At 35.4% G+C, this 72077-nt stretch overlaps 4 protein-coding genes across 5 annotated transcripts in view; 3 read left to right on the plus strand and 1 right to left on the minus strand.

The window, feature by feature from the left end:
• Window positions 1-320, minus strand: part of LOC106869187 (mitochondrial carnitine/acylcarnitine carrier protein) — a 12172-nt gene extending 11852 nt beyond the window's left edge. Inside the window, exon 1 of the mRNA XM_014914818.3 lies at window positions 1-320. This exon is cut by the window's left edge and continues 251 nt beyond it. The gene's annotated coding sequence lies outside the window, so the exon portion shown is untranslated.
• Window positions 321-4984: 4664 nt separating this feature from the next.
• Window positions 4985-42379, plus strand: LOC106869189 (ubiquitin carboxyl-terminal hydrolase 15). 2 transcript variants are annotated; one of them, XM_014914820.3, is made up of 23 exons: window positions 4985-5087; window positions 15743-15870; window positions 18880-18989; window positions 25700-25844; window positions 26348-26493; window positions 27407-27462; window positions 28633-28692; window positions 28778-28925; window positions 29775-29948; window positions 31083-31241; window positions 31464-31688; window positions 31857-31940; window positions 32919-33013; window positions 34229-34291; window positions 35579-35707; window positions 36517-36659; window positions 37107-37478; window positions 37826-37896; window positions 38189-38307; window positions 39095-39244; window positions 39645-39748; window positions 40749-40837; window positions 41779-42379. In XM_014914820.3, the coding sequence occupies exons 1-23, from the start codon at window positions 4999-5001 to the stop codon at window positions 42058-42060; spliced, it is 3141 nt and encodes a 1046-aa protein (XP_014770306.1). In that variant the 5' UTR covers window positions 4985-4998; the 3' UTR covers window positions 42061-42379. The 2 variants fall into 2 exon arrangements, with proteins under 2 accessions (XP_014770306.1, XP_052830903.1); XM_052974943.2 differs by lacking the exon at window positions 15743-15870.
• Window positions 42380-51084: 8705 nt separating this feature from the next.
• LOC106869217 (protein meiotic P26) lies at window positions 51085-59608 on the plus strand. The gene is made up of 4 exons (XM_014914863.3): window positions 51085-51325; window positions 53729-54651; window positions 55783-56479; window positions 57514-59608. The coding sequence occupies exons 2-4, from the start codon at window positions 53929-53931 to the stop codon at window positions 57516-57518; spliced, it is 1425 nt and encodes a 474-aa protein (XP_014770349.1). The 5' UTR covers window positions 51085-51325; window positions 53729-53928; the 3' UTR covers window positions 57519-59608.
• An 8873-nt stretch (window positions 59609-68481) lies between these two features.
• Window positions 68482-72077, plus strand: part of LOC106869214 (trypsin) — a 19602-nt gene continuing 16006 nt past the window's right edge. The window contains exon 1 of the mRNA XM_014914861.3: window positions 68482-68763. The gene's annotated coding sequence lies outside the window, so the exon portion shown is untranslated. The remainder of the gene's footprint in view (window positions 68764-72077) is intronic.

Consider the following 72077-nt stretch of genomic DNA (forward strand, 5'->3'; position numbering starts at 1 on the left):
AACACGTGTTATATGACATAGAAAATATTTAGGTCGCCTCAGTCTAAAGTCCTGACAGGACAGAGTCAGAGGAGTGTGAATGCCCTTTATCGTGGGTGACGTTATCAGTCAAATCATTAATCGACGATTATTAATTATATTCAGAACAACGACGGTGTTCCGCGATTATTTATAATATTGAGATCAGAGTTGGGGTTTATTCAACGATATTTAATTATTCAGAGAACAACACGGCGATGTCAGTTCAAAGATATTTACTTATAACTGAGAACAGATGATGTTTAAAAAAAGATGATCGCGGAATAACAGAGGAGCAACGCATAGTTTTTAACGGTGTTAATGTAAAAAGGTAAACTTGTCAAAAAAATAATCAGCTATGACACCTACACGCACACTAATCTACAATTATATAACTTTGGTGATGCATATAAGGAAAATAGAACTCGAGTATACGAATAATATTTTATTAAATATTTAATCCGCAGAAGTTACAAAGTTACTTCAGAGCCCGGGAGTTTCGTTTATTGACACTTATCAAATTATATATAAGTTAATTGCCACATCAAAGTGGCTGTTCCATGTTACTACTAATTTAGCCCCAGGCAGTTTAACACGGAACAGCCACTTTGATGAGGCGATTAGCTTTACTTGTTCTCTTCTTGAGATTTTACAACAAACTATATATGTGTGTGTGTGTGTATACAAACACACACACAGCTATTTTCGTAGACGATTGCAACATTCTGTTCTTATGAAGACATTGCACACTAGAAACAAGATAAAATTCAAATGTTATTTTATAAGATAAATACATTTGGATTCTATGCTTTAAGTGTTATAGTCGCCCTGCTGTTCGTTTTACGGACACATGACTGTCTCCTTAGTCAAAATAATTAACTTTTGAAAGTCCCAGAGCCACCGAGTTATAAATAGGTACCACGCTTCTCTCCACCATTTCCCCCCTCTTTCTTTCTATTTCTTTCAATAACTTATAAAGGGCAATTGAAAATGCGGTATTTATGACCTTTGCGGGCCTGCATAGTTTAGGTCGGTAAAAACATTGCAGAGGTTTATCTTTATTGAGACGAAGAAGTGTGTAATGTATTTAGGATGAAGTCGGGAAGGTGAGATAAAAAGTGCTGGGACGGGGTTGCGGGGTAAGATTTTAGGAAAGAAAATACCATCATTGCCGCAGGGAGGGAGAGAGAGAGAAAAGAAGCACTGGATTGGTTAACTAGCGATTGTTGCAGTCAAGTGTTCTTCTCTTAAGGAACGTTGTCTTGGATAGTAATTTTAAATCTTCAAATATCAACACCTCCCCCGCCAAATATGCTTAGGAAATTGTTATCACTACTCCCTATCATCTTCATTAACCTTTTAACTGTGTAATTGAATTTCATGGTCATTCCTGTAATGACGCCATTTATCTGCTTCGGCAATTTATTTCCAGCCCACCCACCCCTGTCGGTGTGGATTTCATATTCACCACTAAAAGTATTTGATACTCTTGTAGTGTACACTCGAGTGAAATTCCTCTCCCCTTTATTATGTATACGTGCATTCAAACGTAGCAGGTAACAGCTAGCTTTGGCCACTATTTGGACCCCGTTGTGTCCACTATTCTGATTGGTTGGTATTGGTGCAATTTGTCTCATACTCTGTTGCGCCAATTTGCAGTGTATAACCAGTCACAGCCTCTAAATAAAATCACGTGAGACAGCCTGTTCCTAACCCAGTTTTGAACCTACAACTCCTTATAAAAACCTAGCTTCTCCTTGCCTCAAGGTCTTTGGTTTCAGACCTTTTAAGGTCTAGCCACTGACCACACGAGACAGCCAATTCCAGCGACAACACCACAGCAGTCATGTTGAGACTTACTAACTTCGTCCAACAGCATTACAGCAACCTCCGTCTTTGTCGCCACCATCATCTTCTCAACATCGTCGACATCATCTCTACGTACACAACCCAAGAGAAATAACCCATAGCATCTGCACAATATTTTTTTAAACACTCAAGGGAAAAAACCCATTTCATTGTTTATGTTCAATTACTTTGAATATTGATTTTTTGTGTGTTCAATTTCTAATTTTTGCAGACAATATCACTTTGACACGTGAGTAGAACTCCTGTCTGGAAACCTCGTGACATACTTATATTGTTGATAAAAATCGATAATAGGGTCCCTCCAATGGATCCTTCTATCTACTACATATTACTAATATTTTATTTAAACAACCCAAGGGAAATAACCCATACCACCTGCAGTTTTTAACGAAGCGATCAATATTTGATTCTCATGATCAACAGACCTAATTCTGCATTTTGCTACTCAGAGTTTTGAACTGCTAAACATTATTATTGCACTTTCTTCAAACATTTCATTCATATATTTATATAACCTCTCTCACAAACCTCCAACAATCTTTCTTGCCAACCTCTCTCTCCAACCTCCAACAATCTCTTCCTCCTCCAACTGACAGTTTTTTGTACTTTTTCGTGATAAATTAAATACCAGTGAAACACTGGGGGCAATGTAATCAACTAGCTTCCTCCTCCCAAATTTCAGGCCTTGTGCCTTTAGTAGAAAGGATTATCATTATCATATCATCATCATTTAATGTCCACTGTTTCCATGCTTTCAAGAGTCAAACAGAATTTGTTGGGGCAGATTTTCTACGGCAGGATACTCCTCCTGTTGCCAAGCTTCACCTGTTTCCAAGCAAGATGTAAATTTCATAGTATCATCCAGTGTTGAAAGGTTATGACATCAGGGTTTGTTTCGGTGCATTAGATGTTAGCAGCCACCAAATACATCACAGGAGATTGAGCAGACAGTTCAAAAACACGAGAGGTTGGTCAAATAAAGTAACAACTCCAGAAAGTTCTACTAAGGCCATGTGATTAACAATAAAAAATTAGACTTCACTGAAATATTTAAACAGTGCTTACTGTTTGTTCAATGTCAGTTGTTTTATTTAGCAGTTACTGTTTGCATAACTCTGTTTATTCAATGCATACTATTTGTTCACTGTTACTGTTGGTCTAGTCAAAGCATACTATTTGTTCAGTGTTTACTGCTTATTTAATGTTTGTTCAATGTTTACTATTTGGTGGTTACAGTTTGTTCAATGTTTACCTTTCATTTAATATTTGCTGTTTGTTCAATGTTTACCATCTGTTTAATATTTGCCAGTTTAATTGTTGTTTATACAATGTTTATTGCAGTTCAATGTTTATTGTTGTTCAATGCTCAGTATTCATTCATTTTTTACTGTTTGTTCAGGGTTTACTATCTAATCAATGTTTATAGTTTGTTCTATGTCCAGTGTTTAATAAATGTCTTATGATTGTTCAATATCTATTGATCTTAAATATTTACTGTCTCCAGTGTTGATTGCTGTTCAATGTTTATTATTATTTGATGTTTTTTGTTCATTCAATGTTTACTATTTGTTTGTTAAGCACTTACTGTTTGTCAATGTTTACTCTTTGATGTTCGCCATTACTCAGTGTTTGCTATTTCTTCATTGTTCACTGTCCATTCAAATATTTACTCGTTAACATTTATTCTGTGTTTTCCTGTTTGGGCAGGAACTACCCACCCAACCACGCATCTGAATTACTTTTAACAAGCTGTTATCTCCCTTTAAATTTTGAATTCAAAGGGAAACCAGCCAGTCACCAGATCACAACCCACTGGTCATCGTCATTTAATGTCTGTTTTCCATGTTAGCATGAGTTGGCTGGTTTAACTGGATCCAGAGGGCTGCAGGGCTGCATCAAGCTCCAATGTTGAACTCCAACGTCAGCTTTAGCATTGTTCCTGTAGCTAGATAACCTCCCAAAAACCAATGTAAACTACTTGCCTTTCGTTTAGACCAGTGGTTCTTAATTGGGATCCATATAAGATTTGGTGGTGGGGGGTACGCAACAAAGTAGTAAATTGGGGATCCAAAATGGTATTTTAAGGGACCCAGAAAATATTTTGCTTCAGATGTATGCATTGCAAGAAACAGCTGCTTTCTTTCTCTAACATTTTACATAGTTCAAACTACACAAGTGAATGTGCGAGAAACAAAATAGGAATTTCGAAAGAACTTTTTATAAAGCTAGTATATAAATATCGAATGGCTATGGGGGTCCACCAGAATAAAATAGTAATCAAAGGGGTCCATAGGTAAAAAGAAAAAAAAATAGTTGAAAATTCTTGATCTAGACAATGGGGTCGCTAAAGTAAAATATTACCCCAGTGCTGCCCAATTTGCCTCTTTTTTTCTTTTTTACTCACTTTCCGGTGCCCATCCCATCGGTAGGATATAACTAAAGCTATTCCACCCCGTTAGAAATAGTTATACGTTGTTATTTCCCTCTGGGTCATCCCTGATTGAGCTATAAAGGTATTCCTGTCATGACCGTTCACTTAATTCCCCCGCACCGAAGGCTGCAACTGCATTGCCCATTGTCCTTGCTTTTAAAAGATGATCGGGTGTGAAATGAAGGGATGTCTTGCTGCTATTTCTAACATGTCGATCGACCATACAGATTCGACAGTGTAGAGGCTGGATCATAGGGTCGTAATTCTGTATACGGAGTCGTTTCTAGCCACAATGTGAAGCTTTGGTCCTATGGCTAGCATTTAGGATCGAACCGTCTACTTTCACAATGCAGAATTCCAACACAGAGACAGAGAAGAAGAGGTAAAGAGAGAGGAAGCGGGGTAGAAGAAAGTGTGATAATAGTTTGTCTTCTGTGTTTGATCGACCTTTCACAAACGTGCTCACACACAACTACATAGAACAGATAGCAGGGCTGCTCTTTAATGTTTGATCGGCCTATACACACACATATATATATGTACTTACATAAGTACATATAGTTGTATAAACACACACACACATGTAGGCGAGTCCAACTCATCAGCAGCAGCAGCGGCAGTAGCACAGCCTCTTTCTGAGATATCGGCCGAGCCTCTTTTTCACATGAGACAGGAGGAAAATGGCGGAAGGTGGTCCTCCTGACTGTGCAAATCAAAAGAAAGAGATCGATAACTTACTGAAAACTGTACTAAAGAAGGGTGATACCTGGTAAGTAATCTAGCTTCAACTGTCGTCCAGCGATTTAGATTGTTTAATGTAGCTTTTTTCCAGTTTTAAATGCTATATATTTCTGCTGTTGTGTCGTCTCCCCTCTCCTTCCTCACAGCTTCAATGAATGTAGTTGAGGTTATATCATACATACTGTACATACTATATTGTACGTGTGCGCGCGTATATATCACATATATATATCATTTATATAAATATATATAACGCATGCATATGTATTATATATATATAACATTCACGTATATATATATAGCTAGCTCATACATACACAAATTGTTGGAAGAACACATTTTCATGTGAATACGGCGTATCTATTATATATGTATATGACATGAATAGAAATGTGTATAAGAGTCTCAAAAAGGAAAAAATAAAAAGACAGCTCTATCTTATTGCTAAACATTTGATATTTCTGTTTTTTTTTTTAAGTATCAGGCGAAATGAAAGATATCACCCAAAACAACAACGAAAAAGACAAAAAAAAAGCGTTTAAATTAAATTAACACCCCATCCGTTAGACATACATAAAAAAAGTATTGAAACTAATAATTAAAAAAAAAAGTGAGTAATTATTGTTATCGATTACCTGTTATTTATTTCTAGAAAGATTCTGTGAATTGTTTTTTTATTTTGATAAAAATTCCGAAGTTTCGGCGTTTCTTGCGAGCAAGGATAAATACTAGTGTAGTTTATATTTCACTTCTCTTTCTCTCTCTCACTCCCTCATAACCACTCGTTATATCATTACTATCATCATCATCCCTCCACCACCATCCCTACCACCACCACCATCATCATCATCACTGTTATTACCGATGCTATCACCACCGCTACTTCCCCCACTACCATCGCCATCAATGCCACTACACACCACCGCCATTACCACCAACACCATTATCACCACCGTCACTGTCACGACGACGACGACCACCATCAATATGATAACCATCCCCATCAGCGCTCCCACCAGCATCATCACCACTATAGTCTTTACCACGTCCGAGGAAATAACGTCATCGAATTGTTTCACTGGTTGTGATGTTTCTCCCTCCACTCCCTCCTCGCGGGGTGTTCTTTTATTCCATTTTTATTGAATACTCATCGAAAGGATAATCGATTAATTTATTATTTATTTTTAATGCTATTTTTCATTTAAAAATTTTGCTTTTCAATTTCATGCATGGAAATCTAAGATGTATCATCGCACACGCACACACACACACTTTGGTAACCAACTGGATATACATAACGCAGGGTATTTTCATGAAAGTGCTTGTCTAATGTATGTGTGCATGCTTTTAAGTATACAAAGATTGACCGATTGAATAAATTGATTCAATACGTGTATAATAAGTCTATTATAATTTCTTGACTGTGACTTCGAAGCCTTGTCGGTTGCAGGCAATGCGAATTTTATATACACATACATATAGTATAATGTATTGTGTGTGTGTGTGTGATGTGTTGATTTTTTTTTTTTTTTTTTTTTTTTTTTTGCCTCATATTGTAGTGGACACAGGAATGTGTGTGTACTGTTTTATTTTCGGTTAAATCCCATCAGGAATATGGCTGCCAGAGCCGTCATCCTCGTGCCAAGTGTAAAATTAATTGCCTGGTCTACACTGTCTTCTGAAATGTCACATTATATCGATAGCTATATATATGTGTATATATACACACACATATATATATATATATATATATATATATATAGTGTGTGTGAAAGAGAGAGAGAGGAATAGCTAGGCGGAATGTTATTCTTATTCTGAACTCGGTGCTTGATCATTTAGTAGAAATAGTTGTGTGTGTCTTTTCTTTTCACTTATAAATCTATCTAGATAGACATTCCGGACTAACAGGTTTTCATTTTATTTGTCTTCGAGGTTTCTTCTAGAAGAATTCCTCTTTGCTGAATCTCTTTCGCTCTCTCGCTCTCCCTTAGAAATGATTCGAGTCTTCTGATCGATCTCCATCGATATCAATAATGTCTAGCCTTGGTGCTTCGTTTCACGTGAATATACTTCATATTTGTGGGTACTCGTAGTATAGAGTGGTAAGTGTTCTTGCCCGTGACGCAGGACACTGGTTCGATTCCCTGCCGGGGAGGCAGTTTTTTAGGAGCAGGCGTGGCTGTATGGTAAGAAGCTTACCTCTGAACCTCTTGGTCCCAGGTTCAGTCACACTGCATGACACCATGGGTAAGCGTTTGCTATTGTATCCCTGGGTCGACCAAAACTTCGAGTGGATTTGGTTGACAGAAACTGAAAGAAGACCGTCGTATCTGTCCCCCATCACCGCTTGTTAACCGGTGTTGATATGTTTACGTCCTCGTAACTTAGCGGATTGGCAAAGAGATTGATAGAAGTATGCTTAAAAAATACTGGAGTCGATTCGTTCGACTAAACCCTTCAAGGCGGTGCACCAGCATGACCGCAGTCTAACGACTGAAAGACATCAGAACAGCCTAAAGATATATAGATTATATATACATATATATATAGAGAGAGATAGATAGATAATGTGTGTGTGTTATAGTGGTTTGTCTGCTTGTTTGTTTTTGTTTTTTTTATTCACTGATGGCACGAAACCAATTTCTATAGCTTTTTCTCGATTACATAAAAAGTATAAAAGATTGAGATGATTGGAAATGCAATCACATTCGCTCAGTGTCCAAATCATGTGATGAATGCCGGTGAAACTGAGTTTTGACGCTAACCTTTTAAATTATAAATGTAAAGTCTCTTTCCCTCTCTCCCTCTCTCTCTCGTGGTCACATGCTTTTAGATATTTGGAAATTGTCTTTCGGATTGTGCAGATGGTGTCTGCAAAATTCAAAATTTCCAATGCGGCGTCTGCTAGGTCAGACTGCTGGCGATTTCACAGATAACCGCGTGTGTATTGTATGTACGTGTGTGTGTGTGTGTGTGTGTATTTATGCATATATGCTGTGTGTGTGTGTATTTATGCATATATGCTGTATGCGTGTATAACATGAATATGCTTTTATGTATATGGTTGTGTGTGTGTTTATATATGTGTATGTGCATATACATATGGATATGTGGATGTGTGTGTGTGTATATATATATCTATGTGGATGTGTGTGTGTGTGTGTATATATATATATATGTGGATGTGTATATAGATGTGGACGTGGACGTGGACGTGTATATGTGGATGTGTGTGTAAATATATATATGGATGCGCATGTATGTGGATGTGTGTGTATATATGTAGTGTGTGTGTGTATAGATGTGGATGTGTGTGTGTATATATGTGTGTGGATGTATGTGGGTGGGTGTATATGTGGATGTGTGTGTGTATGAATGTTTGTGTGTGGTTATATTTATCGATATGTTTGCGCATGTGTATATATATATCTATATGAATGTTTGCACGTGTGTGTGTGTATATATATATATATATATATGGATATGTTTGTGTATGTATGGATATATTTGTGTGCGTTTATGTGTCGATATACATGTATGTGAACATGCTTGTGTGTATGCACATATATATTCCGCGGTACACGTGTTTCAAGCTTTATACACAAACAGTCGTTGCATCATTATATGAGTATATAATTGATAGAAAGGATGGTTTAAAGCTATCTTCAGCCGCAAACATGTTTAAACATGTATAAAGCTTGAAACACGTGTACCGCGGAATCCTTTTGTGTTCTGTTTTCATTTTATGTTATAATGTATTCTTTCACCTCGGCCACTATCTGGCATATACAGGTGCTTACACTTATCAAATATATATATATATATATATACATATATATATATATATATATATATATATATATATATATATATATGTTAATTTAGAGAGAAACCACCAAAATGCAATTCAAACAATGAAGGAGATCGTACACTATCAAGAAAAATGTACTCTATAAAACACTAATCAATTTTTTTGTCTAGTATTTTATAGATTTTTATGGATTATAAACTTTTCTTTCAGATTTTTTAGATTTTCAAATTAGTGTTTTATAGGGTACATTTTTCTTTATGGTATATGATCTTCTTCATTGTTTGAATTGCAATTTGGAGGTTCTCATACATACATATATATATGTATATATATATCCATATTTATGTGTGTATATATTAATATATTTTTTTATTATAAAATTCAATTTGGTATTACTAAATTGAATATCCTTGTAAGTTTGGATTTTGACATTCCCTAATATTATAATATTTATATATATATATATATACATAATGTATATATATGGATCTATATGTGTGTATATATATATATATATATATAGAGAGAGAGAGAGAGAGAGAGAGAGAGAGAGATATGGATTTATACTTATATATATATATATATATATATATATATATATATATATATGGATGTGTGTATACACATGGATTTATGTTGTGTGGGTGTTTATGGCTATATATTGTATGTGTATGTCCAAATGTATAAACACACACATGTTCACACATACCATTTACACTCCTAATTTAGTTTTAATTCTTGTCATTTGTCCTTAGCTTCTCCCAAACCGGTTTTTAGTCAGTTGTCGAGCATTTGACACTTTTTAGTATTCTTTTTGTCATTTCTTGTTCCTTAACATACAAAACCTACTTTTTAGAGCTTTTTTTTTTTTGTTACTATCACACTTGCCTCCTTCAGTTAATTTTAGTATTGGCCTTTAATATCGACAAGCTTGTTTCACTTACTGCATTTTAAACATGCCTTTTTATAGCTAACCAAGCGTGTGTGTGTGTGGTCTTTTACCTATTTCAGTCATTGCAGTGCAGCCATGCTGGGGCACCGCCTTCAAAGTTTTTTGTCAAGCAATTCGACAGCCATTCTGACATTTTCTTAAGCCTGGTATTCGTGCTATCGATTTCATTTTGCCGAACAGTTTTAAGCTTTTTGGGGACATAAATAAACCGACACCAGTTTTCAATCGGTGGTGTATGCAAATGTAAATGATAGCTGGAGGGAATTTGAAAATATTTGAATATTTTTGTTCTGTCATTCTGTTTAAGTGCTGTTTAGTCTCAGTTCAACCCTGAGCAGACAGACATGTGATCAAAGGCATTCCAGTCACGACTATCCTTCCTCCCTGTTTTTTTTTTTCTACTTGGAGGGAATCTGGAAACACATTATCCAACCTGTCTTTTTAATTCGGTCAGGTCTGACCTGAAGGCGATTTGACTGCTATCTCTAGCATTCCATGCAACCACGTAAAAGTCCACCCGTCAGCTTGCAAAATGTATTGTCGGTGGTGATGAATAAATAGGTTTGCTTGTTAATCACTGACTGACCAACATTTGACGTTCCAGTCATGACTATACTTCTTTTCTTGTTGTTTTCTTTTGTTTGTTTCCAAATTGCGTTATCCAAAGGTGTGAAGTTAACTAAATGTTGGCTGATATAGTGTTTCACACCTTGTTGATGATAATTAGAACACAGGTGTGATGTGTTTGTATTTTTCTGTGTTTATATAACATTGTGTGGGTTTGCAAACCATATAGAGGGAGCCTGTAGAAATAGTTGCAAGAAATAGCAACCAAATATCCCTCAAATTATATCTCAGCTTTCCTAAAAATCTAACGACACATTGGATAACTATATAGTCTTGAATATAAAGTCGTGATGGTCATGAATGAAAATTATCCGATCGTGTTTAGCAGAACAGTCACTTGGTCAAACCTTTTAGTAATATTTATAGAAAAAAATTAACTCAATCTTCCAAATTTTGTAAAACTTCTGTCCCTGTAGTTTAGCCATTTCTCTTTAAGTTTGCACCGAAATATCTTCATTTGCAAAACAAAACTTTTGTACACTTTTAAAACTGAAGAATGACAGCTTGGAATGAATATTGTCAAGGTTATAGTTTTTGTTATTCATACTCTATATTGGTTTCTATGGTTCCATAAATTATTGGTGGTGTAATCTTTTTATATAAAACTCTGCTGTAGAGTTGCCAGCAGTTGTCTTCTGCTTTTTTTCTTTTTCTTCTTGTTTTTTTCCAAAATAGTAACCAAATTACTCTCGTATAGCATCCTAAAAATAAACCCTTGCCCTGAATTACAAGTGAGGACAAGTTGATAGTATGTGCTGTGCTGTAATTAGTTGCTTTTTTTCTTCTTTTTTTTTTTTAAATGCTTGTGATGTAATTTTGAACAGGCTGAGTACTGAACACCATTCTGCGACTGGAGTAACTGGAGAGATATTCCTTTCTACTCTTGGCACAAGGCCTGAAATTTTGGCGGGAGAGGGCCAGTTGATTAGATTGACCCCAGCATGCAACTGGTACTTAAGTTATCGACTCTGAAAGGATGAAAGGCAAAGTCAACCTCAGCGGAATTTGAACTCAACATAAAAAGACGAAATACTGCTAAGTATTTCGCTGCCTTGCAACTGGAGAGACATTGGCCAGTCTTGGAATCCAACCTATGACTTTATGATCAAAAGGCCACACGCCTTCTCTCTCTCTTTCAATAAATATATAGATATATATATATATTTTTAAGCCTGATACTTACTCTGTTTCTTTTGCTGAAGTGCTAAGTTACCGTGACATAAACAAACCAACACTGGTTGTCAAGCTGTGGTGGGACACACACACATGACGGGCTTCTTTCAGTTTCTGTTTACCAAATCCACTCACAAGGCTTTGGTTGGCCTGAGGTTATAGTAGAAGACACTTGTTAAAGGTGCCAAATACCATTTAGAATATGAGTTATAAGAGCATTGGATGGAATGTGTTTTGAGTTCTGGGTTCAAATCCCACTCAAATCAACTTTGCTTTTTGTATTTCTGGGGGTTGATAAAGTACCATGTAGGATGGTAGGATTAACCTATAGCCTGGTTCAACACTATCGCATGGTCCTTGAGGGCCTGTAACAATTTGTTCTGTTATTGTATTTGGGCTCAGTTTGTAGTTTGAAAAAATTTAATCCCTCTCTCCCTTTCAGTCTTAGAGGCTTTGTTAAAAATTATGAGTATTGTTCTTCCTCCTGACTAATGTAAACATGTCATTGAGACTCAAGGTTGTACCTTACATTGAGACAGCTGTAGTAGTTTGAAGTATCTTTATTCTTGGGCCATAAATAGTGATAAATTAGTCACCTTATTTCATAATTAAAATGCACTGGTATACAAAAGGCATATCTGTATGCTTATACATTTTCATTTTATACATACACACCCAAATAAGAGTGTGTAATACTGGTGGCCCATTTCATTCAAACAATTTTCAACAATCTAAAAAGTTTGACTACGAACGCTACTAGTTGAACTGTTGACAACTGAAAGAATTCAGATATGACAGTGTCTAGACTATTGTGCCTGGTGACGGACCAGGCAGTAATGTTCTGTCACCAGATTCTGCCTTATGCATGGAACTTGTGGCTCTATTTTGGTAAATGGTTGATCAATGACAACTTCCTACTCATTGTAGTAGAGTAAATGGCTGAAAATTCCACTGACATTTAAACTGGCTACATCTGGCCTCTCACACCTATCCTATGATATTATGAAAATAATCACATCATCAAAATTTCAAAGCTAAAAGATCATGCATGATTAATTCAAGATAATTTTAATTCTTTCCATATGACAATAATCTGAATGCTAAAGGGTTAGAAACATCCATCTTACACTTTTGGCATTTCACATATTACCCTTTCATAATTGTTTCTAGGGATTGAACTCTTTGCTAGTCTCTACCAACACAGTTTCTAAAGCTACATCACTTACAAAGAAGATTTAATTTTAATGGCCATTGTCCTTTCTCGTTATTTAGCTGACTTAATCTCCTGTCTGTTTGTGATTTATTATTGTCTGAGATGAGACTATTCACTATACACTTAATGTTTGTATTGCGACTGTTGGTATTTTTATCATGGCCTGTGTCATGCTTAACCTCAATTCACTTCATTTGTCCAGACTGAATCTAGCCGGTAATTTTCATCTAGGATAGTAATGATCTTTTTACAGATTCCTCAGAAAAATACCAAAGTTTGATCTTTGTTCCAAGTATATATTTGGTTTCAAAGTATTGAATAGCATATTTATAAGTTCTTGCAGTTGTCCCTATTGGTGTTTATAATCCTGATCATCATATTATTATTCTATCTATTTTCCATGCCAGTATGAGTTGGACAGGTTGTCTCTCAGTTAAAGTTACTTCCTCAATTATATACATCTTTGTTACATTGTACTTAGCTCTAGGTCAGGCTTGACTGAGCAAACTTATTATTGAAAGCATTCCATCTTCAACCATCCCACTTTCAGATTTGAGTATACAATGTGGCCTTCCTATTGTAAGACAATCGGTTGTGATTTGAGGAGATTTGGTTGTTTCTTATAATAGGTCAAGTGACTACTCAGTACTCCCACCCTGTTTTTTTTTTGTTTTTTTTTTTGAGGTGAGTCAAGAGTATGTATATAAATCCAATACCTGGATTTTTTTCCTGTCGTGAAATGCTTCAACTGGATTGCGCTTCTCGTAATTAATGAATCATGTTGTGACTTAGCTCCATTGCTTTAACCAGACTTCTCACCTGATTGTTAGAAAACAGAAGTTAGCACCATTTCTTTCTCCCACCTTGTTTATCAGCAGTGTATTTTTATTCCTCTTTAGTTATTTCCTAGTACTGTGTGACTAATACAACATAGTTATATAATTAAAACCTGGAAAGTACAACTGATTTACCATCCCCACCTTCCCTCTTTGTTTATCACAGATCAAATTACTTTGTCTGATGTTGAAACACAGCAGAACTGAGGAAGGTGAGAAATCCCTTGGTTAGATACAGGGACATTCTGACAAATGATATCAGTTATTGTAATGGGTATTGATTAGTTTGGAAACTAGTATCATTATAGATGGAAAGGAGGGAGATTTGATAGCACATTGAAATATTTCAGTAACATTACAGAGTGAGGTGGTTTGAGGAAAGGGTCCACAAGAAAACGAGGCTCCAAGGAATGTCTCTACATGCAAGATGTAGCAACTAAACCTCCCTCAAACTACATTCTACTGTGTTATAAAATATATTTGCATAATGTAGTCTGAGGTGGAAATGACCACGGTTTGAATTCCTTTAATTAGAGTTGATCAATCAATCATTTTTACATTCCCACAATGTGGGTAGCATTCTAATCCATGGGTTGTGAGTTCATATTTCTCTTGTCACTCACACTTGTTTTGTTTCATCTCAACACAAATGGAATGATTGACTTCATTATCCTTGGAAAGTTCTGTACGATGGCCAACATCTCATTAATTAAAACTGGTGTTCTTTTTTTGGTTTGTTTATCTTTCCGCTTCTCATTAATAGAACCAGAGTAGGCTATTATTAATGTCGTCATTAACTTCTGGTTCATTAAGAGAGTGAGACATTGTTTTGTCAATACACAGTAGAAAATGTTTACAATATTGACATGTTCCAAGGTGGTGAGCTGGCAGAAACACTAGCATACTCTGGACAAAATGCTTAGTTCTGAGTTCAAATTCTGCTAAGGTCAACTTTGCCTTTCATCCTTTTGGGGGTCAATAAAAGAAGAAACCAGTTGAGCACTGGGGTCGATGTAACTGACTTAGCCCCTCCCCAAAAAATTTGAAATCAGTATTGACATGTTCAGTAAAACACAATATTATGGTGAGGCCCTTTTTTTTTTTAACCGATTAGTATTCAAATTTTTCTGTTAAACGTAATGTTTGTTTCATTTATATTGTTTTGAATTAATTGTGCATTATCTTGTTGTTTAGAGATCTCAATGATGTGATTGTTTAGTTTTAACGGCATTGTAGAGTTCAGGTGAGAGGCCAGATCTGGCCAGTTTTTCAACATAAAGCTGGTTAAATATTTTGGCCAGATATAGCTGGTTTGAATGCTAAAGGGTTGATGGTATAAGTCTTTTATCCTCTGTAGCTTCACTCAAAATTTGCATACCATATTTTCTGGTATACTAGTCAAGTTTTTCAGACCAAAATTTACTGCAAAAAACAGAATCATCCAACCCATGCTAACAGGAGAAAAGGGATGTTAAATGATGATGACATATATGTGTCTTACTGTGTCCTTGCCTTGACTTTGCATGGTAGTTGCAAACGAGTGTCACTGTTGCACAGGTGGTCACCTTGGCTTCCAGTCCTCCTTGGTTTGAAAGAAGAGCCTACTAAGGATTTATACAAGAAAATGAGGCTCCAAGGAGGAAGTCTCTACATGCTAGATGTAACAACCAAACCTCCCTCAAACCACATTCCAAATTACTGGCATAAGGCCAGTAATTTCAGAGTAGGGGTAAGTTGATTACATTGACACCAGTGTCCAACTAGTACTTACTTTATTGGCCCCAAATGGATGAAAGGCAAAGTCGACCTCAGCGGAATTTGAATTCAGAATGTAAAGTCAGATGAAATGCTGCTAAATATTTTTCTTGGTGTGCTAATGATTCTGCCAACTTGCTTCCCTAGCATATATATGTTATTGGCATAACAATTGTCCCAGCATATAGCAAAATTCAAAATATATTTTGTTCAATTAAGACATTGAAACTGTTGTCTTATTGTGCTGTTTCCTACCCAATTCTTTTGCAGAGTTGATGGCATGGCTGGCATACAATCTTTTACTTTATAATTTTAGGTATTTAGTGGATACCAAGTGGTTAAAGCAATGGAAAAAATATGTCGGATTTGATAGCTGGGACTCCTATAGCGCTGGAGATCAAAGTGCTAATCCCGGCCCTATTGACAACAAGACATTATTCAAAGGTGAGCTTGTTTTTTTTTCTTTTGTTGTTTCAAAGAACCTAACATTGATATTTCCAGTTGGTTGATATGATTTTTGGAAAGATATTTGCCTCTACATCCATCTCTAACTATTTGTCACTTTCTGCTTACACTCTAATGAACTTATCCATCTATTATTCCTAAACTTCTCTCTCTGGGTCAGCCAAGACTTGTGGAGTGACTATATCTGTTCTTGAGAGGGGACCTAATCCATTGCCCTTGTTTTAACACAATCACTTGGGGCTCTTCAACTGATTCCCCTCTGTTGTGAAAATAGACCAAATCTATGGTTTGGAGAAAATTGATGAGATCTCCTCTTTTCTTGACCAGTCTTAGATGTCTGCAAAATGATCTGGTGCTGCTCTCCTATTCTTGACTAAGCTTTACAAACTATCATCTTGAAATTATTCAGTTGTAGTATTTTCATTAAAGAATCTCTGCGTTAATGTTCTAAAAGTTCTCTCTCTTAATTGGGTTCAGTCCCACTGCATAGCATCTTGGGCAAGTGTCTTCTACTATAGCTTTGGGTCAACCAAAGCTTTGTAAGTGGAATTTGGTGGACAGAAATTGAAAGAAGCCTGTCATGTGTATGTGTGTTGACATCACATGATAATTGTGTATGTCCCTGTCATACAAGCAGTGATGCATGTTTCTGATATTCTGTGAAAACCTGCATGGCCATGGAGAAATGCTTGGAAACAGGTGAGGTTTGGCGAAAGGAATGGTGTCCAGCTATTGAAAATCAACTTTATACTGCATCTGACCCATGTAAACCTGGGAAAGTGGATGCATTTACACATGGACACCACTCAAGCTTTCCTCTTTCACTCAAGTAAAAGGCAAGGTAACCATGAATCTCCTTCACAACAGTGAGACTGTTCTGGCTCCTCTCAATCATACTTCAATCTTTTGACACCTTGATTAAAGCAACTACGCTATTTTCCTTGCTCTCTCTCAGTTGAAGGGGCTCCCCAGTCTAACAAGATACAAGCTAGCCTCACTAAGTGATTGACATTAGGAAGAGCATCCAGTTGTAGGGGCCATGCCAAAACCCAATCATTAGAGTATCATATATTGCCTCCAATCCTTTGGATCCAGTCAAAATGTCGGCCTTAGTGTGGAAAGCAGGCATAAAAATCATGTATATACATATTTGAAAAAGAAATGAATAGAACTGGCTTTCCTGATGATTTTTAAACTTTAGTAATTAGATATTTGACCATTTATAAACATTTAATTATTAAAGCAGAAAAATTACCAGAAAAACCATCCCTATTCATTATTTTTTTCAAATATATAATGCTGTACGAAAGACTTTCTAATTCTAACTATATATATATATATATATATATAAAAAGGGATTACAACATTTATGTTTTAATGAAACAATTGTAACTATAGAATGGAAAAATAATACCATAAATTCCAGTTTTTGTTTTAATGTACACAGACAGCTCAAAAGTAATTAAACATCACCATTTTCAAAAGGTTTATTTGTAGAAACAAAATGTCATTTGATGCATGCAAATACTTCATCTAGTATTTAGTAGGTATGCTTTGTGCACTTTTAATGATTTTAACCTGTCTTGGCATTGTAATAATGAGTAGTGTCTGCTTAGATAAAATGGGCTTAATGAGGGATGTCTATTTACTTTCGAGGTGTGTGTGTGTGTGTTCTTTTATTCTTTTACTTGTTTCAGTCATTTGACTGCGGCCATGCTGGAGCACCACCTTGAAGTGTTATAATTGAACAAATTGACTCGGGACTTATTTTTGAAGCCTAGTACTTATTCTATCGGTCTCTTTTGCCAAACCGCTTAGTTACGGGGACATAAACATACCAACACCGGTTGTCCCTGTTGTCAAGTTGAAACTTCAGTGTCACTATCAACTTTTCCTTGTGAAAGACAATAAGTATACTATTAGAAGTATTGAGTAATCTTTTGGTTTAATGTTAAGTTGATTTTATAATATATTTCAACATAAGAACAAGCATTAACATAATACATAGGCACATGTGTGAGGGTTTAATGGATTGGCATTGTGGAATAATGATTCTGTGTTTCGTGTACTGTATGTGTAACCCTAACCCTTTTGATACCAACCTGGTTGAAACCACTTCTGGCTCTGTAGGACAAATGTCTTGTTTCCAAAAGTTCTGAATTAAAATCTTCCGCCAAAGCTTAGTCACAATTTATGTTCCTAACACTAGCTTAATGATAACTAAGTTATTTTACTAAATTCTTTGTTATATTTAAAGTAATTGAAAGAAACACAGAGCATCTCAACAAAAATATGGTAACCACAAGGTTAATGAGGTTTGCTTCATCATCATCATCATCATCATCGTTTGACGTCCGCTTTCCATGCTAGCATGGGTTGGATGATTTGACTGAGGACTGGTGAAACCGAATGGCAACACCAGGCTCCAATCTAAATTTGGCAGAGTTTCTACAGCTGGATGCCCTTCCTAATGCCAACCACTCAGAGAGAGCTTCTTTATTAATATTAATGTAACCATAAAGTGGTAAGCTGGCAGAATTGTTTGCACACCAGACAAAATGCTTAATGACATTTCGTCTGTCTTTGCATTCTGAGTTCAAATTTCACCAAGGTTGACTTTGCCTTTCATCCTTTTAGGGGTTGAGAAAATAAGTACTAGCTGAGCACTAGGGTTGATGTAATCGGCTTAAACCCCCCCCCCCTAAAATTGCTGGCCTTGTGGCCAAAATATGAAACCAATATTAATGTAACCTCAAAGCAGCAGAATTGTTAGCATACCAGACAAAATGCTTAGTGGCATTTTATCCGTCTTTACATTCTGGGTTGACTTTGCAGTACATCCTTTTGGGTCAATAAAATAAATACCAGTTGAGCATGGAAGTCAATGTAACCAATTTAGTTCCTTCCCTTGAAATTGCTCTCCTTCTGCCAAAACTTGAAATCAATATTAATGTAACCTATTTTTTTACCTTTTGTCTTTTTTTAAAGAGGATATGTGTACATTGAAAGAGCATCTGATTGATGAACTTGATTATGTCTTACTACCTACTGAAGGATGGAATAAACTTGTATCTTGGTATGGAACTGTTGAAGGACAGGTATTGTAGCCCTTTTTTATCAGTTGCTCTTGTTAGCAGCATTTGAATTTTACCAGAAGGAGATTGAATGCATTTACTATTTAAACCCACAGCATTCAGTTTTCTCTGTCAAATCCTGTATTATCTCATAGCTTTGAGATTTCAATATGTGATTGTTTGTTTTATGAATGACATTGTTGGGAGATGTGAGAGGCTGGTTCTAGCCAATTTGAACTGAAAACGGATAAAGTATTTGAGCCAGATATCGCAGGTTCAAATGCGCACATGGTATAATTTAGTCTTCAATTATTGTCTGAAAAAAAAAATGGTTAGACATGTCTTGGAACACCTGTAGTGATAGGTCTGCTGGGACTAAATGACGACAGCAATCACTATTTCATGTTGAATAATTTCCCTCTAAAACTTGATGGCAGTTTATAAAATATCACTTTGATTCTATAACTTCACCACTTGAATCAGTTTAAGTTTTCAGGATCATCTGCTGAGCTGCAACATCTAATAATAATATTCCAGATTAGCTGAAAATAAAATACATTACAAGAATTTGAAAAACCAAAGCAAATCTCTCTAAGCACGTACATACACACATACCTTATTACTTACTATAATCTTTCGTCTCAAGAATATTCAACCATAGACATCCCATACAAGTTTTGTCCTTCATTGCCAATCTTCTGTAAAAACCTTTCTGGTTATGTCTTTTACTCTTTTAGTTGTTTCAGTCATTTGACTGTGGCCATGCTGGAGCACCGCCTTTAGTCGAGCAAATCGACCCCAGGACTTATTTTTGGGATGCCTAGTACTTATTCTATCGGTCTCTTTTGCCGAACCGTTAAGTTACGGGGACATAAACACACCAGCATCAGTTGTCAAGCGATGTTGTGGGGACAAACACACACATATATATATACATATATACGACAGGCTTCTTTCAGTTTCCGTCTACCAAATCCACTCACAAGGCTTTGGTCGGCCAGAGGCTATAGTAGAAGACACTTGCCCAAGGTGCCAGCCACGCAGTGGGACTGAACCCGGAACCATGTGGTTGGTAAGCAAGCTACTTACCACACAGCCACTCCTGTGCCTAATATGAAAATATTACCTTACTTGGAAAGGGTGAAGGTTGGTGTTAGGAAGAGCATCTAGTTGTAGAAAATCTTTCTCTCCAGACTTTTGTCCAACTCCTGCAAGCATGGATAAGTGAGCATTAAAAATGATGTGGTTCACACTACAGTAGTCATCAATTGATAACCATTTCATTGACCTTCTTTTATGAAGTAACAAACACAGGTACACAGGTCTTTTGTCACTTCACATACTTCATGTTAGTGATAAACATAACAATGTAAAATGATTATGAATATTCATTAGTCTTGTATTTATATCTACAACAACATTGTACGGCAGATTTTCGGCTAGCTTTCTAAAACTCTGTTTGTATGTCAAGGTTGTGAATTTTCTGGGGAAAAGAAAAAGTTTTCTAGACTTATATGTGACAGGTATCAAGAGTTTGATTAGGAAACCTTCATTTTAGACAAGTTTCACAGAAATATGTTAATATATGAATTCACAGCATATCATCTCTGTAATTAGTAATTATCTTTACTTAGTGTCAAAACTGTTCATCATCATCATATGTCCAGTTTTCCTAACTGGCATGGGTTGGACAGTTTGACCAGAGCTGCACTAGGTTCCAGTCTGATTTGGCTTTGTTTCTACGGCTGGATGATCTAACTAACACCAATCACTTTACAGAGTGTGCTGGGTGCTTTTTGTGTGGTACCGACATGGGTGCTTTTCACATAGCATTATTATTTTAAGATTTGGCTGCTATTTTTAGTGCTGAAATAATCCTTTATTGGTCCATAAGTGTTACATCTATGTCTCCTCTCCTATAGGTACCATGTCCCTGCTTGTAGTTGCTGTGGTGTTTATAGCTACTGCCTCATTCCTAAAGTTGCTGTATATGTACCATGGCACTGTATTCCTTAGAACAGAACTGATAACCTCATAGAAAACTAAGTCAAGAGGTTCTCATTAATAATTAGTTAAGTAATAGTTAATGTATTAATTTATCTAAAATTAGATCATATTTGTATATCATTACTAACAGCTGCTGTACATTGATCAGTGAATATCTTATATTTTCATTTTTTGTTTTTTGTTAATTGTTAATGAAATTTTGTTTTAGCAAATAATCTGAATATATTTTGTAAAATTGAAGTTGTAGCTAATTTAACGTTTAAGTGTTGTTGCTATTTCTGAGGATGGGGGCATAAGTTTAATAAACATGAAAGAGTTAACGTCTTTCTGCAAGATGGTAAACATTGCTTTGTACATAAGCAGAGTTGATTCTGTCACGAATTAGATATATGAGGAGGAGCAATTATAAATACCACATTTAATGTTTGTTTGTCGTCATTTAACATCTGTCTTCCTTGCTGACATGGGTTGGACGACAGCTTGACAAGATCTGGTGAGCCACAGAACTGCATCAAGTTCCGATGTCAGTTTTGGCATGGTTTTTATGGTTGGATATTCTTCTTAATGCTAATCACTTTATAGTGTATACTGGGTGATTTTTTGTTTCTTTTGTGGGGTGGGTGAGTGTTTGGACATCAGCACTAGTGAGGTTGCCAAGTAACCTGCAAAGCAGAGAAAGAAAAAATAGGGAAAAAGACCCATTACTAGGTGGTGGGGTAAGTTGAAAGTCATGCTCAAGCAACACTGATGACAAAACTTCTCTATATGCAGTAGTTTTGGATTTGGGTGAGAAGAGCTTCCCTGTAAAATAAAATGGTCTGTCTTTATTCATTCATTCAGCAGGACACATGTCTCTTCTGCTGGTGGGACTCTCCTAAGTGCATTGCTCCAGTCCACTCAGCTGTAAAAGGGTAACCCTGCAATGGACCGGTACATTCCATTCAAGGTGAATGTTGAGACTTCAGTCACTTTATACGTCATGAAAACTGGGCAACTAGCCCCAGGAGTCCCAGAACATGAGACAGCAATGTACAGAGATTGGGGATGGTGAAAGTGTACCATACAGCTTTGCCTCTGAATATATGAAGAGATATTTTTATTGGAAGTGTGTGTTTGATAAAAGCTCACATGATCTGTAAATCTAATTTGTATGATTTCCTCTTAGGAACAGACATGGCTGTATGATCGAGAAGTTTGCTGGGTTCATTCCCACTGCATAGCACCTTGGGCAGGTGTCTTCTCTTATAACCTCAAGCCATCCGAAGCTTTGTGAGTGGATTTGGTAGCCGGAATCTGAAAAAAGCCCATTGTATGTATGTGTGTCTGTGTCTGTGTGTGTGACCTTGTTTTGACATCGCTTGATAGTTGTAAATGAGTGTCATTGTCATACAAAGAGTGTCATTCACATCCACTATTCTGTGAGAGCATTTCTGGCCACGAGGAAATATTAACTTGCTTGGAAACAGGTTGGCAACAGGAAATACCATCTAGCTGTACCAAATATGCCTCAACAAACTCCATCTAGCCCTCTCGCCCATGCAAGCATGGAAAAGTGAATATTAATAATGACATTGATGTTCCTTTCATTGTCAACTGATATAACTGAGTGTAAACTACATTTGTAATGAGTTATGGTCAGACATTCCATTTGTGGCCATCTCGTCTTTTCTTTTTTTTCTTTTCTCCTTTATCAATACATCTGGGACTACATTATCCAATGTTTTTTTGTTTTTAAGTGACTAAGATGTAATTTGAAGGAGATTTAGCAGTTATTTTTAGCAGGCACCTCCCATTGCCTCAGCCCATAGGTTGGTTAGGCATGTTCTGTCATATAGTCTGTTACATTTTGCCTTTTGTGATGTATTTAAATGAATTTAAAATGATTTCACATGACTCACTATTAAGGTAGCTTTTTTATTCTCTTTTAAATGAGTCAGCATAAGTTCAATATTTTGAGTGATTGCTATCTGGTATGTTTTTAACTAAATACATTGTCAAACTTTCACAAACATTAACAGATGGCATGTCCAAACTAGCTCCTTTTGTGTAGCTAGTAGATATTCTGATTAATCAAGTTTTAATATAGCCAACTGTATATCATAGTTAATGTATATACACTGTTGATAGACCAGTGACTGCAGTATTTTGTATATATAGTTATTCACTTAATCTAAGATAATGCCAATAGTTAATCCATGATAATGATGATTCTATGAAGATAACAAAAGCAAATTGAGATCGTTTAGCTCCGGATTCAGCTTTAGACCAGTATTCATTTATGACCATTTTGTGTTTATATATCTAGGATTACATCAGCTGTGATTTGAGGGAATGTAGTTACAGTTTCTAGTAGGTCGCATGACAACATAGTGGCTCCCTTATTGGCTCACTTGATATATTGAGGCGATTTTGAACATGCAATGAGAAGAAATAAGAACCTGTGCATTCTTTTTAACACATTTACTACTGACCTGCCTAAAACTTGCCTAGGTTCTCTGACAAATTTTGTTTTAACCCTTTAGCATTTAAACCAGTCGTGTCAGGCCCAAATATTGTAACGTTATATGTTCAAACTGACCAGATCAGGCCTCTCATGCCTACCCTAAAATGTCATTCTAATAATAAACAATCAGATCATTGAAATCTCAAAGCCACCAAGTGATGCATGATAAATTCAAAACAATGTGGATAATGAAGCATTGCATGATAATCTGAATGTTAAAGGGTTTTAACCCTTTAGCATTCAGATCTGAAGTAAAATCTTCCATCAGAACTTCATGGTGATATATGTTCCAAGCACCATCTTAATATTGACAAAGATATTTTGATAAATTCTTCATTATTTTCAAAATTAATAGAAACAAAAGTAATGTAGTTTAAGAGAAATATCGTAACAAAGGGGTTGATTCTTTTGTTGCTATATTTTCCTCCAGAAAATGTGTTTCGGTTTAGTTATAAAAATAACCCTGAATTTAAGCAGGTTTCATAAACCAACTGTTTATTGATATATGTTCTCATATTTGCTTATACGTGACACTAGCTGCTTCAAAACTACTGTAATTACAGATAAATCATTATTTAGCCCTTTTGTTGTCATATTTCTGTTGAAATGTGCTGCATTTATTTCTATTAATTTTGACAAAATGCTAAGCAGCATTTTTTCTTCTGAGCTCATATTCCACTGAGGTTGACTTTACCTTTCATCCTTTTGTGGTATCATTCAACCTCTGGGGGTCAGTGTAATCAACTAGCCACCCCTCCCATCAAAATTTCAGGTCTTGTAGAAAGAATTATTAAGTTGGTGTTTGGAACATGAATATGAAATTTGATCGAAGGTTTTGAGATCACTTTTAAGACGGGAAGTTTGTTTCATAGAACCAGATGGTTTGGTGTCAAAAGAGCCCAACAAGCTTTCATAATGTCACCAACATAGTTCAAGAGAATTTTTGATTCAAGTTACATGTCAGGTGTTGTATTATCAAACTGGAGAATCTATTGATTGTAATGCCATTATGTTTAGAAATTAAAACATTTGAAGGCTCTCCCTCACACACACACACAGTCAATAGGCCACTGCTGTCATTAATTATATTCCAATATATTTGTCTTATAATCAACTTCCCCCCCCCCCCCCCTTCCCCCGAAATTGTTGGCTTTGTGCCAAAATTTGAAACCATTATTATTATTTCTTACTTGGTCTGATTGGTAAAAGATAATTCCATAATGTTTCTGTGTGGTGGTCATTACATCTACTTTGGGTTGTTTGATTTAAAGCACTTAATTTGACAGCTTCAATTAGTTGCTTAATTAAGCAGATAATTATTTAGATTCTCTATGATATCATCATGGTGGCCCAACATTTTCATGTTTTATCAGTTGCTGTCTCTCTCTCCTCCCTCTCCCAACTCCTGTATCATTTGTCGCCCCCTCAACCCTACCCAATTTCTACAGTTGTCACCTACTCTTCCCTATGTAGCTTCCCTCAACACTTGTCTTTCCTTGTATTCACTGTCTCATCCATTCCCTATCTCTAACCATCTCTTACTCTCCCTGTTCTTCTGTCCCCACTCACTTCTGCTCACCTTGTGTCTTGAAGGCTCATCTGACATATCACTATTTTTATCTTTTTCCGGCTCCACCCCTATCACCCCCACCTTCTCTTTTAACATGTGAGTAGCTATGTAGCTTCCCACATCAAGAAACCTGTTCTGTTTGGACCCTTCTTTCATACTTTAACCCCTCATCCACTAACATAAAAACCACCTCCCTTTTGTATTGTAGTCCCACTCAGTTTTGCAAGCTGCATGGTGACCTCACTTGTGCTGGTGCCATGTAAAAAGCACCCTGTATACTTTGTAGAGTGATTGACATTAATAAGGGCATCCAGGTGACCCTGGAGCATGATGCAGTCTTTGGACTTGTTGGATCCTTGTCAAACTATTCAACCCTTTGTTGGATACTGTCTGATGATGACATCAGTTCCTCCTGGCCAAAGCCCCTTTCACTTTACTGAGTGGAAAAGAAGTACCTTCTTCTAGCTGTTGTCATTAACTTATGTAACAAAGGAAACACAAAGGTCTTTATATTTAATTTTAAATCTTTGTCCCCAAAATGGGACATTGGCCCTTAATGGGTTAATGTCTGAAATTAAATGTAAATTTGAATTTAGTTTAATTGCACTTTACTATATTGTTACTTTTTTTTTTTTTCTTTTTCTGTAAACCTAGGAACCGATTGCTCGCAAGGTCATTGAGCAGGGAATGTTTGTGAAACACTGTAAAGTAGAGGTTTACTTGATAGATCTTAAACTCTGCCATAATTCTGACCTGGAAGATGTTCACACAAAACAATTTAGTCGAGCTGTTACAATAGGTAAGTTTTTTTTTCCTTCTTTCCTCACTCTTCTCGGCATAGAGGTGACCCATTTTGTTTACCTTATAATTCTGGTTATAGAACTGGTTAGTTCCTCCTCTTAGTATTGTCAGTGGACAAGTTTATCTTTATTTCCTATATAATCTGTAAAGGAGAGGGATGAAGGCAGCTTCATCTACTTTTTGGAATTCACTGTGAAAGATGGTTTGCAAAAATGAATCAGAATAATTTCATTTCTCTCATTTTTGCACTACAAAGTTATAAAAGATATCACAAGTTTATAAAGTTTGGGAGAGAACTTGAAACTGCCAGGTCTAATCTTAAAAAAAGGAGAAAAAACTAAAATCTCTTCTGTTGTAAACTTTTCTTTCAATGAATTTCTGACAAATGAAAGTTTTTTTTCTTTTTTTCTTTTTTTTTTTTGTGTGTGTCAGTTGTAATTTCTACTGTTACGATTTGAAGTATTTGTTTCGATTGTCTTAGTTTGTTTTCTCTGTTTGCAGATCAAATTGAGAAAGAAATGAGGAAACTGTTCAACATAGCTGATGACAAAGATACTCGCTTATGGAATCGTTATATGTGTAATACATATGAACATCTCAGTAAAACAGACAACACAATTCAAGATGCTGGATTATATCAGGGACAGGTGAATATTTTATTACATGACATATATGATTTTGAATTGATCATGCATTATCTCATAGCTTTTAGATTTTGTTGTGATTATTTTTACAATGACATTGTCGGGTAGATGTGAGAGGCTGGATATGGCTGGTTTAAATGCTAAAGGGATAAATATATCCTGTTCGGTGGGCCCAAGATGTAATCTAGTCTGGTCGTTTTATTTTTTCTGTTTTGTGTAAGAAGGGCTGTGTTTGGCATATTTGTACATAATTTTGTTATTTAATCCCTAGATTAATTCTAATTAGCAGACCTATGATGAAAGAATATTCTAGCCGTGATCATCCTAACTTTAATACATTATTGTCCAATGTCTCATTGAAGATGATAGGGTGTAATTTGAAGATTTAGCTACTGTTTGTTCTACAAAGTTGAGTAATCTTGAAAAGAGTTGGCAATTATAATTACTGGTATTATAGAAATCATCATTTAGAAATTTTACAAATTCTTGGATGGTCAATGTCTTTTTTTCTTTCAAATTATAACCCTATTTAAATTTTTGTTAATTATGGCAATAGCTATAGATTTATGTGGTAACAGGAGAGCTACAGTTGTTGTGCAGTAATTTCAGACTGAGTATCAAATATATATTGTTTATTGATCCAATTAGCTATATGTATTATTGTAATTAAGCCAATGATCCAATTAGCTCTATGCATTATTCTAATTATGCGAAACAATATCTTAGGAATGGATCATCCAAATATAATATTCAGATATTTTACAGAATTTTACCACAAACATTCTTATTTTATTTATAAAAACAGAGATTTGGGTTTTAGCTTAAACAATTTGATAAGATTCCATGCTAAAGGTTAATGAAAGTGTCCTAAAAATAGCGGCTTTCTGAAGACTGTTTATATTCATTTATTTCACAGTTAATCCTAATTGAACCCCAAAATGAAGATGGAACTTGGCCACGACAGGCTAAAAGGTAAATTGATGATGTATTGAAGATATGTTGAGTGATGGTGATTGTGGTTGTTTTTATGACTGTGGATCTAACAGCTTATTGACAGAAATCTATGATTAATGTTGTAAACATCCGACGTGGAGAATAGTTGGTTTGACATTCCACTGTGATAAATAGCAAATGATGTCAAATCAAGTACAAATCTATTTTACGAGCTTTCTGTCATTCATTCATTTTGCATCCTGCCATGTTAAAGCTGTCCTTTTTTAAAAATTTTCTTTTAATACATTGTTCCTGATCTACCTTAGTTGCCAGTGTATCAGATGTACGCTCACATAAGACAAACCCCTGCTTCTTTGTGGGAAAACCTCCAAAATTTGTTTCATACACTTGGTGTTCCATTTGTTATATGTTCACATTAGACACAAGGCAATTTTGTTGTTACATTTAAGAATAAAAAAAAAAGCATGCCTTATACACCATTCTAGTGTGATCTGTCTCCTTATTAATATTCTTAAGGTGGTGAGCTGGCAGAATCGTTAGCACACTGGGCAAAATGCTCAGTGGCATTTCGTCTGTGTTTACATCTGAGTTCAAACACTACTGAAGTCAACTTTGCCTTTCATCCTTTCAGGATTGATAAAAGAAGAGCTGAGTACAGGGGTTGTGCCAAAATTTGGAACCAATATTAATGCAAAGATTCATGGTGAAAGTCATGTCACTGTCATGCAAGCAATGTCAAGTCATTTCCAGTATTCTGTGAAAATATACCTGGTCATAAGGAAATATGACTTTGCTTGGAAATGAGTGAGGGTTGGCAACAGGAAGGGCATCCAACTGTAGAAAACCCCACCTCAATAAACTCTGGCTCATGCACGTATGGAAAATATGATGATATATAACTGTTTTATCAGTTTTATTGCATGTTAGTATAAGGGGTTTGTCAATAATAGATTAGTACTTATGGGCCTTTCTCATTTGCTTAAAGTGAAGCCTTTTTGCTTTAAAAGAATAGATTGAAAAACCTAGCCACTTCCTAGAAATATATGCAACTAGACTATTCTAAACAAATAGAAAATATCTTAGACACGATTATTTCCCTTACAAGAGAAACCCCATTGAAATATGTCTCTCTCTGTTGACGGTACTGTGATGCTTCTTACGATGATATATGTATATTTTTTGTTACAGTACCAGTTCTTACAATGCTAGCAGTACCCCTATTGAAAGACAGCCTTATATATCTACAAGGTAGGTTTATTTTTCTCATTGTACTTTTATTGTTTAATTTAAATAAACTTTAACCGCACTACTTAACATAACTTCTCGTCTCCAGGTCTTCTGCATATAGCTACAGCCCCCATGATGGAAATTATAGCTCGTATGGGTGCTACAACAATGAATCTGGTCGATCGCAAGCGGTGCCTGGTCTCTGTGGATTGTCTAATCTTGGGAACACGTGTTTTATGAATTCTGCCCTTCAGGTAAATATTACATCTTATGAGGAGGAGTGTATTAATAATTAATATAAAAATTAAAACAAGTTAACACCTGTCTTTCATTACAATATCTTTCTTTCTTTTTCTTTTTTTACTCCTAAAATCATGTACATGGATATTTTAATGTTTTTTAGTCATTTTTTTTAGAAGAAATGAAATATTTTTCTCTCAAGGTCCTCTTGAATAAATTAAATACAGTGGGGTGGGTCACAAATTTTACTACGTACCAGTCATGAAATATAAAATGCTGAAAGTTGTCTTCTAATAGCAATCTAGATCTAATTTTCAAATTAGAAATTGATTTTTTTATATCTGCTTCTTATTTAATTTGATCTTAATGTCTTTCTTTTACTTCTGTTTCATTTTCACAAGAAATTTTTAATAATAATCCACTTTGTTTGAAAGAAACTTTTTGACCCTTGAGCATTCAGATTTCTGCCCGTATGTGCCATGTGTCTCATGCAATACACAGGACATTTCTTTGGTATCCAAATGATACACTTTCCCAATTTCTTTTTTCAACTACTACAGTAACTTGGAACTTAGGAAAGTTTTATATTATTTGGAAAATATGAAACATGGAAAAAAGTAAAAGTTTGCAAACGAGTGCAGATGTCTATGAAAATGCTATGAACAAATTAATCTTGCATTATCTTGTAGCTGTGAGATTTTGATGCGATTATTTTTAGAACGACATTGTAGGATAGGTGTGAGAGACTGGATCTGGCCAGCTTAAAATACTAAAGGATCAAATAATCCCTTCATTGAATAAGTTTAAAAATTGTATTAAAAGAAGTGTGTTGATGCATTGTTTTTGTTCTCCTTCCATTCCAGTGTATGAGTAATGTCTCCTCTCTTACTAATTACTTCCTTGAAGAAAAGTGGAACGATGAGCTCAATGAAGACAACCCTCTCGGTATGCAGGGAGAAATTGCAAGGACCTACGCTGAACTTGCTAAGTTAATGTGGTCGGGCAGATACACCTACACAGTCCCAAGAAATTTCAAAGTGAGTAATGTCTTTCCTATGCTCAGTTCTAAATATTTGTTTTTGAGTTTACAGAGTATAAAGGAGATATCTTGTATATCTCTCTGCACGCACATGTAATGAAAGGTGATCCACGCATGACCATGCCATCCACCCCACGTCCCTCTCCAATGTTTTACCTAAAGCTGTATCCAATGTATGTAAGACACCTACTGTATTTTAAGGACACGTTGGATAAGGTCCTGCTAGATGTGATGGTCACATTTGGAACAGTATTGATCATGTTTTCTCAGTTTATGACCGATGACATTAGTATTCTTTATTAGAAGGTTAAAATCTGAAGGCTTTATTCAATGTAAAGCTGTTTGTAACATTAGTCCTTATCTGATAGGGCAGGCAGTACACACATGACTGTAGTCATATGACAAAACTCAGCAAAGCCATGTTAATCTTCATGAACAACTTATTGTCATTAGACTATATGCAACACCAGTCAATGTAAAACAAACCACTAAAGGTGAATCTGGTTTTACTTGTGTATTAGTAACAAGGACTAGTTCAATCTTCATTGTTGGGAGTAAATTATTTTCACAACATTGAGCTTAAATAAAACAAATGTGTGTATAAATGTAAACAAAGAAATATTTGTAATTTTATTAGAAGCATCGAAAGTGTGTATTCTACGATACAAATAAATGTGAATAATTGTCATCATCATTTAACGTCTGTTGTTCATGCTGGCATGGGTTGGACGGTTTGACCAGGGCTGCTAGAAATATATTTGAAGGATTTCTCTTTTATTGTACAGCACAAGGCATCTCATTGGTTAGAACATCATATAAGTTTTCTGGCTGATTGAGACATCTTATTACTTCTTTGTGAAGTCTTTAAACTTGACTCCTAAAACTACAGGACTGCATGTTCTGTGATCTTCACAAGATGTCATATTTTTCTATGGCATGAATCTGAGGAATGTGTTATGGTTGATGTTGAATGGGGTGTTTTAAACTAGTTTTCATAGGATCTGAATTTGATCAGAGAAATTGCAGTAGCTTTTGTATTCCTCCCCCGTCCCTACAAATGTTAGCGGTTATGCACCACCACACTTGATATTTACGAAATAACTCATTCACTGTTGTTGTTTCATTCTCACAGATAGCTGTTGGTAAATTTGCTCCTCAGTTCTCTGGTTTCCAGCAGCAAGATTCCCAAGAATTAATGGCCTTTCTTTTAGATGGGCTTCATGAGGATCTGAATCGAATTCGCAAGAAGCCTTACATAGAGTTAAAGGATGCTGAAAACCGACCAGATAAAGTAAGTTTTTGTGGCTGTTTCTTTTTTTTTTTTTTCATCCTCTTTATTAATATTATTTTTAATTTTTAATTAACGCATGATTTATAAAGTTTGAATTAACAAATTGTATGAACAGCTGTATATGTTATATTGATACAAATGTAAATGTTTTATACAAACAGTTGTTTTCTTTGCAAAGCTATAAATATATTTAGTTACGTTTTATGTTTTTGTACCTTGCAGGAAGTCGCCGAAGAAGCTTGGGGAAATTACCGCAAAAGAAACGATTCAGTGATTGTTGATACATTTCATGGTTTGTTGAAGTCCACTTTAGTTTGTCCACAATGTTCCAAAGTCTCTGTAACATTTGACCCATTTTGTTACCTTTCATTGCCTTTACCCATCAAGAAAGAACGGCAGATGGAGGTGTTTTGGGTCCCCTTAGATCCTGCCAAACACCCTGTTCAGGTTGGTTACTCTTTCCAGCATACATACATGCTCTCTCTCTCTCTTTCTCTCTCTCTCTCTCTCTTTCTCTCTCTCTCTCTCTCTCTTTCTCTCTCTCTCTCTCTCTTTCTCTCTCTATCTCTCTCTCTCCTCCACTTGTTATTTATGTTTACATTTTTTCTTTTTCAGTACAAACTAACTGTTCCAAAATTGGGCACTGTCTCAGATTTGTGTTCTGCCTTATCTAAATATGTGAATAAACCAGCAGATCAGGTGAGTCTGAACTCTGAACTACCTCTCAAGACTCCTCCTAAAACAGCTGTTTGGTAATAGTTTAGTAACAGTTCCATGGTGCATATCTCTGCATGAGATATATACAATCACATGGGTAGCAAATAAACCCTGGTAACAACAGCAAGTAGATGGTTATGGGGGTGGGGTAGATGAAGTGTTGAGGAGACAATTATTGTATATGAAGAGAATATGGTACCTGATGATGGATGTGTAGAGATTTCACCACAACAAATACCTGAAAGGTGTAATTAAAGCTCAGAACCATTTTAAGAAGTAACTGAAAGATTTACTACTTTAATATATTGTCCATTTTTGCAAGAAATTTTCAAAATAAGAATTTGCACAAATTATACAAAATAACTTTTTAATTATTTTGTTTGGTGTATGAAACATATTATTGAAAGGCTTCTCATATATAACTAAGTGGGAAGGTTTTAATTAAAAAATACAAACCCTGTAACACTTGCTTTATATCATAAAAGCAGAGGGACACTCTTGAATAGGTCGGTGCTAAATGGGTTACAAGAGGAAAGGTTGCATTTATGTCTGGTGTTCTTAGACAGGCATTTATCTTGCTAACGTACCATTCTTAAGAGACCTGGAGCAGCAGCAGTAGCAATATACACAATGTTAATGATTTCAAAGTCTTTGTGTTGTGTGTATAAAACAATGGGAGAAAGACAGAGAGACAGGCAGGAGAGTTGTGGTTGAAATGGAACTTGTTTGGAATCACAACTGATCCAATGGCAGTGTGTTGATACTGCACTGACTGTTGGTATTCTGCAATGTTTGACAGTTTCTGCAGCTAGTTAACTATTTTGTGTATGACTGTACACTGTAATTTATAAACGACAGTTTTCACATCTGGATATTCACATAAATGTCAAGTATTTTTGTTTAATGTAAAGAAGTGTCTAGAAGTGTCTCTCGGGTAATATTACTCCTTTCTGTTTTCAGATGATTGTCACTGATGTCTATAGTCATAAATTTCATAAGATCTATTCAAAAGAAGATGGATTGAGTCCGATTACAGACAGGGATGATATTTTCATGTTAGTTTTATTTTACTTTCCATTGAACTTTTTCACATAAACATGTATATAATTTTTTAAAATTGTTTCATATCTGTTATTAATATATTTGACTTGAGACATAGAAAGCCAATGAGTTTTGGCATCAAGTTAAATGAATTTCATCTCTTGTTGATCTTCTCATTACCACTCTCAGCTGTTTATCTCCAGATGAATCAGAACATTCAGCTCTGCGAGGAGAATCTTTCAAGCCAAACTTAGATTCTTAAAATTGTTGGAATTATTGGAACCAATCAAAACATGACAATTACTTTATATTTATTCCACCACAGGCAGCAGCACAGTTGCCATTTTTGATCTCCTATATCACTCATCGTCATCCAATGTCTGTTTTCCATGCTGCCATGGTTCAGATGGCTTGACAAGAGCTGACAAGCTGGAGATATATATATATATATATATATATATATGTATATGTATATATATATATATATATATATATATATACATATATATATATATATATATATATATATATATATATATAATATATATATATATATATATATATATATATATATATACATATATATATATATATATATATATATATATATATATATATATATATATATACATATATATATATATATATATATATATATATATATATATATATACATATATATATATATATATATATATATATATATATATATATATATATATATATATATATATATATATATACATTATATATATATATATATATATATATATATATATATACATATATATATATATATACATATATATATATATATATATATATATATATATATACATATATATATATATATATATATACATATATATATATATATATATATATATATATATATACATATATATATATATATATATATACATATATATATATATATATATATATATATATATATATATATACATATATATATATACATATATATATATATATATATATATATATACATATATATATATACATATATATATACATATATATATATATATACACATATATATATATATATATATATATATAATGTTTTTATTTACTAAAAATCATAGATATAAAAAAAGCTTAGAATTATAAATTGGTTGTTAATCTATTTTGGTAATTTATTCCATCTGCATTACCCCAGTTGTCTAATTGTGCTGTTTCTTACTTTGAATATTTCTTTTCTTTGTCAGATACGAAGTTCCTCTAATGGATGACCATATAGTTATTTTACCAATCTACATGAGAGAGAAAAAGTGAGTGAGTACCATATTTCCAGACAATAATATAAACCTTATCAATTTTATATGCTCCAAGCTCCACCACACTTCATTCATTTCTAATTGTTGGGATAATTACTCAATCCCAATAGAAAGAAAATTTAAGAAACAAGAGCAGAGAGGCTCTGACCATTATCAGAAAAGAGAACTTGGGAAGTGAAAAACAAAAAAGTCAACGAAATTTATGCATTGACCTTGAATTTTACCTGTTTATAGAGAAACCACTAAATTTTTTTCATTGTTTTTATTAGTGCAATTCAACCAGTCGGTGTTCGCAGAATGAAAACCTGCAAATAATTTTCTTTTTTGCTGTTAATTAATGGGTTTGTAAAAATACAGTAATTCCGCACTTTGAGGATCTGCTTTACGAGACCCTGGATTTACAAGTTTTTATTTTTCAAGCACAATATACAAATTTTGAATAAAGTGCAAAAGTTTCTACTACCATAACAACCTCTTCTGTGTGTTACCAAGAAATTTATAGAGAATGAAAAAAAAAAGCTTCTAAGAGGCAACCAATTTTTAAAAAAGAAATCCACAAGTTCGTCTACAAGTGCTTGTGAATCGGCGATCACGTCTACAAGTGACGGTGTGCACGAGTCTAGTGTGAGTGACTGTGATTCAGAAAACAACAGTAATATTTATTATAAATAATTTTGACTTACTTTTTTACATAAAATATTCTTTACATTCTATTGTTATTTTATTGCTATTTATTTACTAGTATTATAGATTTTATAGGTAAAATATTTTTCTTGGATTGAATTGTGATTTATAACAATTGTACAACAAAAAGTTACGAAGTATGAGTACATTGAATATGAACTATTTTTTTGAACAACGAAAGACACAAATGGAAAACAAAAGAACAGCATAAAGAACGACCCTTCATCAGTTGTTGGCTGTTTTTCTACTCTCGTATTTCGAGCATTTAACAATATATGCTTTTGCTAAAACAGTTGCTCCTGCAAAGAAAATCAAATAAAATTTGGGATTTTGCAGAGGGTCAAAATTGGTAACACAGTGATAAAGTATGTCTCGATGTATTTGTGTGAATAGTTGTATGTGTGGGAATTCTGCTCATCATTACAAATCATTTTATGTACGCAATGTAAAATTACTATATTGACTCCTAGTTATGGAATTGTTTGACATTTTCTCAATGTTTTCTTTTTTTGTTTGCTTGTTTCTTCATTGAATCCTATTGGTATTGATTTTAACCTATTGAACATAAATTGATTTTTTAAATTTTTTTTATTCTAGAGTGAAAGTGGCTTACAATGATACTCCTATAACATCATACAGTTTATTCGGTCAGCCGTTACTTCTTCCAGTTCCCAGAAAACATTGTACCTATGAAATCCTTTATAATTTAGTTTTAAATAGAATATCGTAAGTCTGCAATTTTTACTACACTTATTGACAAAATTTGTTTCACAACTCGGGTGGGGTAAAGGATTTTAGTACTGGAGTTGTTTCATGTGTCGGTCACAACTTGGGGGCCATTTCAGTATACCTTAACCCATTACAATTTAAACCGGCCATGTTGGAGCCCAAATATTCTATGCTTTAAGTTCAAACTGGCCACAGCTACCCTACAATGTCATTCTAAAAATTAACAACCACATCATTGAAATGACAAGGAACCAGGAGGTATGGTGATATGCTGTGCTTGATAAGATGTGTCAAGCCAAGTAAAATTGCTGTCTTCCACTCATAGAGGCTTGTCCTTTCAGGTGTTGCGTGAATGTACCCATGCTGGTGGTACATAAAGAGCACCCAGTATACTCTGTTAAGTGGTTGGCATTACGAAGGGCATTCAGCTGTACATGCCACAACAGACAATTGTTGTCTCGCCAGCTCCATGTCAAACCATCAAATCCATGTCAGCATGGAAAGCAGACGTTAAACAATGATGATAATCAACATTAAAGTCTCAAAGCTATGAGATAATCCATGGTTAATTCAAAATGATGTGAATAAATAAGCATTACATTTGGCAGAATAATCTGAATGCTAAAAGGTTTAAGTTGGCTTTTTTTTTAAAGATGCTTAATCGTATTTTTTTTTAAATCCATTTTTTTAAAGTTCAACATTATTGATAGTACTTGTGTTGTCTTTTAGTGGTTTGAATTTTTTTTTTTAATAAAAAAAAATACAAATTAACTTCATCCTCAAAGTGAACATTTTTTTATTTTCAGACGTTATGTGAAAGTTCCTGATGAATCTGAGAAATGGTGGATAGACGACGATGTGAAGAATCGGTCAGATGAAGATGATGAACTGGAGGAAGACTTAGATAATTTGGATGTTGTACCAAAGCCTCTCTACAGTGTGAATGGGGGTCAGTCTATCTCACCTTATTTTACTTTGATATGTTGTAGTGAGTAAATTAACGTAACTAATACATTAGTCTGTAGCTGAACTGCTCGTTAAAAGGATCAATTATCCAAAATCTGTTGCCCAAGGAGTAAGAGACTCGACATAATGCATTCTTCTTCAGCCTAAGTGCCTTGACTAATCCAGTAAAACCTAGTCATACTTAAGTTGGCCCACAAGGAACTCATCTGTCCTTCAACAAGTTTTTGTTTTTACTCCTGCTGGGTGTCCAGACATCCTCCTCACAAGAGTAGCAGGCAACTCAAATGTGGGCCACTGATTTAGCCACTGACCATCCAGTCATGGAACATGTAGTACTGGCTTACATGGTACCAGTAGCAGGTTTCATTCCCAGATGTGTTGTTGTAGTTGTGTTATTCAGTGAAGTTTTGTGTTATTTTTCTCTTTGCAGAAAACAATTCTCAAATGGAGGAAATGGACGATAGTTGTGACTCTCCCTTAGAAGAAAGTCCCAAAGGAAATCTTCCCTACAGCAGCAACCTCAACTGTACAGATACCTCAACTACATTGACTAACAACTTAAATAACAGTGTTGGTCCTGCTAGTAGCTCCACTACCAACAGCAATATAACAGCAACCAGTGGGAAATCGAAGACAGAACTAAAGCAATCATGTGAAGACAACATCAATACAGATATTGAAACCGAAGAAAATGAAAACCAGCCACCACATCGTCTCTTCCGGTTTACGCCCGTCAATTCTTATGGAACAGCAGCAGTTGATAATCGAATGGATGAAAGTGGAAAGCCGTTGGAATTAACATGTAATTTGGATTTTTTTTTTTTTTTTTTTTTTTTTTGTTAATCCTTTATTTATTTTTTTTGCTTTGCTCACTGGACCGTGTCCATGCTGGAGCATTGCCTTGAAGGGTTTTAAATGAACAAATTAACCCCATTACAAAATCATTCAACTGGATCCACTCTTAATGTCTTGTGTCATTAGACCGCATTCACTGTTTTTATTTTTCTCTTTTCGATGTCACATGGTAGATATTCTGTGTAAATGTGACAGAAGCTAAGAAAAGCTTTAGTTTGTGTGTTAATGGTTATAATCAGTGTGTTTAATATAGTTTCATGTAAAATTTATATATTTCCCCACCATTTCTTTCAGCACAAACCTATATTGCTATAGACTGGGATATGAAAGCCAAAATGAAATTTTACAGTGAATCTGTAGCAGAGGTGAGATCATTTATTACATTGGGAAGATCACATTTTCACTTGATATTGATATTTCCACAGGGTGTTGTTTATACTACTAATAAATATATATATATATATATATATATATATATATATATCATCATCATCAAACGTCTGCCTTCCATGTTGGCATGGGTTGGATGATATATATATATATGTGTGTATGTGTTTCTGTTGATAAACATATTCATTTTATTTATTTCCGTTGATATAAATTTACAGCAAGTTTGTACCAAAATCTATTAAATATTCTATTGGCATGTTTTCTCAGACAATTGATATTCATGAATCGATGCGCCAGAAGAACACTATGAAGAAGCAGACCATTCAGTTGAATGAATGTTTGGAATTATTTACAACAAAGGAAAAACTCGGCGCTGATGATCCCTGGTTTGTACTGCTCCACTCTTACACTGACTGATAATGATTTAGAATTTTGGGGACTGTTAGCATCATATTTTTTTTAGATTTGAAAAGATGTTATTCTCTCTTCATTCTGTAAAGTCATAGCAGCAACATAGGATCAAGAGGACCTATTTAGTCTTGTTGAGGACATGGGGACATCTGTAGTGTTGGTGCCACAATGTAATCAGCTCATTCTGTGGTGCTTGGTGTTACAAAGGGCATTCAGCTATAGAAAGCAAAATGAAACTGAAACGTATAAGTTGGAACGTGGGTCTCTGATTCATCAAGGGAGGTAATAGATCAGAATAAGAACTGATCAAACCATGATGGTCCATCCAGTCCTTACCAGTGTGAAGACGTACACTGTTTGAGTCAGTGTTATCATCATCAATTGGTCTTCCATGCTGGCATGAGTTGGACAGTTTGACAGGAGCTGGCAATCCAGAGAACTGCACCAATCCCCACTTTCTCTTTTGATGTGGTTTTTACAGCTAGATGCCCTTCCTTATGCCAACCACTTTGCAGAGTGGACTGGGTGCTTTTTAAGTGTCACCTTTTATTAAAATATGTGAATGTACATAGTAATTTTTTCATCTGTAGGAGATGAGGCTAATTGATCTGAATAATTCTTATTAACAGTTATTACCCCGATGATATTTAATCAACTTGATTGATCTTAATAATTAGGTGTGAAAATCTTAACTTCAAATTCTCCAATTTTCTCATATATTTTCAAATAACTGTATTTATTGTAATTTCTTTTCTGTCTTAGGTATTGTCCTCAGTGTAAGAAACATCAGCAGGCCACGAAAAAGTTCGATCTCTGGTCTTTACCCAACATCTTAGTTATACACTTGAAACGGTTTTCTTACAATCGATATTGGCGAGACAAAATAGATACGCTTGTTGAATTCCCCACTTGGTAAGTGACCACAATTTCTAGCAGGCTTTTATACCATGGTTTTTAAAGAAATATTTTTATGTTCGGCTGGTGTTTGGAACATAATGTGAAATTTTGATGGAAGGTTTAAGATCCTTTTAAAACAGGGAGTTTGTATCTTAGAACCAGGGGCAGTTTCAGGTGGGTTAGGATGAAAAAAAAGGGTTAAAGTAATTTCCTTCATTGTTTTATGAAGATTTAATTTCCTTCAACTTAATTTGGTTTCTTTTTTTTTTTCTTCTTCATTTGAAATCTGATCTTTAAAAAAAAGTAAAAACTTTTAATTTTCCCAAACAAAGAATAAAACCAAGAATATGTGAAAATGTATTATAAAAAAGAAAAACCCCAAAATTGTTTTAAATGTTTTGTTTCTGTTGTTTAGTAACTTGAATCTGAAGAAATACATAATCAACAACAACCATGGTCCTGCTACTTATGATTTAATATCTGTGAGTAACCACTATGGTGGAATGGGTGGTGGTCACTGTAAGTAACCAGACTTTCTTAATTTTTTAAATTTAATTTTATAAAAAAGACATTATCTAATGTAGATACTGCTTTTGACATGGTCCCTATTATGTAGATTGTATAATTTTATGTGTGTGTGAAAATATATACACACATAACATGATCATGTGATTGACCAGATTATTGGATGTTATTATACATCACTGGTCACAATGCACTTTACATCATTTTAGCTTTTGAATGATGCCACCCTGCTAACAAGGTATGCAGACCAACATGCCCCTTGATTGGAAGGCTACCGTGTCACTGGGTGACCCTTGTACAGCTGATTGGACTGGAGCAACATGAAACAAAGTGTTTTGCTCAAGAACACAATGTGCTGCTCAGTTCAAAAATTGAACCTATGATCTAGTGATTGAGAGTACAACTCCCTAACCACTAGGCCATATATGTGAAGAATTTTATTATTAATTGGCAGAAGTTACAGAGTGATTTGAGGGCCAAAAATTTTGGGCATTCACATTTATCAAACTCCCAATACTTATTTAACTTTAATGCAAAGTGACATGTCTAATGTAGATAGATTCATGTTGATATGGACTCTATTGGTCTGTCACACTTTTGTAATGTAGTTTTTAGTTAAATGTTCCAGCTTGTGTGTTGTAGGCTTCAGACCAACTCTGATCCCATACACCTCTGGTTGATGCTGTTCTTGCAATTCTTTGCTTTTGGGTTCAGTCACACTGCACTGCACCTTGGGCAAGTGTCTTCAACTCTGACCAATGGCCTGAGTGAATTTGGTAGATGTAAACTTGAGTGGAAGCTTGTTTGCATTTGCCTGTTACTACTTGACACCAGGTATTTGTTTGTTTATGTTCCCATAATTTAGCAGTTCAGCAAGTAGTCATGTTCAAACTGACAATTTGTTGTGTGCCTCGACCGGCAGTGCTGGTGATGATGTGTAGAATGTAAAATTCCTGTCAATGATGTTAATGTTTCCTTTCCATGTTTTCTGCAGATACGGCATTTGCCAAAAACAAAGATGATAAGGAATGGTATTATTTTGATGACTCAACTGTATCAGCTTCTTCTGAGGATGCTGTTGTGGTAAGAATATTTGATTGGAATATTCAGAAAAAATCTACCAGCCAAAAGAAAAAAAAAGTTAAATATTTACTGAATGTTGCACTGGGCAGGTTTGCAACAGAATTGCTAGTTTTGGAGCTAAATATCCTGGCATTTATTATATTCTGAAATCAAATCCTGGTGAAGTTCACTAAACCAGTCAAGTGTAAAATATGAGTGACACTTGTTTCATTTCTTTTTTAACTGGTTTGCTGGTGAAATTAATGAAACATGAGGAAAACTATTTTGTCTTTCTTGGTTATGTCCCTTTAGATTGAGTCTAACTTTGCCTGTCATTCTAGTAAAGTAATTCTACTGTAAGAGGTGGTGCTCCAGTATGGCAGCAAAGCAATGTTTGAAACTGGAGATGAAATTCAAAAATAAAAGAGTGGTTTATTAGGATCCACTTTTTAATGCTAGTTTAAACTGTTTGAAATAAACTTTTTAAAAATTCTTGTCTAAGGAGGGTCCTATCAGAAGCAACTGTCATTAGTCTTTCTGGCTGGACACCCACGTGTGATCAACTGAGATAATATGGATATTATCTGACCATTTCATTCTTGGTCCACCTCTTGGCGTCCTGCTGATTGGTTCCACTTGAAGAATCTGCCTTATGATTTTTTCTTGTCACATTCTAATCACATTATAATAGCATTGGAGCTGTGACCTCTCTATGCTGAGAAGTCTTGGCCCAACCTGGAGAATCTCTCTCATCTGAAAGCTATGCCCCCTGTCGAATAACATTACATCAGAGATCCTTTGGGATAATTCCCATTTCAGCCACTTGCGTTTGTGAGTGTCCTCTTTCAGTCATTGTCCAACAATCACAACCTATGAAGTTTGTAAAATGAAATGGGGGGAGGGATCATTGAAACAATTAAGTTTGATGAAGTATTTTGACTTGTGCTCTTGTTTCATTCCAGACAAAGGCTGCCTATGTACTTGTGTATCAAAGACAAGGCATCCCTGATCCATCTCAGAAGAAACGGTCCAAGATGAATAATGCTACCTGTTCTTCCTTAGCCGGAGGAAGTGGCCAAGCTGCTGCTGCTGTCACTGCCGCTGCTGCTGCCACCACTGCTGCTGCTGTCGGTGCTCCGCCGCCTTCTTTCCCACAGACTGAGTCACAAGATAGAAACACAAATGGTATTGAAGATACCGATGATGATGACGATGATGATGATGAAGCTATGGACATAAATTAAGACTGGGTTTTTTTTTTTGGTTCCCCCCCCCCCCCAAGGGGTGTTGTGCTTTGATGGATTTCCCTTTATTTAAAGTTGTTACCATGGTAATATTAAAAAGGAACTTCCATGGAGAAAAAAAAACTGAAGTGTAATATTTAAAAAAAAAAAAAAAAAAAAAATAACAAACAAAACAAATGAGAAACAATAACAACTATTGTCTTTTTTTTTTGTTTGTTTCTCTGAAAACCTTGTTTTCTTTTTTTTTAATTTTATTTTAAAATAAAGAAAAAAAAGATTTTTTAAAATATTCAATGTAGTAATATAGACGAACTGTTTATTTTGTAGTTATGTTTTTGTTTTGTACACTGAACTGGGCAAGACTGTGTTGGTAATGACGGTACTCTCTCTTTCTCTCTCTCTCTCTCGTTGTGCATTGGCCTTGCCCTCTTTTTCACCCACATTATACATACATACATATATATACATCCGTGTGTGTGTGTGTAATATCTTCTCTTCTGTTTGTTATAGTCTGCAGTGCTAACCCACTGTGGTGATTGATTTTTGTCTAGTACCGTTCAAGGTGCTGCTTGGTTGATCGGTGATGAATATTCAATAATTTATTCATTGTTTAACTACGAACCATAATTTCCTTGTTTTCCTCATCAATATTATTATTATTATTACTACTACTCTTCAAAAACTGCTCATTCCATGCTCTTCTCAGGCAAATTTCTTTATTGAAAAAAATGAAAACCTACAAACTGTCTGCTCCCATCCTGTCCCACCACACTCTCCTCTCACCTTACCTTTGTCTTTCCCCCTTCTCTCTCTCTCTCTCTCTTGCCTCACTTTTATTTTTGTAATTTGTGAAAAGCTAAACATTTCGTTTTTCCTGCTTCATTTGTCGACAGATTTCCCCCTCCTCCCCCCCTTCCTCAGATTTTTTTTTCTTTTTCTACAACTGTCAAGTGTGAGAGAAATAACAACAAAAACAGCAACAGCAACAAAGATTTAATTAGATTAATTGTTAATCTCAGCTTTATATAAGACTCTAAAATACATTCAGCACTTAGACACACAGACAGGTAAAAACTAACCTTTCTCTGAAATTTTTTTTTTTTTTTTTTTTTTTTTTTTATTTTTTTTTTTACATCAGAGAGAAAATTTACTGGAAAAAAAAAATTAACCTTTGGGGTGGTTTATTTCCTCAGGATCAGGAACTGCAAATAAAATAAAATAAAATGAAATTGAAAAAAAATATATATATATATATATAAAAACCATGTTATTTAATGTTACATTAGCTTTCTAAATTTCATTATCAACCCCTTTTTCTCACTGTCTCCTTTTAAAAAAAAAAAAGAAAAAAATTTCCTCCGACCCCTTTCGATGTAATTTGCACTGCACATAACCTAATCTTGATCTAAATCACTTCTTCTACATCTTTTGTTCATCTGCAAACCTATTAATAATAATAATAAGCCTGTTTCTATTTAAACCCAACAGCCACACAAAGAAGCTCTTTTACTCCAGCCTTCTGTTTTAATTTAAAACAAATGTTTGTAGGATGCTAACAGAAGCATTGACAGTGCTTGAAGTCAGCTTTGATATTTACTTAGTCAAATTCTTTCAGTTTAAATATCTCCTGTTACTACATTAAGTGTTTTAGTTTTTTTTTTTTTTTTTTTCCAATTTTTTCATCTTAATGTGTATTTAATAAATAAAAAAACAATTAAAAAAAAATGTTTTTATTTCTTGGGCAAATTATTTATTTTCAAAAAGAAAATCGAAATTAAAAAATGTTAAAAAGATTTAGTTGTGAAAAATGCTCTATTTTTCTAATAATTTAAGATTTTTTTTTTTTATCATCCTGTTAAGGCCTCTCTATTTAAATCGAGCTTCTCTTTAGAATCTAGTGGAATTTTGAAAGAAATCAATGCAATGTAATGGGACGTTTTTGTTTTTTTCTTTAATTACTATTATTATTAAGGCAGCAAGCTGGCAGAGTCGTTAGCATGCCAGGTGAAATGCTTAATGACATTTTGTCCGTCTTTATGTTCTGAGCTCAAATTCCACCGAGGTCAACTCAGCCTTTCATCCTTTCGGGGTTGATAAAATAAGTACCAGTTGTACACTGGGGTTGATGTAATTGACTTGCCTCCTCCCCCAAACTTGCTGGCCTTGTGCCAAAATTTGAAACCATTATTATTATTATTATTATTATTAAAATGGCAAGCTGGCAAACTCATTAGTAGGCCAGATGATATACTCAGTGGCTTGATATTCAGAGTTCAAATCCTGCAGGGCCAACTTTGCCTTTCATCCTTTCGGGGTTGATGCAATAAGTACCAGTTGAGTACTGGGATCGATGTAATCGACTTTCCCTCCTCTTAAAATTGCTGGCCTTGTTCCTTTATTAGAATTATTATTGTTGAAATGGTGAGCTGGCAGAATCCGTTGCACATCAAAATGCTTAGCAGTGTTTTCTTCTGATTCTCTACGTTCTGAGTTCAAATTCTGCCAAGATAAACTTTGCCTTTCATCCTTTTCGAGATTGATAAAATAAAGTACCAGTCAAATAAGGAAGTCAATAAAACCAACTCACCCCATCCCCTCAAACTTGCTGACATTTGTTCCAAAAAATTAACATTATTTATTATTGTCATCATCATTATTATTATATAAGGTGGGGAGCTGGCAGAATCGTTAGCACGCTGGACGAAATGCTTAGCGGTATTTCATCTGTCGTTACGTTCTGAGTTTAAAATTCTGCCCAGGTCAACTTTGCCTTTCATCCTTTCGGGGTTGATAAATTAAGTACCAGTTAACCACTGAGGTCAATGTAATCGACTAGTCCCCTCCCTACAAATTTCAGGCCTTGTGCCTATAGTAGAAAGGATTATTATTATTATTATTATTATAGGCAGCAAGTTGGCAGAATCAGTAGCATGCTGGACAAAATGCTTAGCAGTATTTCATCCATCTTTACATTCTGAGTTCAAATTCTGCCAAAGTCGACTTTGCCTTTCATTGTTTCAGGTCAATAAAATAAGTACCAGTTGAGCACTGGGGTCGATAAAATTGACTATCCCTCTCCCCTGCAAATTTCAGGCCTTCTGCCTATAGTGGTAAGGATTATTATTATTATTTTTTTAATTTTGGCAGGTATAAATGTAAAAAAAAACAAATCTCAAATCTAATTCCAGCTTGTCTTTTACTAGTTGTTATATATATTTCAATGTGATTGATTTATTGATGTCGTTTACAGCTTAATGAATTAATAAAATTGAAATAAAAGAGGATTCAACAAATGACCAAAATACTTTTTAATTTCAGTTGTTCATTATAATGAATCACCTAATGAGATTTAATAGAATTGGTTAATTAATAAAAGCAATTATAAGTATTAACTTTCAGGAAAGGGGCAGGGAACAAAACTGGGATTTTTTGTTTTTTTTTAACTTATCTTTTTACTTGTTTTTAGTCACTGGATTGCAACCATGCTGGGCACTGCCTTGAGTTTACTCAAATTGACCCCAGGACTTTTTTTTTTTTTTTTGATGTCTGGTACTTAGTCCCTTGGTCACTTTTGCTGGACAGCTAAGTTACAGGGATGTAAATAATTAACAGCTGGGGGGTGGGGGGACAAACACGTATATACAATGGGCTTCCAGTTTACATCTACCAAATTCACTCACAAGGCATCAGTCACCCCAGAGCTATGGATGACACTTGCCCCAGGGGCTGTGCAGTGGAACTGAACCTGGGACCACTTGATTACTATTTTTTCTTTCCATTTAAAAAAAAAGACTTGGAACTTTTCAAGATTGTCTTGTCAAAGCTAAAAAGAAATAGGTAGATACATATTTAACACCCTCCCACTCTTCTGTCTATCAAGTAGCTATGTACTGTGTTGTATTTGCTTTTCAAGTGGATATATATATATCATTTAACATCTGCTTTCCATGCTGGCATGGGTTAGACAGTTTGCCAGGAGCTGCTTAGGTTCCAGTTTATTTTGCCATGATTTCTACAGTTGGATGCCCTTCTTAATAATGCCAACCACTTCACAAAGTGTACTGGGTGCTTTTACGGCACAAGTGCTTTTACTTGACACTGCCATGGGTGCTTTTATGTGGCACTAACGCAAATGCTTTTACCTGACATCAGCACCCGCAAGCCCTGAAAAGAAGGACCTCTTGCCTGAGAGAGGGATATAGAGGACATACCTGTATGTATGGACAGCCACAGTTTTATTGAGCTTGACATGTCTTCCCAAGCATAGCATGCCACCAAATGTCTTGCTCTCCTGTCACCTCCACTGTGAGGCCCAACACATGAAGGTCCTTTCTCACCACTTTGTCCCATGTCTTCCTGAGTCTACCTCCTTCCTCAAGTTTCCTTCACAATTAAAGATCAGGAATTCTTTATTTTATTTAGATATATATGTGTGTGTGTGTGTATCATGTATGTATTAATAAAAAAAAGTACAGTGAACTTAGCAGGGGGAGGGGAAAATCTGTTTTGGACAGTCTTTCATTAGAGGAAAATGATAGTTTTGCGATCTATAAGTTTGCCAATTAAAGCTAGTTTTTCCAACTTAGAGAATGTACGACTCTGGTTTCTCTCCTTAATTTCTCTCCTTTCATCCTTTCAACTTTTTCCTGAACAAGGAACTGTCCAAAACACTGGATTTCATTTTCCGTTTCCCACAGCCAGTTTGTTGTACTCTTTTGATTGATTTTACTAAATAATACAAATTTTGCCGACATTGGTTTCTTTGGAGTCTGATCATATATGTACACTCACATATATACGTCTGTGCTTGTGTGACTTTATACACAGGAAATATATAAAGTTATGTTTTAAGTCAAAGCTTGCACAGTTAAATTTTGTAGTTTATCCTTTCATTAAGAAAATAAAGTGGCACTCAAGAAAAAATTAGCTACAGCCCCCACCTAGCAATAATTGTGGCCTTGTGCATTTGTAAGTAGGGATTATTATTATTAAGGCAGCAAGCTCGTGAATCATTGGCACCCTGGGCAAAATGCTTACCGGTATTTTGTCCTTATGTTCTGAGTTCAAATTCCGCCGTGGCTGACTTTGCCTTTCATCCATTCAGGGTCGATAAAATAAGTACCAGTTGAAGACTGGGGCCGATGTAATTGATTTGTCCCCTCCCCCCAAATGACTGCCCTTGTGGCCAAATTTGAAACCATTGTTATTATTAAGGTGGTGAGCTGGCAGACTTAGCACGCTGGGTGAAATGCTGGTAGAATTGTTAGCAACTCAGATGAAATACTTGGCACCACTTCCTGCTCTTAACACTCTGGGTTCAAATTCTGCCAAGATAAGTTTTGCCTTTCATCTTTATGGGGTCTATAAAAATAAAGTATGTACCAGTTAAGTACTGGAGTCAGTGTAATCAACTCGCTCCCTCTTCTCAAAATGACCTGCCTTGTATCAAAAGGAGAATCATTGCTGTTATTACTACTACTACTTCTAGTACAACTGGGGATTCACTTTACATTTAATGTTCCCTGTGTTGATAAATTGAAGCACCAACTAAGAATTACTGCAGTTTATATATAGAGTTAAACAGTTTTTCCTTTCTAAAACTGACCTTCTAACTTATTGGTACTCCCACTATTGTGCTTATGAAACAATTTGTCTTTGATCTCTGAAGATCAAATCTTAATTCATTGTGTAACACCACCTGTTTGACATTGAACTCTTCCTAACTCTGTTCTTTGAGACTCTTGAAGAAGTCATTGATGAGAACCGAGGAGGGGCTTAGGGTGTCACCTGTTGCTGTATCCAAATCTGAACAATTTTGACATGTAACTTGAATCTTGAAACAGAATTGTTGGTCCATGCAATGTTTGAAGAGAAGAAATGAAATTTTAAAATAAAATATTGGGCTGTCAGATAAATTCATTCGTTTTTGTTTGTTTTTTGGTTTTGCATTTTTTTTTTTTTTACTTGGCACTCCATTTATGCCTGAAAATAGGTAAAATTTATTCAAATTAAAAAAAAAAGAAACAAAAGTTGTACAGGAAGATTACAGATACAAAACTAAAACAACAAAAAATACGATAAAAATACTTTTTGTGTTAATTTAAATTGTTAATTAACCCTTTACTATTTAAATTGGTCACATCAGCCCAAATATTCTCCCAGTTTTATATTCAAACTGCCCAGATCTAGCCTATTGCACCTACCCTACAATGTCATTCTAAAAATAATCAGTCACATCAAAATTTTGAGGCTACAAGCTATTGCGATTAATTCCAAACAACGTGAATAAATGCGTATTGCATTTGACAGAACAATAATGCTGAAAGGTTAAAATAAATGGGGAAAAAAATGGACAAATTTATCTGACGAGCCAATGTAAACAAGCTTTAACTAAACACCAATCAGATTCCCTTTTTTTTTTCTGGTTCTGTCTTTCTATGGCAATCTTTTTTTTTTTTTATCATGAACTCTGTTGAATGATACCAACTCTTCAAAATATATATTCACACACATTCTCTTTGTCACGTCTCTCTTTTCCATGTGAATAACCTCCCGAGCTTTTACATGGTTATGGGCAAGTAAAATCAGCAGAAAGAGAAAGAATCGTTTATCTCTTTCTTTACTGCAACCAGTCATCTGAATGTGGCTGCAATGAGATATTACTTTATGTATATATATATATATATATATATATATATATATATAATGATATTAATAATAACATAGGTGGCTAGTTAGCAAATAACCAAAAGGCAAATTTATAAGCAAGGTTACTAGATAGCACCAGCATTGCTAGAAATGAGAGTCAAAAGGGACTCAATTAGCCACAATAGCACTGAAAGTTAACAAGTGCTATTATGGCTAATTGAGTCACTTTTGACTCTCATTTCTAGCAATGCTGGTGCTATATATATATATGTATATATATATATATATATATATATATGCACAAGGTGGCCGTTGCCAGTACCGCCTGACTGGCTCCTGTAGGATTTTCGAGCAAGATCGTTGCCAGTGCCCCTGGACTGGCTTGTGCGGGTGGCACATAAAAAGACACCATTTCGAGTGTGGCCGTTTTCGTGCGGGTGACACGTAAAAGCACCCACTACACTCTCTGAGTGGTTGGCGTTAGGAAGGGCATCCAGCTGTAGAAACTCTGCCAAATCAGACTGGAGCCTGGTGTTGCCATCCGGTTTCACCAGTCCTCAGTCAAATCGTCCAACCCATGCTAGCATGGAAAGCGGACGTTAAACGATGATGATCATGATGATGAAGGTGGTATCAAAAGGTTCTCAGATTAGTTATATTTAGTAAAGAAACAACTTATTTACCTAAGTTTTAGCATTACCTCTTTTGAAATAGTCACCTTGTGCAACAATACACTGGTCCCAGTGTTCCTACCACTTGGAATCCGGCCTGGAAGTCATTTTCCGTAAGCGAGTCAAGGACTTGACATTGGTGTTAAAACTGACCTTTTGAGCTTTCCTCTTTGTGAAAAGATGGACGTCTGCTGGTGCTAAATCTGGTGGATGTGGAAGTGATGCCATGTAGCTTTTAGCAAGAAACTCATGAGCGAGGAGAGCTTGGTGAAGGATCTAATTCTTCACGCTCCACTGATCCAATCACTTTTGCTAAATGTCTTCCCTCAAACACTTGAAAATGTTGCAGTAGAACTCTTGATTGATGGTCTGGCCTAGAGGATGAATTCTTGATGCACAACACCACATTTCCAGGGGTGATGCATGTGGCAGGTTTTCCAGATTGCTCAACTTCTTTCAGAGATGTTCTTCAACTTTTGAAGCACCTGTGTAAGGCCCATTGCCCCATCAACATAAGCTCGCTGGAGTGTGCTCAATGTCTCTGTAGCAGACTTTATTTGCAACAGGTCCCATTCAAGTAGAGGAGATAACTAATATGTAAGCTCTGCCAAGAGTACTTCACAAATAACTGACAAATATAATAACAAACAAACCCAATGCTGAAATAAAAACCAGGTAAATAGGTTACACACTTTCATGAAAAACTTAGGTAGAAATAGAAATACATACCACAATAACAATAATATAGACGCATCTAGCAATATCGAGTGGTATACAACCCCCTTCAGAAAACAAATAATTTCCAATATACCTAAATTATTCTATTCAGCATTGATTGACTAAACATTTTCCAAAAGACAGTAAGTACTATAGAATAGTTAATAAACATAGAATTAGAGTGGCTTTTTCTAGCCACTCACAAGGCTTTGGTCAACCTGAGGCTATAGTAGAAGACACTTACCCAAGGTGCTAAGCAGCAGGACTGAACCCAGAACCATGTGATTGGGAAGCAAACTTCTTATCACAAAGCTACATCTGCTCCTATATACACCTACATATTCAAGGGGGTAATGAAAAGCTCCTGGCTTTGGGTAAAGGAAAATACAGAAGGATTAGTTAATTGTGATTTTATTCAACATATTCCCCTCTCAGATCCCCTAACTTATTGCAGCAGCCCTTCAGTTTTTCTAAGCCCTGAAAAAAGACCTTAGAAGTTTGGGCCTTCAACTAGGCCTTTTGCGATACCCTTAGAGCCAGGAACTTTTCTGCACCCCCTCGTACACACACATACACACACACACACACACACACACACACACACACACAAGCATTTATATTAATCACACACATACATATAGGCATATATAAGCATGTATGTGTACCCCCCCACACACACACATCATACAATACAATATATTCTTTTATTCTTTTAGCATAATCAGGCACATAAATGTGGCCATACTGCAGCATTGCTTAGCATAACATAACACAACATAACACAATATAAAAACATGACACTACATGATATATATATATATATATATATATATATATATGATGATGATGATATATATACATATATATATATATATAGTACAGTACAATACAATATAACAAGAGAATAAACATCTTCACATCATTTCCTTGCCTTGTGCCATGTGTTGTTTCTCCACCAGATTTACTCCTATTACACATGTAAAACGAACATTATTGATTTTTTTCTCTCAGTTAGTCAGCTTATGTGACCTCCACACTTTCTGCAAACCCGCCACGTAAAATACACGCACACACACAACCATACACACACACACATGCATATATATATTCATGTATGCATGTATGTGTGTGTGTGTGTGTGTATATATAAAGATATAGATACATCAATACCTTCTTGACGTATTTCTTTGTTACGTCTCCAGGAATATGGCAGAACGTAGGAAGAAGCAGTAAGTAAAAGCAACTTGGGTTCAATTTTTTCTTTCTTTCACCTCACACACACACATAGAAAAATACATACAGATATACACACACACATATATATATATATATATATATATATATATATATATATATATATATATATATATATATATATATATATATATATATATATATTATATATGAATGTATGTATACCTACATACACACACATGTATATATACACACGTGTGTATAGAATATACCTAGTAAAGAGCCGGGTAGACTATAGTTTAAAATAAGTATTCAATACAGGTGTCGGGCAGAGGGAATATATTTATTATTAGCAACAGGCCCTCAAAGAGCTATTCCATGGTTTGGGGGATTGAGTTATTATACATACATATATATATATATATACATGGAGCCTAGTGTAGCCATCTGGATCACCTGTCCTCAGTCAAATCGTCAAACCCATGCTAGCATGGAAAGCGGACGTTAAACGGTGATGATGATGATGATGATATATATATATATATATATATATATATATATATATATATATATATATATATATATATATATATATATATGTATATATGTATGTGTGTGTGTTATACATGCCTATAAAAAACATACATGTCTACAGTATGTGTTTCTGTATGACAGTGTGTGTTTGTGTGTGCATATGTATTTAAACAACCCTCAAAACATTTCTAGTTATACTTTTGCCCTTTTTTTTGATAATAATTTTAACCCTACACCTAACATGGGGTCCTTTCATTGGTAAATATTTGTTACTACCAAACTTCAAGGAAATAAGAAACACCAGAAAGGTCCAAGTTCAATTCCTACTATAAGTGGCATTTCAAATCCAGCAGGAGGACACCTAAGAGTTATGTGCAAGGTGGACCCAGCTCCCTTAGAGTGTCCAGAACTAACACACCAAAATACTTGCTGGACAGGAATTCTTCTTCTGGAGGACCCCATAGCAAGTTTCCACTTAATAATGCCCCTAATATTTGTATTTGTACCGAGGGAGCAAGTTAGATGAATCATTAGCATGACAGGGAGAAATGCATTTTGTCAATCTTTACATTCTGAGTTCAAATTCGACTGAGGCCAATTTTGTGTTTTATCTTTTCGGGGGTTGATAAAATGAGTACAGCTGAGCACGGGGTTTATGTAATCGACTGTCCCCTCCCCACAAAATTTCAGGCAAATTTGAAAGCAATATGAATATGTATGTTGTGTGTATATAAGTATGTATGCATGTATCTGTGTATATATGTGTACATGTCTGAATGTGTTTACACATGTATCTGTGTATGTGTGTGTGTGTGTGTAGATATACCTGTGAATACTTATGTATATATGCAAATATACATGTATGTGCTTGTGTGTGTTTGTGTGTGTGTGTGTGTGTGTGCGTGTGTGCTCCCCTAACAACAACAATGCTCCCCATTTATGCCTTGTTTAATCTCCTTTTCTCATTGAATGTAGAATTATTGTTATTTAGCCGCAAGACAGTGTCTAAGCAGACCTGAGAGTACAGGTTTCATAGAGGAGGGAGTGGAGATCAAAATAACAAAAACAAATTGAATAATAAATCCAAATATTATTATTATTATTATTGTCGTTGTTGTTGTTGCCGTTGTTATTGTTGCTATTATTAAAAGAGATTTATTTGAATTCTAGTAAATGATTATTGTACTTCCACATTCAGTGTTTTTGCATAACTACAGATTGTTATATATATATATATATATATATATATATATATATATATATATATATATATATATATATATATATATATATATATATATATATATAGGCGTAGGAGTGGCTGTGTGGTAAGTAGCTTGCTTACCAACCACATGGTTCCGAATTCAGTCCCACTGCATGGCACCTTGGGCAAGTGTCTTCTACTATAGCCTCAGTCCGACCAAAGCCTTGTCAGTAGATTTGGTCAACGGAAACTGAAAGAAGCCTGTCGTATATATGTATATATATATATATATGTATGTGTGTATATATGTTTGTGTGTCTGTGTTTGTCTCCCCAACATAGCTTGACAACCGATGCTGGTGTGTTTACGTCCCCGTAACCTAGCGGTTCGGCAAGAGAAACCGATAGAATAAGTACTAAGTTCTCAGAACTTTCTGGCCCAGGGAGTCAGAGGCTGTCATTCTTCTGTTCTCTTTCTTTCTATGGTCACTCCTAGAATACTGGGCTCTAATAGAAGACACTTGTCCAAAATACTGTGCAGTGGGGCTGAATCCAAAACCTTGTGATTGCAAAGCAGGCTTCTTAACCACACAGCCATTCGTCTGCTGATGAATAAGTTAACTTTCTGAATTTAATTTTTAAAATCTTACTTCATATTCCATTTATTTAATATTAAAAAATAATCTGTTTTGATCTTACAGCAAGAAACACTGTCATGGCTACAAATTAGTTTAACGAAGGCAAAGTAAAATATTACTTAATTGAAACCTCTTCACCAGGAATTGAAAGGAAACAGCATTAAATTGGGCATTGAAGACTTGGTACTAAAGAAAAAGAAAGTGAAAAGTAGAGAAGAGAGATAAGGAGGAAGAATTGTTAAACAGGCTGCGATAACATAAGAATGGACGAATCCTTGTACGAAAATTTCATTTGTAATCTTTGTCTGGAACCTTACACTGAACCCAAGTCACTTCCATGTCTACATTGTTTTTGCTTAGAATGTCTGCTGCAATATCTGCAATCCAGGCAACCAACCACAGCTTCTCCATCCTCTGTGCTATATTACGATAACTTTCCTTGCCCTGTCTGTAAATATAAAGTGAGGTTGGAATGGCAGCAAAGACTCAGCTTTGCTAATCTAAGATCTGTCGTAGACTCATTCCCAGACAATTTCCACATGGTAAACTTAATGCAACAACTAGATATTCGACCAGTAACCAAATTCTGTGGCATTTGTATGGGGGATGACATCCAATCAAAGAGTGTCTCCTGGTGTCAAGACTGTTACCAATCTCTGTGTGAAAGCTGTACAAATTCCCATCGGACTCTACAGTTGACATCCGATCACACATTGATAGAGGACTGCAGTGTGAAGGGCTTCCTGTTTGCGAACAATGCATACCCCTGCCCGAAACACGACACTGAATCTCTGAGGTCATTCTGCAACAAGTGTAAGGTGTGTATATGCTACAAATGCCATCTGACTGACCACAAGAACTGTGAGAAGATAATACTGTTGGAGGAAGCTGTTGCTGACTATTCTACGACGGCTGATCTTATCATAGACAGCCTCAAGAAACACATGGAGGATATGGTGCTTCTGCGAGACAAAATAACAAAACAGGTGAGTAACTGTTGGTCTTGAAATTGACTGGAACCCTCGTTGTCATAACTGATGGAACGTCAGTTTTGAAGTTGTTAATGTTGAGTAATAATGTTATACGCAAAAGTGCTTTGATATAAAGTTGTTAATGTCATGTATTAGTGTTATATACAAAACTACTTTTTTTTACATTACCGTATGTGGGAGGAAACAAGATGGTGATACGAGAACAGAGGAAATACAATAAAACAGGTTAAGAAAATATTGTAATTTGTCATAAAACAAAAATCAGTATTCTCAACTGTCAATTGAATCAATAGGACAACATCTGTTCAGTAAAAGATTATTTGTGTTTACTTTAAACCTGGCACACCCCTTTATATCTTGAAGGGTGGGGTGTGAATTTGTCAGGTTATTCTGAAAGATTAGTCACCAATTCAGAATCAATAAATGAAGTTGTTTTTGTAAGTCATTGATTACTTGTTTCCACAATGTTTTGTCTTATTCTATTCTATTTTATTATTATTATTAATATTGTTGTTGTTGTTGTTGTTGTCATCGTTGTTGTCATTGTCGTTGTTGTCAGCTTTACTCTTCATCCTTTCAGGGTTTATCAAATAAGTTCCAGTTGAGCACTGGGGTTGATATAACTGATTCACCATCTCCCCATAAGATTTCATGTTTTGTACAATTGTAGTAAAGATCATTGTGATTAATGTGGTTATTTTTTGTTGCTGCTGTTTTTGTTGTTTTTTTGTTGTTGTTGTTGTTGTTGTTGTTGTTGTTATTAACTTTGGGGTTGATTAAATAAGTACCAGTTGACCACTGGGGTTGATGTAATTGACTAGACATCTTCTTCTAAATTTCAGGCTTTGTGCTTATTGTAGAAAGAATTATTATTATCATTATTAAGTCAGCAAGCTGGTAGAACTGCCAGTATATTGGAAAAAAGCATAGCAAGACACCTGTGTTCATCAAGGGAAAATCACAGGTGTGTTGCTGTAGAGGAGATATATGGCTGAAAGAGATAAAAAGGAAGATAGTGGTGGAATACTAGAGCAAACTCTCATATATCATAATATATTATAATATATTATGATATATTATAATAATAACACATATTATATATTTCACTCATTCTTTCTCTTTCAGCGCAATACAGCCCTTGACCGTCGAACCAGCATAGTGTCTGATATCCAGGACACGACCAGTCGATTGATAGAATCTCTCAAGATGAATGAGACCAACCTGATTGAAGAATTGGAAAAGTTCTACAAAGAAGAGGATGCTAAGAGAGAATTTCTTGAAAATGACATCAACGACACATTGTCCAATCTTTCAGAAACTTACAAAATATTTGAAAACTGTTACCGAGGTAAAAATGAACCTCAGTTCCTGAATCTTGTTAATACAATTGACAAGAAAATTCCTGATAATGCAAAGAAAGTTAAGAACTTGTTTGAGCGAATTGACAAAGAAAAGAGACATTTTCGGTTTGACATGAACACCAAAATCCAGGAATGTCTGAGAAAGTTGGAAGGTTTGCCACTCGGAACAGTTACCATTACTTCTGAGACTCCAACAGAAGAAATGGGCAACGATGCCATCGTGAGGTACAACTTACCAAAAATAGATTCGTCAACATCTATGAACTTTATAGAAACAACAGAGGTGGCAACAGAAACGACCCTTGTTGAAGTGAGCAATGAAAAGTCTCGGCAGTTAAAGCCGCGTGGTTTGTTGTCCTGGCTGTGTAGACGTGGTCCACCAAAGGTACCACACATAACCAGGTCTATCAGTCAGTCGAAAACATCCCTGTTAGCTGATGGAGTCATATTTTTGTCAGCAGGTAAGAACATTTTGTGAGATGAAGGTACGTCCTGACACCTTGTCTCCACCATCCTTTCTCCCTTTCTTGCTGGGGGTAGCCATCTGCTTCCTCCCCAGCAAATTACCTGTTGCTGTCACCTCTATCATACTTTCACTTCTCAATACTCAATACAAAGCCACCCCACATCAATACCACCCATTCTCTCAAGGGAGTTTGTTTTGTGAGTTATTTTGGTATCTTCATTTGTGCTGTTGTCACAAAAAAAAAGCACCCAGTACATTCTGTAGTGATTGGCATTAGGAAGGGCATGTAACCATAGAAATCTTACCAAAGTAGACATTAGAGCTCAAAGCAGTCATTTGACTCATTGGATTCTGTTGAACCTTCCGACCCATGCTAGCATGATTTATAGACATTCAATGAAATGATAATTATAATGATATATATATATATATAATTCAATACAAGGGAAAACAGTTTCCTTTATTGGGATGGAAAAATATCCAATTTTCCACTGGTATTTCAGTAAATACACACACAAGCACGTACTTGTGTGTGTATGTATGTGTACTTGTTGGTGTGTGTGTGTGTATGTGTTAAGACTCCAAACCTCCATCCCTGCCAGTTTCAACATTCCTTTTGCCATCTTTGCCTTTGTTGAGTGTCCCTCTCTCATACTGTGTGTCATCAATCAACACAGTCCTCTGCCATCTGTGGGATACAGATTTCATAAAATCTGCTTCCCATCAGCTTGTAATACTTACTGCCCCCCCTGTAAGCCTGCTCCATATAACTTCTAACCATCTCAGTTACTTTGTTTATGACCACACTACACCTCTTGCATGGTCGGAGTTGACATTCTACCAGAAGAATTTCTAACCAACTTGTTTTCTATATCTCTACCATGACCATTTCCCTGATGATATCAGAATCCTGGATTCCTATTTAATCTAACTGAGAAGAACTATAGTCAAACCAACCATGACCATCCTATCTCTATTACCGATGTTTGTTTCATTTTCAGCTAACTTGATTCTCATTTCTATTTCCAGAGTAAGAAAACATTGCAACTGAGTTGAATCCCTGTCTTGGATATTGGAAGAAGAGCGTTTTATTTTTGGAACTTATGAATATACTGATTATATACCTATATTTATACACACACATATCTGTACTCGTATATACTTGTTCTAAACACATATCCATGCATATAGATACAATTATATATATATATGTGTGTATGCGTTTGTGTGTGTGTGTGTGTATATATATATATATATATATATATATATATATATATATATATATATATATATATATATATATATGCATATATACATACATATTTATATATGCATATACACACATATATACATATGTCTATTATATCAAAACACATAGCATTTTTGATATAGTAAATGTAGCTATCTACTCTATGCAACATATTGAGTTCTCTATGAAAGAATGTTTACAGTACATATAATCTAATATAATATAATATAATATAATATAATATAATATAATATAATATAATATAATGTAATATAATATAATATAATATGATATAATATAATACAATACAATATAACATAATATAATCTAATCTAATATAATATATAATATGATATTAATAATATGATGTAATATAATATATAATATATATATATATATATATATATATATATATATATATATATATATATATCATCATCATCATCGTTTAATGTCCGCCTTCCATGCTAGCATGGGCTGGACGATTTGACTGAGGACTGGCAAACCAGAAGGCTGTACCAGGCTCCAATCTGATCTGGTCATAGATAATTGAACATTAATGACCAGAATAAAGATAATAAAATTTTCTCCCAACACAATAAAGATTATTCGCATCTCTTTTTACTATTCTCTCAGAATTCTGTGGTAGCAGAAATCATAAATAGCTTTAATACTTTCCACCATGGGTGTTGAACAACAACAACAAAAAGATCTTCCATATCTTCTGGTTTGACTAAATGTCAAATGAAGAACTGCATTGAAATACAAATCTGGTCCTTGAAATGAAACCCAAGTTGCTCAGATGGGTCGGACCCATACTTTGAATTGACCAGAGTGTGGTACCAAAGTATCAAAGTTAAGCATAAAACTGGACACTCGTTGGGGAAGCAAAAGTTTGGACAGTCAAAGAATAGGTGACATGAAACAGTTGAAGAAGAGCTGACAAAAATGGTTCTTTGGTACTATGCATAAATTGGTCAATGGCATTGAACTATTAAAGGCTGGTGTGAACGGCATCAAACTGTTGAAGTCATATATTTTATTTACTGATTGAGAGGATGAGGATTAAATAAAATAATAAATCTGTTAATATGATAATTACCACATTGAGATTATTAAATTCTCACAATAAAGATAATTACATTGTCTCAGAGTGTTAATATCCAAAAATGATTTGTCATGAAAATAATGATAAGGATAATAATAATAATAATAATAATAATAATAATAATAATAATAATAATAATAATAATAATAATAATAATAATAATAATAATAATAATAATAATAATAATAATAATAATTATTATTATTATAATAATGATGATGATATCAAATTTTGACACAAGGCCAGCAATTTCGGGGTAGGGGATAAGTTGATTAATTCAATCCCAGTGTTTAACTGGTACTTATTTTATCGACCCCAAAGAGAATGAAAGGGAAAGTCGACCCCGGCAACATCCAACTTTGGAGGAATTGGATCAATTTGACCTTGGCAGAATTTTATCAGTAATAATAATAATGATTATTATTATTATTATTATTATTATAATGATGATGATGATGGCTTCTGTTTTAAGAACAAGGGAGACAATGGAGGTGAGGAGGACATCTGAAACTGATATATTTTCGTAATCTGAAATCCAAGAAGGCAAAATAAAATTTAAAAAAAAAAAAAAATAATAATAATAATAATAATAATAAATAAATTATAATAAAAAATTTCAAAAATAATAATGATAATAATGAATAAAAAATAAAAAATAAAAAATGAATTGCAACAATATTTATTAAATAATTATTATTAACTGAAATTTAATTATAAAGTTGAATAAAATCTGGAATTTCAATTTAATTTCAAATTAACTTTTTTAATTACTGAATGACTGAATTTTTATTGAGTGCTGTTTTTATCATCATCATCATTGTCATCATCATCATTGTTGTTGTGAACATCATTGTCATCATCATTGTTGTTATCATCATCATCATCATCAGCACCATCATCCTCTCCTCCTTCTCCTCCTTTAGGTATTTTCGCTCAATAAACACTCACAACGCCCAGTCTGGTAATCAAAATTATGTTCCTACGACCACTGTCCTAACCACTGGGCCATTGCACTTCCACTGTGAAACTATTATATCACATTACAATAGAGATGTTATTGTTTCACTTTTGACACATAATACCGAAACAGTCTAAGAGATTGCACCAGGTTCGTATTAGGCAGAAGCTGGAAATTTTTTTGGCCCATGACACTGTATGTACCCTAAGTAAGCCATATGTAAAATTTGAATGAAATCAGTTGGGTAGTTCTTGAGTTTTAGTGATGCACACATACACACAGACAGACAGACAGACATTCTCAGTTTTATACATATAGATTGCACACACTCACACACACACATACACATACATAATGCATATGTATGTATGTATGTATAGATGTAATCTGTCACTGCAGCTTGTCACCTGTACAAATACAAATTCAGATTTGACAACAAAAAAAGACACAAAAAACACCCTAAACCTGTTTGTTACATTGTCACCATCATCATCATCATTGTTGGCGTCATCAATGCCACTACACTAGCTCCCACTACCACCACCATCATCATCATCATCTTCTTCACCACCACCATCAGCACCACCACCACCACCAGCAGCAGCACCACCACCACCACCCAAATCATCATCATCATCATTGCCCTTCCTAATCAGATAATCACACACCAAACAAAACAAAATACAGTTGGTTGTTTACAGCCAGAAAGACTGCTTCGGGATGTGTTCCCTTTATAAACACAATAACAATTCTTAAAGATGGGCACGGATTAAAGGATAATCCAATACACTCCCAGGTCCCATGTGAAATTCATTTTATATTAGAAAATATTCTTTGTTTCTTTTTTTGTTTCGTTTTTAATGTTTGTCAACCCCAGCAAGAAGGGGAGGAAGAGGGGGAGGAGGAGGAGGTTTAAAGCCCTCTAATAATGTTTAGCCTCTCTTTTAATTGTGGCACAGAAATTAACGTGGTGGTGGTGGTGGTGGCAGCGGCATGCCATTAGGGTGGGTGGTCATTATATTTGATGTGGGGACAGTTGTGGTATGGGATAACTTGGCATAATGACAATGTTGTTGTTGTTGTTGTTGTTCAACCCCTGCTCAACCTTGATCCAGTATACTTCTGATCAAAGGCAATCCTAGCATGACCGTCCTGTCTTGTCTCTATATAAGAGGAACTAATTCAAGACCACACTGTCCCATGTTGTCCTTTCTCAAAGAAATTGCGATAGGATTTGGAAGAAATTTAACTGCTAATTTTTTTGCAAGTCAAACAACCACAATCTCCCAAACCTACAATCAAAGACATTCCAAACATGACCATTCCATTCATCTTTTTCCTAGGCTCAGTATAGCAAGGACCACATTCCTGTGCCTATACACACACACAACCAATAAGTTTTGGCTGGCCTGAGACTAAAGCAGAAGACATTTGCCCAAATTGCCATGCTGAGGGGCTGAACCTGAAACCATGGGATCCAGAAGGAAACTTCTTAATAATTAGAAAACAATTAAAAATCAACGGGTGGCAAAAAACTTTCTATAGATCAATGTATGTATGAGTGTGTGTGTGTGTGTGTGTGTGTGTGCATGCATGCATGTGTATGTATATGTGTGCTTGTTCTATCTTGTATGTCTACATGTGTGTGTGTGAGTGCGTGTGGCATATTGCCTTTTGTAGTGGTGTGAGTTTGTGTTATATAATGCTGTGTCTGAGGTGTACATGCTTGTGTTTCTGTATGTGTGTGTTTGTGTGTGTGCGTCTGTGTGTACGTGTGTGTGTGTGTGTGTGTGTGTTAACCAAACATTAGAAGATGGTGTGTTCACGTCCTATTTAGTGTGGTGGAGTCTGTGAAACGGCCAGACTTACAACTTACATCCTCTGAAGAACACATGGCTTCAATTTTCCCAGCTGTCAGTCAGAGGCGCTACCAAACTTGATGGAGCAGGCACTTCTCACAAATACACACACATGCGCATGCACACGTACATACACAACATGCATTCACACATACAGGCACGCACACTCATACACGCATATATGCACACATATACACACACACATATTCAGGCATGTAAGCATACATACACACATAGAAACATACGTGTGTATATGTGGATGTATGTATACATATGTACGTCTACATGTATGTCTATACGTATGTACATGTGCTTATATGTGTATAAGTATGTATATATGTGTATATACATACTTATATGTATATAAGTATGTATATATGTATTATGTGTATATAAGTATGTATATATATATATATGTGTGTGTGTGTGTGTGTGTGTGTGTATGTATATATGTGTATATATCTTTCTCTCTCTCTCTCTCTCTCTCTCTCTCATTATATATAAATATATGTATATATATACATACAGATGTATATATATATATATATATATATACATATATATATATATATATATATATATATATATACATACAAATGTATATATATATATATATATATATATATATATATATATGTGTATGCATATTTATATTATATATATATATATATATATATATATATATATATATATATATATATATATATATATATATATATATATTTATATATGTGTATATATAATATCTATCTATCTATATATATCTATATATATATATTTGCATATGTAAATATGTGTATGCATATATAAATGTGCATGTGAATGTGTGTGTGTGTGTGTGTGTGTGTGTGTGTGTGTATTATTATTATGTTATTTTAAACATTATATGATTGTAGAGAAGATGAGTATTGGTGAATGGTGGTGATGGTGGCCAGTAATGGATATGTGTGTGTGTGTATGTATGTATATATATATATATATATGTGTGTGTGTGTGTGTGTGTGTATGTATATATATATATATATATATATATATATATGTGTGTGTGTGTGTGTGTGTGTATGTATCTAGCTATCTATCTATATGTGTGTGTGTGTATGTGTGTGTATGTACGTATAGATATATGCTGTGTTGTAAGAAGTTTGCTTCCTGACCACATGGCTCTGAGTTCAGTCCTGCTGCATTGCACCTTGGGAAAATGTTTTCATCTATAACTCTGGGCTGACCAAAAGCTTGTGAGTGAATTTTGTTAATGAAAACTGAAAGAAGCCTCTTCATCATCATCATCATCATCATCATTTAACATCCGTTTTTGATGCTGACATGTGTTGGACAGTTTGGCAGGTACTGGCAAGCTGGAGTGCCACCTGGGCTTTATTTTGTCTGTTTTGGCATGGTTTCTACAGCTGGATGCTCTTCCCAGTCTTAAATTTCTCCGTTATGTCATGCAGGACTATGATACACAAGAGGGGACTGAAAAGTGATCCTTGGTGAACTCCTACCTGTACACCAAATTCCTTGCTATACTCATTGCCAACTCTCATCTTATCGACAGCATCCCTGTACATGATCTGAACAGTTCTCACCAACCACTCATCTACCCCTAGTTTCCACATTACCCATCAGATAAGGGAGCAGAGGACCCTGTCAAAGGCTTTCTCCATGTCAGCAAAAGTCAAATACAGAGATTTATTTTTAGCTAAATACTTCTCCTGCAGTTGTCTTGCCAGAGAGATGGCATCAGTAATGCCGCTTCCTGGCACAAGACCAAATTGCATCTCATCTAGGTGAACTCTGTTCTTAATTCATTCAGCTATGACCGTTTCTGTAACTTTTATCACCTGGTCCGACAATTTGATACCTCTGTAATTATTTCTGTCTAATGCACCACCTTTACCTTTGTAGTGGTTGACTATAATGCTGTAGTCAACCACTACATGTACAACAACAACAACATTGCCACTGCTACCACCACCACCACTACTGCTACCATCACCACAACTGCATCCACTAGGACCACCAACACCCATTCTCTCACACACTTGTCACTCTTATCACTCACAACAGCACTTCCAACAGACATGGGGAGCAAGGACTGTCCCCTACATTCTTAACTGCACCCCCTCCCACTTTCCTCTCACCCACTTCACTCCCCACAAAGCTATTCTCCCAACCATTCCCTCTCCCCACCACACACCATCACTAGAACCCTTTAAATAACTGCCTGCCCCCTACTCCTCCTTACATGACATACTGCTGTAGGTCAGGTCACAGGGAAACCTTGCTACTGCAGGGTAGCGGGGAGGGTGGGGAGAAGGGATGAGGGGGTGAGCGGGGGGGGACCTTATTCAATCAACTTGACCCTCTTGTTCACATGACATTTCTACTTCCCCAAACATATGAGTAACTTACACACATTTAAACCTACACATACAGACATGTGCACACACACACACACACTCACTCACTCACTCATACATACACGCACTCACTCACGCACACACATACACACACTCACTTAAACATGCACAAGACATGTGGTCACATATACATACACACACCCTTAAACATACACATGCACAGACATACACAAACATACGTACAAACACACATACACTTAAACACACACATACTATCATACACAAACACATACACACAAACATACCCACTTAAACACACACATTTAAACACATGCACACACACACATGTACACGCATACATGCACACCCACATATACACGTATACAGTTGTACAACACACATAGAATTATATCTACATTAGCAAAAACCCCAACCCCCACCCCTCTTATACACGGATGCACATGCTGCATTATAATGAGAATGCATAAATGCATGATAGCTGCAGAAGTGGCTGTGTGGTAAGAAGCTTGCTTACCAACCACATGGTTCTGGGTTCAGTCCCACTCTGTGGCACCTTGGGTGCAGATTAATATGTTTTGTTTTATGTATGTATTCTCATGCATACAGTTGCATATCTAGACATGTTCATAAATACTTAAATATTATGTATGTATGTATGTATTTATGTATGTGTACGAATGCATGTGCATGAATGTATGTACAGTCAATTGATGTAGACACCTCTGTTGAGAATCCAATGAGGTTCAAAATCAATTAAGTCTATTGATAATGTTTTTCAATCTACTGCTTATATATCTAACATGTAGGTTACATATATGTATGATGTGTGTGTGTGTGTGTGTGTGTGTGATGTGAGGGCTACTGATTGGATCTGTAGTTAGTGCAAGATCCCAGCCAGGTGAAAGGTGACACAGGGATGGAATAGTGAGGCAGACACAGCCATAAAAATGAAAAGGTAAACTTCAAACAGACTGGAAGTATTCCTGTAAACTTATCTAAGGGAGAAGAAAAAATCCAGACGTCCATTCATATTCTGTGATGTGAGGATCAGATGTCTGCATTACCACAAATTGCAAGATTGAGTGATAAGGAATATCAATATGTCACTGGGGAGAAGCGAATACAAAATAATAATGGTGTTCTTGCTAGTGATAGCAAACATGGCATTGCTATGGTTGTTGTGTGGAAGGGCAGTTCTTGTCCCTCAGAGTTAATCAGTCATGTGTCACCCTCACTCAGGTCTATCTGGTCATTCCTCTTCTAATCATTCACATAACGTGTGTTTACCTACCAATGGTCAACACTAACCACCATAACCATTCCTTTCTCCCCACCCTGTACAACATCCCTCTGTAAATTTCTTCTCTGTTCATGTTTTCCCCACAGATGTACATGAAGACCACCAACCACCCAGTCACCCAGCCACCCAGCCTCCCAGCCACCCAGCCACCCAACCACCCAGCCACCCAGCCAACCAACCACCCATCCACCCAGCCACCCAGCTACCCAACCACTCAGTCACATTGATGTCTCAACCAAATTCCACTCACAAGACATTTGGCCACCGTGAGACTACAGTAAACAGCACCCAAGGTGCTGTGCATTGGAAGAGAACCCGAGACCTTGCGGTTGAGAATCAAACTTCTCAACCACACGGTGGCGACATGTGTAGTTTTATATTTTACTGAAAGGGAATTTAAAACAAATTAGTTAGCTTTGTTTTATCTCCAACTCCACCACTCTACCCACCCCCATTCTATCCCTCCTCCTCCTCCTCTACGCCCCCTACCCCCTCTACCACCCTCCACTCTCTCTCAATTTGTAAAAAAACAAAAACAAAATATTTCTCATGATATACGGGAATTTTAATGATTCCCCCACAGTAAAGGCAGAGTTTAAATATACCCGCCACCACCACTACCACCACCACCACCACCACCACCACTACCACAACCACCACCAATAACAACAACTATTACATAAACTCACCACTTCTACTAATGTTATCATCATCATCATCATCATCATCACCACCAACACCACCACCATAGCCGCTACCACCACCCTCTTCATCATTATCATCAACATTATCATCAGTATCTTCAGCACCACTACCACAACCAACACCACTACAACTACCACCACTACAACCACCAACGCTGCTGCAGTTGCCACTGCTACCACTGCCTGTATGGCAATCACCACCATCGCCAACATCACCAACATCACCAACATCACCACCACCACCGGCACCACCACCGCCGTCGCCGCCACAGCCGTCACTATATTAACATGTAATGTCACCTCATCTGTCAAACACTTGTGAATATTTGGCAATTTCACACTCAAGATGGATGCACTCACACCTTCCCTCCCACCTCCTGCTACTTCTTAGCAAAATACATACATACATACATACATACATACATACACATATATGTATATACATATGTACATACATACACGTGTATGTACATACGTGCATACATGCATACAGTTATGTATGTATCTAGCTGGCTGGCTGTCTATCTATCATTCTATACACACACACACACATATGTATGTATATATACATGCACACACACATACATACCTGTAGGTAGACATATATGCATGTACATATATACATATACATGCACACATAAAATACACACGCATACACACTGATATACATACATATATATATATATATATATATATATATATATATATATATATATATATATATATATATACATATATATGAAAAGTGAATGAGTTTCCATCAGTTTCAATGATGGTTATTTCTTGTTATTCAATCAACAGACCTACTCACTCAATAAATTGCTAAGTGGCTGAGTATTCCATATGTGTATGTGTGTGCATGTACAAGTACTGAACAAAATATTGAAAACCTCACTTTTTATTTCCCTATTTTTCTCTATTAGCAAGATGGAAAATGCAAAACTGTTCAAGTTTATACATGGGTCCATATGCGTTGTATGCCTTGTACTACATGATATAGAGCTCTGTATTACTATTTTTTTTTGTAGATATTTACTTGGTGACCTTGCCAGTGCTGGTACCATGTAAAAAGCATCCGGTCCACACTGTGTAGTGGTTGGCATTTGGAAGGGCATCCAGCAGTAAAAACTATGCCAAAAATGACCTCACCTGTGCTGGTGCCATGCAAAAAGTACTCAGTCCACTCTATGGGGTGGTTGTTACAAAGAAGGGCGTCCACCCATAAAAACCCTGCCAAAACAGACACAGTAGCCTGGTGTAGTCTTCTACCTGGCCGGCTCCTGTCAAACCATCCAACCAATGCCAGCATGGAAGACAGACATCAAATGATGATGATGATGGTGATGATGAAGACGATGACGATGACGATGATGATGATGATGATGATGATGATGATGATGATGATGATGACGACGACATAAATTTCAGTCAGTTAAAATGCATGACTTCTCTGATTTCCAAAGAGGACAAATAATTGGATTGTGCATGGCTGAAGCCTCAGTAAATGAAAATATTGAGTTGCTCAATGTTTTAAGTGATTAGAGTGTCCAGAATTGTGTTGGCATTCCAAAACCAGGTGGGGAATTTATATGCCATAGAAACCAGGAAACTGACCCTTATGGCTCAAAAAGGTAACTCTGCTTTTTGCTTTACCACAGGGTCTCAGGGAGTAGCGTCCTTGCCTTCCTGGGTTAGTTTTCCACCACATTTCTTCCATCAGGATAATGCTTGGCCACATACAGCAAGGATGACATTCCAAAGGCTGGAGCAGTTTGAATGAGAAACGATGCCCCACCCACCATATTCGCTGGACATTGCTCCATCTGATTATCATTTATTCTGCAGTCTTCAAAATCATTTGGATGCAAAAAATATGAATTCTGTAGACAAGGTGAGGACAGTACTGGAGGAGTATTTTTTGTCACAGACAAGTGAATTTTGGAAAAGGGGTCTTGCAAGTCTACCAGATAGATGGAAGAGCATTGCAGAAAATGAAGGAGAGTATATTTTAGATTAAAAAAGAACTTTGTTTATCTTAATATTGGAAAATAAAAGAAGTATAAAAAACTGCATTATTTATGGGATGACCCAATAGATAGATAGATAGATAGATAGATAGACAGATAGATAGATAGAGATATAAATGCACACGTGGACACACGCACATGCACACACACAAACACATACACACATCCACACATACACACATACATACACAAGTACACAGACAAATGCACACAGACACACATCTAAAACTATTTGCAATAAGATGTCTCTTCCTTCCCTCCTTCAATGATAGACTAATTCCTCACTGCCTCCACCACCACCACCACCACTACCATTATTATCACTTCTACCACAACTGTCACCACCACCACCACCACCACCACCACCACCATCTCTAATACAACCACTTTACCCACCATTTTTTTAACCCCAAAACATCACTGTACTTCCTTCTTCCTCACTCTACTTTCTCCTGACTCTCTCTCTGACAGAAGACAACAGACCCAGTCATTGACAATTCACACATCCATCACACTCTCTCTCTCTCACACATACGCACACACACACACACACACACTCTCTCTCTCTCTTTCTCTGTCAATCAGTCTGTCTGTTTGTCACTCATCCTCCATACTCCACACTCACATACACACATACACATACATACACACACATACATACATACATACATACAGTGGTCATCTGAAGAGTGGGTGAGTTGAATGTTTACCCTTTTGGGGTTTTCTGGCCCTTTCTTAAGCCTTACTCTTTTCTTTTTTTTATATATTTCTTACTTTGTGTTTCATAGGTGAGAGTCACGGTGAGACAAGTACTTTTTATGCATGTTACATTTGAAGAAATATATGCTATAACAGACACATTCATGGATACAAACACATATACATATACATACATACATACATACATATATATATACACACACACGCATATACACACATATTCATACACATGCTTAGAAACACCTGCACTTGTATATGCAGATACAGAAACATATACAATCATAAACACAAATGCAAATAATACACACACACATACACATCGGTGTACACTTGGCCAGGTGGTGAGAAATTTGCTTCCCAACCACATGGTTCTGGGTTCAGTCCCACTTTGTGGAATCTTGGGCAAGTGTCTTCTACTATAGCCTCGAGCTATAGTAGAAGACACTTGTGAGTGGATCTGGTAGATGGAAACTGAAAGAAGCCCGTCATATATTTATATATATATATATAGTTGCTATTATTTTAAACAGTCATATGTCCAAAATTGGCGGTTTTTTTTTCAATATTTATATTTGCTTGCAATGCCGGTGGTTTTTGTTAAACTATCGTATCTCCAGCTGCTTCAGATGCCAAGATATCAAAAATTATCAAAGTGTAGTAGAACAACGGTTTTGCTATGGAATGGTGAAACTATTTTTTCATTTTCTCAAAATGTTTTATACTTACAACACTTTTGCATAACAGCAATGATGCGTATGTATTTATGTGTGTGTGTGTGTGTGTGTCTTTGTATCTGTGTTTGTCCCCTTCTACCACTTGAGAACCAGTGTTGATGTGTTTATGTCCCCGTAACTTAATGGTTCGGCTTAAAATAAAAAGGGCTGGGGTTGATTCATTTTACTAAAAACTCTTCAAGGTGGTGCCCCAGCATGGCCATAGTCTAATGACTGAAACAAGTAAAAGAATAAAAGATAAACGATATGCACATACACAAACACATGTATACAGGCATCACCCACACTCACACATGCACATGCACACACACACACACACACACACACACATCTGTGTGGTTAAGAAACTTGCTTTGGAACCACACAGGTTCACATTATTTTCTACTCTAGGCACAAGGCCCAAAATTTTTTGGGGGAGAGGGCCGCCAGTTGATTAGATTGATCCCAGTACACAACTAGTACTTAATTTATCGACTCCTAAAGGATGAAAGGCAGAGTCGACCTTGCTGGAATTTGAACTCAGAGCATAAAGGCAGATGAAATACCGCTAAGCATTTTGCCCCACATGCTAATGTTTCTTATTTCTTTACTGCCCACAAGGGGCTACACACAGAGGGGACAAACAAGAACAGATAAATGGATTAAGTCGATTATATCAATCCCAATGCGTAACTGGTACTTATTTAATCGACCCCGAAAGGATGAAAGGCAGAGTCGACCTTGGTGGAATTTGAACTCAGAACGTAAAGACAGACGAAATACCACTGTATATATGTATATATATGTGTATATATATATGTATATATATGTATATATATGTATATATATGTATATATATATATATATGTATATATATGTATGTATATATGTGTGTGTGTGCCTATTTATATGTACACATACATATGTGTGTGCATATATATATATATATATATATATATATATATATATATATATATATGTATGTACATATATATGTGTGTGTATATATATATATATAAATATGTACATATATATATGTGTGTGTATATATATGTATGTGTGTGTGTATATATATACATGTACATACATATACATGCATACATACATACATGCATACATACATAAATAAATGTGTGTGTGTGTGCGTGTGTGTGTGTGTGTGCGTGTGTGTGTGTGTGTGTGAGTGTGTGTGTGTATGCATATATTTTAATAACAGTTTGACTCAGCTGCATATGACTTAAAGATTTGCGGGTGCGGAGGACGAACCTGTCTCATCAAATATCGGAAGAAGTGCCTGCATTTGAGGGGAAGGGTTCATCCTGTACACCCACAAAACTTTAAATGACATATGGAACCAAATCAAGGAGTTATTAAAAAAATATATTTCTTACCGAGCATGGCTGTGTGGTAAGAAGCCTGCTTCTCAACCACATGGTTCAGGGTTCAGCCCCCCTGCATGGAACCTTGGTCAAGTGTCTTCTACTGTAGTCTCGAGCCTACCAAAGGCTTGTGAGTGGATTTGGTACACAGAAACTGAAAGAAGCCTGTTGCATATATATATAAATATATATATATATATATATATATATATATATATATATATATATATATATATATATATTTATATATATATATATATATATATATATATATTTGTGTATATATTTACGTGTGTGTCTGTGTTCGTCTCTCCACCATCAGTTGATCACCGATGTTGGTGTGCTCACGTCCCCCTAACTTAGCGGTTCGGCAAAAGAGACCGATAGAATAAGTGCCAGACTTATGTATGTGTGTGTGTGTATGTGTGTGTGTGTGAGTATGTGTGTGTGAGTATGTGTGTGTGTGTATCTCTCTCTCCCTCTCTCTCTATATATATATGTGTGTGTATATATATATATATATATATATATATATATATATATATATATATATATATGTATATGTATATATATACATATGTATGTATATGTATTTCATTATTACCCCATTCCTTACCAGTTTACTGTACTAATAGGTTAAAATACTGACTGGTATTTCTTAAATATTTTATCTGTGTATTTATTCATTTATTTACTTTCTCTTTGTGTTTTTTCCATACAAAAAAAAAAAATAAACAAACATAAAATAGGAAAAATATTGGTTACAAGAATTTGGCAAGTGTCTCCTCAACCAAACTGGTATAAAAGAGTTTTTAAGTTAACCCAGTTGTCTCAGAAAATCTGAGATATTTTTTAGATGCCTCTTTAAGTTATATTTGATGACTTACAGATGATGGAGTGTCGCATATTTGCAAATTGGTTGGGTAAGATATGTTGCTGTCCACACACACACACACACACACACACACTCTCTATCTCTCCCCGTCTCTCATTCTTTCTATGTGTAAACATACATAAATGCGTACATATACATACATGCACTATATATATATATATGCATATGCATATCCATTTATTTATATTGACTTTTCTATCTATCTATCTATCTATCTATCTATCTATCTAAAATCCCAGTTGAAAACCTATTGTATATCCTTCATAATCTGTGCAATAAGATTGCTATACTCTAAGACGT

The sequence above is a fragment of the Octopus bimaculoides genome, chromosome 20 (assembly GCF_046866305.1).
Source record: "Octopus bimaculoides isolate indiv1 chromosome 20, ASM4686630v1, whole genome shotgun sequence".
Classification (NCBI taxonomy): domain Eukaryota; kingdom Metazoa; phylum Mollusca; class Cephalopoda; order Octopoda; family Octopodidae; genus Octopus; species Octopus bimaculoides.

Coding starts and splice junctions, on each gene's coding strand:
- LOC106869189 (XM_014914820.3), top strand. CDS start 4,999: ATGGCGGAAGGTGGTCCTCCTGACTGTGCAAATCAAAAGAAAGAGATC. Junction 28,693..28,777: donor CAGCCTTATATATCTACAAG/GTAGGTTTATTT, acceptor TCTCGTCTCCAG/GTCTTCTGCATATAGCTACA. Junction 34,292..35,578: donor ATCTACATGAGAGAGAAAAA/GTGAGTGAGTAC, acceptor TTTTTATTCTAG/AGTGAAAGTGGCTTACAATG.
- LOC106869217 (XM_014914863.3), top strand. CDS start 53,929: ATGGACGAATCCTTGTACGAAAATTTCATTTGTAATCTTTGTCTGGAA. Junction 54,652..55,782: donor GAGACAAAATAACAAAACAG/GTGAGTAACTGT, acceptor TTTCTCTTTCAG/CGCAATACAGCCCTTGACCG.